The sequence below is a fragment of the Nicotiana attenuata genome, chromosome 4, assembly GCF_001879085.1.
Source record: "Nicotiana attenuata strain UT chromosome 4, NIATTr2, whole genome shotgun sequence".
Lineage (NCBI taxonomy): Eukaryota > Viridiplantae > Streptophyta > Magnoliopsida > Solanales > Solanaceae > Nicotiana > Nicotiana attenuata.
In genome coordinates, this window is record NC_031992.1 from 8,084,862 (window position 1) to 8,156,950 (window position 72,089).

General features: G+C 39.1%; 6 protein-coding genes across 11 annotated transcripts; 1 reads left to right on the forward strand and 5 right to left on the reverse strand.

Annotated features, from left to right (window-relative positions):
- Window positions 24,488-25,426, reverse strand: LOC109225075. The gene is made up of 2 exons (XM_019389667.1): window positions 25,421-25,426; window positions 24,488-24,931 (listed from the first exon to the last, which is right to left on the reverse strand). The coding sequence occupies exons 1-2, from the start codon at window positions 25,424-25,426 to the stop codon at window positions 24,488-24,490; spliced, it is 450 nt and encodes a 149-aa protein (XP_019245212.1).
- On the reverse strand, window positions 25,443-25,772 carry LOC109225076. The gene has a single exon (XM_019389668.1). It carries the CDS (start codon window positions 25,770-25,772, stop codon window positions 25,443-25,445), a length of 330 nt encoding a protein of 109 aa, XP_019245213.1.
- LOC109225077 lies at window positions 26,090-27,708 on the reverse strand. Its single transcript, XM_019389670.1, has 2 exons — window positions 27,113-27,708; window positions 26,090-26,672 (listed from the first exon to the last, which is right to left on the reverse strand). Exons 1-2 carry the CDS (start codon window positions 27,706-27,708, stop codon window positions 26,090-26,092), a joined length of 1,179 nt encoding a protein of 392 aa, XP_019245215.1.
- LOC109225078 (17.3 kDa class II heat shock protein-like) lies at window positions 31,868-33,685 on the reverse strand. Its single transcript, XM_019389671.1, has 2 exons — window positions 33,647-33,685; window positions 31,868-32,245 (listed from the first exon to the last, which is right to left on the reverse strand). Exons 1-2 carry the CDS (start codon window positions 33,683-33,685, stop codon window positions 31,868-31,870), a joined length of 417 nt encoding a protein of 138 aa, XP_019245216.1.
- On the forward strand, window positions 33,705-35,746 carry LOC109225079 (putative transcription elongation factor SPT5 homolog 1). Its single transcript, XM_019389672.1, has 2 exons — window positions 33,705-33,713; window positions 33,965-35,746. Exons 1-2 carry the CDS (start codon window positions 33,705-33,707, stop codon window positions 35,744-35,746), a joined length of 1,791 nt encoding a protein of 596 aa, XP_019245217.1.
- On the reverse strand, window positions 35,935-43,229 carry LOC109224930 (B3 domain-containing protein Os03g0620400-like). Of its 6 annotated transcripts, XR_002067781.1 has the most exons (9): window positions 42,930-43,221; window positions 41,416-41,947; window positions 40,655-40,800; window positions 39,758-40,027; window positions 39,544-39,661; window positions 39,290-39,453; window positions 37,727-38,081; window positions 37,078-37,175; window positions 35,935-36,031 (listed from the first exon to the last, which is right to left on the reverse strand). XR_002067781.1 is itself a non-coding variant. In XM_019389501.1 (8 exons), the coding sequence occupies exons 1-7, from the start codon at window positions 42,993-42,995 to the stop codon at window positions 37,767-37,769; spliced, it is 1,608 nt and encodes a 535-aa protein (XP_019245046.1). In that variant the 5' UTR covers window positions 42,996-43,229; the 3' UTR covers window positions 36,817-37,175; window positions 37,727-37,766. The 6 variants fall into 6 exon arrangements, 5 of the variants coding, with proteins under 5 accessions (XP_019245046.1, XP_019245048.1, XP_019245047.1 ...); XM_019389501.1 differs by lacking the exon at window positions 35,935-36,031 and having other exon boundaries at window positions 36,817-37,175; window positions 41,416-41,944; window positions 42,930-43,229; XM_019389503.1 differs by lacking the exon at window positions 35,935-36,031 and having other exon boundaries at window positions 36,817-37,175; window positions 40,655-40,788.

The following is a 72,089-nucleotide window of genomic DNA, read 5'->3' on the forward strand; positions in this document are numbered from 1 at the left end:
CTATAAATAGATTTACTAGGTTTTTTGTGGGTCATTGAGTCTGAAAAAGAGAACACATTGAAGGCATTGAATACACCATTATTTTGGAAGATTTTGAAGAGAGAATCATGTACTTTTGTAAGCTTTATGACTTTATTTATTGCTTTGTTTTTGGATCTAGTATGAGTAACTAGTTTAAATACTAGGTTGTGGACCCTAAATGGGTGTAATGTTAATGGGGTTAACATTGAATATATATATAATAGTTGGTTGATATTTATTCATTTCTTATGCTTTATTTATTGTTCATAGTTGCAACCATTGACTCATTCTATTTTACTCTATCTTTACTTGGAAAAGTGGGTTAGGGTTTGGTAGAAGTGAATATCAAGAACTCAAAGCTGTAAACCATTTTTAATAGAATCGCTTAGGAATAAGTGGATTCTACTTGGCATAAATTGGTTATTCTTAATTGCATCTCTTTTATATTTGGGAAAATCATAAAGAGAAAATACTACCCAACTATTGGTAAATATTGGGTAGTTATTTAGAAACCACTTGCATATCAAAGAACCTTTCATTAGAAATCTATCATATTAATGCCGATAGCATTACACTTCATTGTTGGGGACACAACATTGGTTTCCTTAATCAAATTAATTTTATTCTCACAACAAAATAGTTACCTTGTTAATTCACAATTATATCATTCTCTTTTTAAGCTAAAGGAGCAAAATTACGACTTAAGTCAAGTTTCACACTATTCAAATAACCTTTTCACACATATTCCCTGTGGGATTCGACCCTAACCTTGTTGGCTTATTATATTTGACACCGACCGCCTTACACTATTGATTTAAGTGTAATTTGTGCGTATCGGATAATATAATGGCACTCATGTAATTAAGAAGAACAATTTAATAAGCAAAATGTGGAACATAATACTTTCCACCTGACAATGATTGAACAATAAATCCTCAAACGATTGAGGATTCCTCAGATCTGGCGAGAATCTCAGTGAAAAGTGAAGTCTTGTATTGAGTGTAGAATGAATCTTTTTCAGAGTGTTGTTCTTACAATTGGGTCTCACGTGCCTCTATTATCACTCTTTATCCTATTTATATGAGACATGTTCTTAGTAACCCTAATAGTACATGTACAGAGAATATTCACGGAATGTTCCCTTTATTACTCTATTTTGAAAACTAGCCGTTACAGCTTTATCGACGGTGCTCGAGCTCGACCATGATGGACGCCTCGACCTCGTCCCATGTTGGCTCTTCGACTATGAGCTTTACTGCTTCCTGATCCACCCCGATCAACGGCGGCTCGAAAACCCTTTCCTTAGTATCATCTTATTTCAAATATTCTAGAGCGGATTGGCCCGTATAATAAGTACATGAATATGTCCACAGTCAAGTTTAATTTCACGAATATATGGCCACTGAATATTACTCACTATAATAATAAAATCATAAAATAATATTTTATCCCATGATCAAAGTAACTGAATTTCACCCACTATAGTAAGAAATCACTAAACTTTTTTATTACATTAAAGTAAGTAAAGTTTTCTACTATAGCTATAAAGAAATTTACTTGATTCTATAGCAATAAAATCACTAAACTTTATCTAATATATTATTTGAGTTACCTTGATGGATATGTTATCGTTTTAGTAGGTAAATTTGACTATGCGAACAATCATATGTAAATTCACGCACGATCACTCATAATAACTGTAAAGTCATAAAATATCTTTTGTCTCATCCAACTAGCTAAATATTACCTATTGTAACAGTAAGTCAATGTAATTCTTTTGTCACATTAAAGTAATTGAATTGACCTTGCGGTAAAAAAAACTTATCTAATATAACAGTGAAGTCATCAAATTTTATCTGATATAACATTAAAATTACCTTGATGGATAGATTTAATTTTGTCGTCATAGTTGGTAAATTTTAGTGATTTTACTATTATAAAGGATAAAATTCAGTTATTGTAATGAGATAAAAAAAAATACTTGTTCGTATTCTCTTGCAAAGGTTCGTTTTTGCTTTCCTTTTTATTTTACAGAACACTTCTTTTACCCCTTCAGGTAAATACTCAACTAAACGTGCTGTGAAGACCCGCCATATATGCGTATATACACGTAATTTTATTTAAGATGATACATTAACGGCTATAATTAACCCACCGACTTGAAGTTAGTGAGATAGATTCGGCTATAAACGATTAAGAAATTACATTTCACTTCTCTGTCAACTTTATTTCTTCTCTTTTAAAAAATGAGACTTGCGCGCCTTTATTCATCATTTCGAAGGATCTTTGATCAAGAAAATAAGAAATTTGAGTTGTGAACTCTATTTTGTTATCTGAATTCTCGTTCTCTCTTCATCAAGATTTGCCTGCATTATTCATCGTTTCGAAGAGGGACGGCTATATTTACGATTTCAGAATTATAGTTCACTTCTCTGTCAACTCCATTTCTTCTCTTCTGAAAATATCAAGACTTGACGTGCCTTTATTCATCATTTCGATCTTAATACAAGAAAGTTCAGAAATTTGACTTGTGACCTCTATTTCATCTCTGAATTCAAGTTCTCGTGATCAAGGCTCGCCTGCATTATTCATCATTTTGAAGAAGGATCGCTAGTCAAGAGTAAAGAAATCTCAAATGTCAAAAATAAATGAGAAGAATAAGAGGAAGATGAATGTAGAAGTTTAGGAAACAGAACTGGATGAAGCAAAACAACTACACGGTGGTTCAAGAAAATAAAGTATGATGACTACTCCAACTTCTGCCATTGAGGAAGTAGAGCTGCCTGCTAAAGTGGGATCTAAACTATAGTGAAAAGGAAGTAGTGGCATGTTTGTTGCAGAAAAGCCATGGTATGCAAATAAAATCGGCTATAGCCCCTGATCATATTAAGGGCAATATCTATGTCGAAGTTGATAAAGAATGCCACGTCAGAGAGGCATGTAAGGGGACTGCGCAATGTTATCCTCAAGAATATTGTCGTGGTACCACGTGAAGAGATGATCGACATCCTGATGGTAAAAAACGAAGATGTCAATGATAGATTGGACCTTGCTCGTAATGTGATAAAAACCATTAAAAATTGGAGACCGTGTTAAAATTGCATCGGGGGCCAAAGAGGGCCAAACGGCTACTATAATCACAATGAGGATAAAGTAAATACAATTCTGTTAGATCAATCTTTCGAAGTTTTTCCTGTGGATTATGACTTATGCCAAGAAAGTACTATTCCGCCAAATTTAAGTTAAAAAGTACTATTACCCAAATTTAATGGTCCTAATTTCACCGCTCTCAGCGAAATAATACTTTTTAACTTATTATTGTGTTTTTCTTTTCTATTTCTCTCTTTTTTTTATTTTCCACCAAATTTATCCAAACCTGTCTGAATTTTATTTTTATAATATTATTCAGTGTTTTATATAATTTTTTTGTTCTCTATTACTTTGCTTACTTGATTTCTACTCACCTCATCAATGATTTATATAGTGAGTCTCTATTTGTGTTACTAATATCAAAGTAATTATGTAAAAAATCAAATAAAGAACATAGATGATTGATTTATTGATATCTCGGTCACATTTTCACTACGTTCTTTTTGGAGACGGAGGTACTCAAAATACTTACAAAATATTAAGTTGTACAAATTAACAGCCTTTGGCACATTCTAGTGAGGATACCACAAGAATAGTTGCACATAGACATCAATGGGAGCTGAACCTGAGTATACGCAATACTAAAAAGAAAGATGGTTTTAATTAACTTACATAGTGAGCTTATATAATAGTACCGATGAAATTTACAGCTTACTTTTTTAATACTTATGTTTAACATGTCACATTAGATTGCTTTATAAGAAAAGATATTTTCTGGTATGATATAGTATACAAACTAATTGAACTTTTAAGTTGTTGATATAATCTTTCCAAAAAAAATAATTATATATCTTATATTTATTCAAAGGTAAGATTCCAAGTTTCAAACTGCAAAATGAGAAATTCGTTTGATCTTTCAGAATAAAAGAAAACGGTATACAATCTCATTTATTTTTAAAATACCCATATTGTAAATTTATCAAATAACTACGAGTAGAATGCAAATTAATCTTGATTGTTTGTCTGGCCTAAGAATTACTTGGTCAATAGAGAATTAGATGTAAATAAAGAGGACCAATTATATCCTTCAATTCTCAAAAGTGAGAATTGTTGGTAACTACATGAAATAATTACAAAATGAATTTTCAATACCTACTAGTAATAAATCAAATTTAATATTCACACTATAGTTTTTAAAATTGTACATCTAAAAAGGTTTAATTGATTTACTTTATTTTAAAATAATTTTTTGAACTATGTACTTACACTTATGCGACCAAATATTACGCATAAAATTACACTATAACTACATACGTGCCGAACAGAAAGGTTTATGTAATAACTATTGTTGGTATATTTATAATGCTAAGTCAAAAACACTCTTTTTGAAAATTCATTTACAACCAATATTCATGAGTCTTTTTATTTTTCAAGTGTTCTATCTATTTTCAAGTGGCTTCTTGCATGAAGACTTAAAGCCAAGATTCGAATGGCTTTGACAAATGGCTATGCAAATGTATCATGTGCCTTCATGCATGGAAGACTAGGTACACTTGATAATATTGAAGCCAAGTGGACTAATATATTTGGACAAATGTTAAAAGGCTCTCCACACTTGTCATAGATGCAACCTCCCTAATTGCCTATAAATAGGATGATCATTAGCCATCATATTCACTCAATTCTTAACCAATAATTTATCTTGCTAATCATTATTTTCTTCCTACAATATTTTAATTTCTGTAACAGCTACAAAAAATACCTTCATCTTCTCTTCTTTCCGGGCAACTATTTTGTGCAAATTCTAAACTTTCATCCACGAGTGCACATGTTTGGAGGTGCTGTGGAACTTTGGGGAGCGACCGGTCTTAACGATTTGTACTCAGTCGGGCCGAAATCACTTTCAAGGCAGTGGTTTGCCACGATACAGTATTTTTGATAGGTTGTAGTCTTCTTTCCTTCTTGTTCTTAGTCAATATTATCTACTCATTTTCCTTACAATTTGAAAGAGATTTTACATATAATATTGACTAATGGACACCACTTTGAACAAACCACTTCCTGATCTCTCAAAGCCTGAGCCTTTAGTTGGAACAATTATAAGCGTTGGTCCTGGAAACTTTTAATTTTCTTCGAACAATTCGAAGTTGAATATGTTTTGTTTAACGATCCTCCTATTGATATTGTTGCTGATAATTCTAATTCTGCCAATATTGTTGTTGTTGATGAAGCTGCTAAGAAGAAATCTGAAAAGGATAATAAAACTGTGAGAGGGCATCTGCTTAACCATATGACTAACCATCTTTTTGATTTGTTTATAAATTTTAAATCTGCTAAAATCGTATGGGACAGTTTGGAGAAGAAATATGGTGCTGATGACACGGGAAAAAAGAAGTATGTCGTTGGAAAGTGGATCAAGTTTAAGATGGTTGATGATAATCCAATCATGGAACTGGTTCACGAGTATGAGAATTTGACTGCTGATGTTTTGAACGAGGACATAGAGATGTGTGAGGTTCTTCAGCTAATGGTCTGCTTGAAAAGTTTCCACCTTCCTGGAGTGATTACAGGAATCAACTTAAACACAAGAAGAAAAACTTAACTCTTCAAGAACTGATCAGTCACATGAGGACTGAGGAAGCAAACCGTCTCAAAGATAAGGAGTCTGAACGACTTAAGGATAAGGTGAAATATCTCTCTCTTAATTCTTCCAAAGCTAACCTTGTGGAATCTTCTTGTACTTTAGTGAAAGATAGGTTTAAAGGAAAACAGAAGAAAGGCCAGAAGAAAGGACATGTGAAGAAGCAGAATTACTTCAATAAGCCGGACGGGCATATTCAAAAGTCAAAAGGACTTTGCTATGTCTGTGGCAAAATTGGTCACAAGTCTTTTCAGTGCAACCAGAGACAAGGACAAAGCTCACAGATTAGAGGAAAAGCTCCAGTCCAAGCTAACCTTACTGAGGGTGGTGATGTCATTGCTATTGTGGTTGTTGAGGCGAACATGGTGGCTAACAAGATTGACTGGATACTGAACACAGGTTCTTCAAGGCACATTTGCGCCAACAAAGAGCTGTTTCACGACTTTGAGGAATCTGCTGATGGCGAGTGTGTCTACATGGGTAACTCCACTACAGCTGGAGTTATGAGTAAAGGAAAAATTCTCCTTAAATTAACTTCTGGAAAAACCTTAGCCTTGAACAATGTTCTATATGTACCCTCCCTTCGTAGAAACTTAGTTTTTGGTGCGCTTCTCAACAAAGCAGGTCTTAAACTTGTTTTTGAATCTGATAAAGTTATTATTTCTCATGGAGGAGACTTTGTTGGGAAGGGTTACCTTAGTGGGGGTTTATTTGTACTGAACATCGCTCAAGAGATTACTAATAATGTTATGTCACGACCCAAACCCCGCACTGGTCGTGATGGCGCCTCTCGTGAAGACGAGGCCAACCAACTAACCCAACTCGTCTTTTCAAAAATAATTTAAACATGAATAACAGTCAAAATATGACTTAATAAAATTAATTAACGGAATTACAACCCCACACAGCCCAAACCGGGGTGTCACAAGTCACGAGCATCTATCAGAGTATAAATACAACTACAAGACCTAAAATATACAAAGCCGGAATAATGAACCAAAAGAGAGAAAAATGGTGCTGCGACCGCAGGCAGTCACCTCGCTACTCCTATAGCTCTGCCTCTTATCAGCCAAAACCCGCTACCGGGTGAACAAATACCTGCATCTGCACGCGAGGTGCAGGGAGTAAAGTGAGTACTCCAACTCAGTGAGTAATAAGGGTAAATAATAACTGAGCAGTAAGAAATCACGTAAAGCAAACCATCATGCTATATAGGAGTAGTGTAAAACCTTTTGAGAAAAACAGTGAAGCTGTGAAATCTTTAGAAAATATCTTAGCTCAGTTTAAAACTTCTTTGAAAATGACTTTCTCAACATTTTTGCAAACGAATGCAATTCGAATAGTGCAGATAAGCACAGAAGTTCGCCCCTCGGGCACCACACTCAATTAATAGATAATGTCAGGCAATCCAGTAGATATCACATAAAGTAACACAAACAACAGGTAAGGCAAGCAAATAAGATAAAGTAAACACACAAAACAGTACTAGTACCGCTGCGGCGTGCAGCTCGCTCCACATACCTTTACGGCGTGCAGCCCGATCCGTTTATCGTCGACGGCGCTCACTGGGGGTGTGCAAACTCCGGGAGGGGCCCCTTACGGCCCAAGCGCAATAATAAGCCATATCGTGGCATCAACTAGGCCATCAGCCTTATATCAATATCAATATCATACCGATGCGGCGCGCAGCCCGATCCCATACTCAGTCCAAAATCACATAAGCCTCTCGGGCACATTAATATAGAAATATTTAGCCCAAACTTTATTTAAAAATATTAATTAAGTTTCTAGTTTGAGAAAAGTGGCTGAGTTTGCAAAACAGTATTAAATTCAAGGACTGAGTTCAATAATATGTAGAAATGGTAAGAAACCAGTAATAACAATCCCTGAAGGATTTAATCGATTGGCACGAAGCCCAAATATAGCAAGCAGCTCAAATAAAAATAATAATAAGTGAATTTCAGTCAAATACGTAGTATATTCATCTAACGGGATGGACCAAATCATAATCCCCAACGGTGCTCTACCCCACGCTCGCTACCCGGCATGCAAGTCACCTAAATATAGCACTAAGATGTGCAAATACGGGGTTTTAAACCCTCAAAATATCATTTACAATCATTACTCACCTCAAGCTGGCCAAAATCCTATCTCGCTATGCCCTTGCCTCTCAAATCGACCTCCTCGCGCGTCGAATCTTACCAAAACCACAACTAATACGTCACAATATGCCAATGGAACAATACCCAATCGAAAACGATTGAATAATAGCGAAAATCTCGAAATTAGCAAAACCCGAGCCCCGGGCCCACTTCTCGAAAATCAGAAAATTTAACATCAACGGGTTCCTTATCTCGCCACGAGTCTAGGCATATAAAGAACACCAAAATCGGAGTCCAAATGACCCCTCAAATCCCAAATTAAAATCCCAAAATTCCAAGCCCTAGTTCTTCCATTTTAGGCTTAACTTCCATGAATTTCTAGGTGAATTTCATAATAAAATCGTGTTTTTAGTTCATAGGACTTACCTCCAATCACTCCCAGTCGAAACCCTCTTCAATTCCCGTCCAAAAGCTCTCAAGGTTGCTCCACAATGGTGAAAATAAGGCTTAGCTCGCGGATGAAATATTATTAAAACCTTCTGCCCAGACCTGGAAAACCTTCATCGTGTTCGCGGCTACTCCCCCGCGAACGCGAAGCACAACACTTAATTTTTCCAAAATTAGATCTATGCGAACGCGGCCTTACTCATGCAAACGCGAAGCTATAATTTCCCAGAGCTACGCAAATGCAACAGTGCACATGCGAACGCGAAGACAAAAGTCCCTGAACCTCAATACCTTATACGCGCTCGCGGCTACTGCCACGCGAACGCGATGCACAATCAGCCAGCCCTCCGCGATCGCGGACCCACACACGCGAACGCGAAGAGTAATTCACTTGTCTTCCAAATCCCTTCTTCGCGAACGCGTGGCTCTTTACGCGAACGCGAAGGGTAAATTCTCTGCAACAAATAGCTGGAAAAACCTGCAACTTTTAAAAGCCGAAATTGGTCTGATTGACCATCCGAAATCACCCCGAGGCCCCTGGGACCTCAACCAAAAGCACCAGCACATCCTAAAACCTCATTCAAACTTGTTCCAATCATCAAAACGCCTCAAACAACACCGAAATCATCAAATTACATTGAAATTAAGCCTAAGTTCTTCTAAAACTTCCGAAATACACTTTCAATCAAAAAAAACCCGACCAAACGATGTCCGAATAACCTGAAATTTTGCACACACATCCCGAATCACATAACGAAGCTACAGCAACTCTAGAAGATCCATTCCGGCCCTCGGATCAAAATCTCACCTATCAATCGGAATTCGCCAAAATACTAACTTCGCCAATTCAAGCCTAATTCTACACTGGACCTCCAAAACCAATTCCGATCACGCTCCTAAGTCACAAATCACCTAACGAAGCTAACCAAATCATAAAAACTCCGATCCGAGCTCATATACAAATAAGTCAACTCTTGGTCAAACCTTTCAAATCAAAGCTTTCAACTGAAACTGTTCTTTCAAATTCATTCCAAATTTTCCTGAAAACCAAAACCAACGATCTACATTAGTCACAATACATAACACGGGGCAAGTCATGCCCGAGAACTGGCGATCAAAGTGCAAAAGCTCGAAACGACCGGTCGGGTCGTTACATGTTAGTACTTTCAGTTCTGCTTATTGCCGAGCCTATTAATTTATGGCATGGTAGACTAGGTCATGTTAATATTGCTTCTATTAAAAGACTTAGAAAAATGGAATTAATTCCTGCAGTTAGTGTTGATAATTTTTCTAAGTTTCCAGTTTGTGTAGAAGCAAAACATACCAAAAAGCCTTTTAAAAATGTAACTAGTAGAAAAATAGAATTGCTTGAGCTAGTACATTCAGACTTAGCAAATTTCAAGAACACTGTTAGTAAGGGTGGAAAGAAATACTACATCACCTTTATAGATGACTTTTCTAGATACACTAAGGTATATCTTCTTAAGTCAAAAGATGAGGCTGAAAGCATATTTTATGAAATACAAGGCAGAAGTAGAGAATCAATCAGACAGAAAAATCAAGAGGCTTAGGTCTGACAGGGGTGGTGAATATAGTACTAATACCATAGAAGCCTTTTGTGAGAAAAATGGTATTATACATGAGGTTAGTGCTCCCTATACTCCCCAATAAAATGGTGTAGCCGAATGGGAAAATAGAACCCTTAAGGAAATGACGAATTCTATGCTTTTGAGTTGGGGTTTATCTGATAATATGTGGGGGAAGCTATTTTATCTGCATGTTATGTTCTTAATAAAGTCCCTCATAAGAAGTTAGATAAAACCCCGTATGAGTTATGGAAAGGGTTTGCCCCTAACTTAAAAATTTTGAAAGTGTGGGGGTGTTTGGCTAAGGTTAGTCTACCTGATTTTAAACAAGTAACTGTTGGACCAAGACTTTTGATGCTATTTTCATTGGTTATGCTCAAAATAGTGATGCATATAGTTTATGTCTTTGAATGATAGTTCTATTTGTGAATCTAGAGATGTAGAATTTTTTGAGCATGTTTTTCCATTGAAAAATAATGTGCCTAGTGATGTTCCTAATAATGATTCTACGCCTATGCCTGTTAATTCTCATATTGTGCCTTCTTCTAGTGTTACTGCTAATGAGCATGAAAATAAACTTAGAAGAAGTAAGAGGCATAGAATTGAAGTTAGCTTTGGTCCTGACTTTATTACTACTTTCTTGACTGAAAATATTGATCTTGATGCTTTTAGTGATGGATTATTGTCAATCTATTTAATAGAAGAAGACCCTAAGACATACAGTGAAGCAATGAGGTCAATAGATGCTAGTTTTTGGAAAGAGGCCATTAAAAGTGAATTAGACTTTATAGTTTCTAATCATACTTGGGACTTGTCTGATTTGCCTAAAGGTTGTAAACCCATAAGTAGCAAGTGGATATATAAGAAGAAATTTAGATCTGACGGTACAATTGAGAAGTATAAGGCTAGACTTGTTATTAGGGGTTTTAATCAAAAGAAAGACATTGATTACTTTGACACTTATTCTCATGTGACTAAGATAGCGACTATTAGAACTCTTGTTGATGTATCCACTATTCATAATTTAGTAATACATCAAATGGATGTTAAAACGGCTTTCCTAAATGGTGATTTAGAGGAAGAGATCTATATGTCTCAACCTGAGTGATTTATGATCCAAGGACAGGAGAATAAAGTATGCAAATTGAGAAAGTCTTTGTATGGTCTAAAGCAGGCACCTAAGCAATGGTACGAAAATTTTAATACCACATTAGTGGTTAATGGTTTGTTGTTAATGCATATGATACTTGTGTTTATTCCAAGACGATAGGATCAGATTGTATTATTATATGTTTGTATGTGGATGACATATTAATCTTTGTCCCTAATGTGAATGTCATTAATGAGACTAAGAATTTTTTGTCTTCTAAATTTGAAATGAAAGATCTTGGAGAAGCAGATGTGATTTTAGGGGTTAAAATCAAAAGAACTTCTGATGATTTTTCATTGTCTCGGTCTCATTATATTGAGAAAATGTTGAAAAGGTCCAATTGTTTTGATGTAGCACCTGTGAGAACTCCTTATGATCCTAACATACACTTGAAAAAGAATAAGGAATCTAGTATTTCTCAAATTGAGTATGCTAAGATAATTGGTAGTGTAATGTTTCTCATGAATTATACACGACCTGATATTGCTTACGCTATTAGTAGATTGAGTAGATATACTCACAACCCTAGTAGTGAACACTGGAATGCTCTTCATCGTATGCTAAGGTATTTGAGAGGTACTATGGATTGGTGTTTGCATCTTAATAAATTTTCTGCTGTTTTAGAAGGATTTTGTGATGCAAACTGGGTTAGTGACACTGATGAAGTTAGCTCCACTAGTGGCTATGTGTTTACTTTGGGTGCAGGTGCTATTTCATGGAAGTCTTCAAAACAGACTTGTATAGCACGATCTACTATGGAGTCTGAATCCATTGCTCTTGAGTTGGCAGGGCAAGAAGCCGAGTGGTTGAGAAACTTATTAGCAGACGTGCCTTTGTGGGGAAGACAAGTTTCACCAGTTTCTCTACATTGTGACTCACAGGCGGCAATTGCGAAAATAGTGTGTACAATGGAAAAAGAAGACATATCCGCATTAGGCATGGCGCGGTAAAACAGTTGTTGAAACATGATGTTATTTCCTTGGGTAAGGTCCGAAAGAAATTTGGTGGATCCTTTAACCAAGGGTTTGGCAAGGATAGTTGTCCTTGAAACGTCGAGGGGAATGGGGCTAAAGCCCATGGATTGAGGAAGTATGGTGGATACCCGTTTGTGGTCAAACGAAGCCATATGAGACCTCAATATGCACTACATTCCTATCCCTATGGCGTGTGGTAGTGCTTTATAAGGTTGAGCTTACTTTGCAATTAATGATTTCATAGTCTTAAGGTAGTCTATGTGTAGATAGACTTGATGGAATCACCTATGTGAGTGTAAAGGTGTGGTCGCCTTTTATGAAAGACTTGGGATGTCTTTCTAGAGCACTCATGAGACCCAAGGTATGTGCATGACCATAAAAGCACTTTGTTAGAATCGCGGAGTTTGTATAAAATTAAGGATATAGTATGTGTTGTGGGGGCCTCAACTAATTTCCATTCAGTTCAACAATACTTCACTTTGTGGATGTTAGTTGTTGCCTCATTTCACTACGTGTCAATTCAAATCGAAAGATATTGACACTTAAGTACATGTTCCTTCTTTTTCCCAGAATTATTCTATTTTTATCTTTTCATTAGTGGGGGATTGTTGGTATATTTAGAATGCAAAGTCAAAAATTTCTTTTTGAAAATCCATTTACAACCAATAGTCATGAGTCTTTTTATTTTTCAAGTGTTCTATCTATTTCCAAGTGGCTTCTTGCATGAAGTTTTAAAGCCAAGTGTTGAATGGCTTTGACAAATGGCAATGCAAATGTATCATGTGTCTTCATGCATGGAAGACTAGGTACTCTTGTTAATATTGAATCCAAGTGGACTAATATATTCGGACAAGTGTTAAAAGGCTCTCCAGACTTGTCATACATGCAACCTCCCTAATTGCCTATAAATAGGATGATCATTAGCCATCATATTCACTCAATTCTTAACCAATAATTCATCTTGCTGATCATTATTTTCTTCCTACAACATTTTAATTTCTGTAACAGCTACAGAAAATACCTTCATCTTCTCTTCTTTCTGGGAAACTGTTTTGTGAAAATTCTAAACTTCCAGCCACGAGTGCACGCGTTTGGAGGTGCTGCGGAACCTTGGGGAGTGACCGGTCTTAACGATTTGCACCCAGTCGGGCCGAAATCGCTTTCAAGGCAGTGGCTTGCCACGACACAGTATTTTTGATAAGTTGTAGTCTTCTTTCCTTCTTGTTCTTAGTCAATATTATCTACTCATTTTCCTTACATTGTATCATATAATTACCAAATTGTGTAACTAATCCATAACAATTATACCAAATTCAATCAGAAGGTATCATTCCAAAGAAGCTCTTAGGGCTTGTTTGGTATGACTTATGAGGGATAAAGGATAATTAATCCCGGGATTAAATTTGAGATTAGTATATCTCATGTTTGGTTGGTATAAAATCGTGGTATAACTAATTCCGAAATTAATTATCCCGGGATTATTGTACTTTTTCCTCACTATGGGAGGATGGGATAATTAATCTCGGGATAGTTAATCATGGGATAACTTGTTTCTCAACCAAATGACCCCTTAGTGTTCATATAAAAAATTATATATCGTTTTTCAAGTTACATACTCCATCCAGTCCATTTAAAATGTCTCTTTTAAGTGTGGCACACACATTTAAAAAATTTGAGTTAATCACATCAATTAAAGGGGTCATTTGACTACATTTCCCCCTATCTCTCTCCTTTTATTTAGAAAGTTTCTCACACAATCATTATAACATAGGTAAGTTGGGGGAAAAAATAATGTTATATTTTAAAATGATACTTATTTTGGACTATTATTAAAGATGCAATGGACACTTAAAATTAGGGTTATTCAAAATCGAACCGAACCGATGGCTTATTTGCTTATTGGTCTTGGATTATCGGGGATCGAGATTTTATAATTAACGGCTTAACGATTTGGGGGTGGATTACTTAGTTTTCTTATCGAGTAAACCGTTAACCCGTTAAGAATTCACTTTTACCCCTATATATATATAAAGTACTATTAAAACACCGTGGTAGTTGAATAGTCTCTAGCGATAAAGTCTATTGTGGTAGTTTTGCCGGCATTATCAAGGCTGAACCTCTTTTTGCCACATACCAAGCAATGCGAGAACTCCGTAGAACCAATCGAACATAAACATTCTTTTCAAATTGATTTTAATTGACTACAAACCCTAAGATACAGATTTAATAAAAGAGACAAAGGTGTTTGATGGATCGAATGATATAAGAACAAAAAACGTATTGCAATCTCTCGATGGATTCAAGGGAGAATCTTTCCTCGAAATGATAGACTTTATCGCTAGAAAGTAGAGTCAAGGTAGACTTTATATTTTTATTCTTCACCCGGTTGGGTATTGATTGTTCAAAAAAATTATTTGATTTAGCCGATAAATCGCCCGATAACCGTCCTATAATCATTAATCTGATATCAATCCGCTCATTGTCTTATTGGATAGCTAGCGGATTACTACATTTATAATCCGATAACCGATAAGCCGAATCGTTAAACGTAATTATTCGTCCCGATCCGCCTGATAAGTACCCCTACTTAAAATGGATCGAAGAAAATATATATCCACATTTGATTTCACATAAAAATTACTATTAGGAGTTATTTGGTTGATGGATTATTAGCTATATAAGGATAATGTATGGGTTGTACCTGGATTAGTAATATAGAGATCTTTATGTAGAGAACAAATAATATGTAGATTGCTATATGGATAATAAATTATATAATAAATTGTTATAATACAGTGAATAAATAATACGAGAATGATTGTTTTGTTTTTGGTAATTAATATTATTATTAATCACCAAGGATGACAGTACAAAGTATAGCATAGCATCTCCCAGCTAGCTGTTCTCTACAAGAAGTACCCAAGAACCTATACTATCTGTTCCTCATATCCCTATACAAGTAGTATCTAAATAAGCACAAAACACTATGACTACCTTTTTTTGTTAAAACATAGATTCTGTATCAGACCCTTTACTTTCCTATCTACCCTGAAGTAGCACATGCTTACAATCTCCCTCGCCAAGGCTTCATGTTCTCTACTTGCACCCTCAAATATTCGACTATTTCTTTCTCTCCATAGCACATGTATATATTCAGCATATATCATTTTAAGTAGCATTGCTGAAGTTGTCTTACCCTTTGAGTGTTGAATGATAAACTGAAAATACCGTATTCAAGTATTGGGAAGAGTGGAGCGGAATTGAGCCCACTGAGATATCCTGGTCCACAATCTGTTGGCATATCCACACTCTACAAACAAGTGTTCCCTTGTTTTTCCTTTTCGGACTGGCACAATACACATGTCTCATCCATATGGAGACCCCATCTCTTCAGCCTATCTTTTGTAAGCAGCCTTCCATGGTTCTGTAGCCACATAGTAAATATGGCTTTAGGTCTAGCATAGTTCTAAATGATTGTTTTAAGGTTTACCTATTGTAAGGATATTTTATCTTTAGATACTCTTATCTATCTATTGTAAATACATGTATTACTTATTTCACCTTCTATCATGTATAAAATTATATATTGATTCTCGTATAACTTATACCCGTATTAATTATATAATATTTAGTTATCGGTAGTAAAATATAGCATAAACCATGCGAATTTTAATACTGGTAACTAAATATTGTAAATTTATGCGGAGATTATCTATTAATGCAAGAATTTATGCAGAGAAAATATTTTTAGAAAATATATAATTTAGTATGAGAGATGAAATCCAAAATTATTTACTTATTGCGATTTTGATTGGCCTAATTATCTTTTGACAAGACGATCTTTGACTGTTATTTTGTCTTGGGAGAATTACCTATCTCTTGGAAGACTAAGAAGCAACAAACAGTCTCTCGCTCATCAGCTGAAGCTAAACATAAATCTATGGTCACTACAGCTTGTGAACTTAAATGGTTGAATGAATTACTGGATTCTCTTGGTGTGACACATTCTGAACCTATGCAACTGTATTGTGACTGTCAAGCAACTTTGCATATAGCTGTTAACCATATTTAACATGAGCATATCAAGCATATTAAAGTAAACTATCACTTTATCTATGATGAAATACTTAATTGTAATATATAGACAGACTATGTACGTAGTTCAATGCAACCTGCTGATTTCTTCACCTAGGCATTGGGAAAAGATCAATTTAACTTTTTTCTTCGCAAGTTGGGCATTTGAGATCCTCATGCTCCAACTTGAGGGGTATTGTGTTAGGTGTTATCCTGATTTTCTTACCATATTTGGATTCCTATCTATTGAAGGAAAGGGAAACATATTTACCATAATTGAGCTTTCCTTCTTTTAAGGAAATTATAAATTTCCCGTATTTGGCTAGCCTTTTTCTTGTAGGAAAATGTTTGGACTTCTATAAGTTGAGGATCTCTCCTTCTCATTCAGTAGCATTCACAATGTAGTCATATGGGGTTTGAGAGTCGTGTTTAGGGGGAGAACTTTACGGGACAAGTGTTAGTGTATCACTTGTGTTTGTCTCTTCCTGAGGTTGTTCTCTCGATATTTTGTATTCTCTTTTATTATCGTGGGTTGCTCACTCCGCCGTGGATGTAGGTCAATTGACCGAATCACGTTAAATGTATGTGTCTCTTATGGTATATTTCTCTTTTGTTGTTTGATTTATCGTCGTTCAACGTTTGATTTACTAGATTTCACATGACACCTGCTTTTTTTGGTCATAAGATATTGAAGTCTTTTGTGTACATCTATTGCAGTAGTTTTAGTTCACGTAGGAGTTTGTTTAATAGCTGTAACTTCTTTGTGTGTGTCTTACTTTGGTAGTTTAGTTTACTTAGGAGTATGTTGATAGATGTAACCTCATGTATATATTTTAGGGAAATTATCAGCTATGTCCATTTATGAGTAGCTCATTATAAAAATTGGCCAATTGATGAAATATTACTAATATTAGCCAAATTAGCCAATTAGCTATTTGTAGTAAAAAAAAAATATCAAATTTTTGCTTTGTTTTGAGTGGGTGCTATTAGAATAGATTGGGCACTACTTAAGGAGCTTGAATCTCAATTTTGGGATGATTTGGTGAAGTTTTGAGGTGGTTTGAATTGAAAATTCAAAGTAAAAGTTGTTCATGAAAAATATGATATGTGTATCACACTGTGTACACATATGTATCATATTTGTACCAATTATGTATCACATATATATCCATGTATACCTGTGTGTGAGATACATGCGTGATACATGTTTGATACATGTGTCGCGGAAGACTTTTTTGAACTCGATTTAATTACGAATTTTGATACAAACCAATCCAAATCACCTCCAATCTTCCTCAAATTTTGTTTAATAACTTATCTACATATTTTCAATGAATTTCAACTATACCCATTGAAAAAGTTCCTTTTTTGTTTAGATTTTGGGAATATTGTATATATTTTTATATTTCATCACCTTATTTGCTACCTCATCCATGAATTTTCTTTCCGTCTTGTACTAGTGTTGCTAATCACCCTTAAAAATATGGAAGGTGATTTTTGCATGTGATTCTTTGAGAGAAAGAACCCTATTATTTGGTTTTTCAATTTTTATTGGCTAGTTTTAGTAAGTCTATGACTAATGGCTAGAGGTTGGTAAGTTGAGATTTATTTGGGACATTTGTGTATGTTTCCCTATATTTTACGCTTCTGTGGCAATGAAGATAAGAATTCTCATTCCAATATTGTTTATTTTTTGTTGGAATTTTTACACCCTATAGAAAATCTTAGTACCCTATTTATTTTAAATAAATACCATTTTAAAATATTACATCCTATGGATACCTTTTATATTTTATAGCCAAATATCTAATTATAGTTACATCCTACATTTAAGGCACCATATATGCTAAATAATATTTTTCTCTCTCCTTTTTAGTCTTTTCTCTCACATAATCACCGTAAAATTGACTAACTACGTTCTCTCTCTCTCTCTTTTTTCATACACTTTACTCTTTCTCCCTCAACCCACGATTCATACCTCTTCTCCCATCCAAATTCTCTAGTTCTCCTCCATTATCACTCCATTACAATCGCTTAGGGTAAGTTTAATTCGTAGATTCTGATATTATTATTTTGCTCTTCTGATTTTGGTACAGAATTTTAGTTTTTTGTTTGTTTCATTATTTGCTTTTCTAATTAACATTGCAACGGGGAGGTGTGCGATTTTTAGTTTTTTGTTTGTTTCATTATTTGCTTTTCTGATTAACATTGCTTTTCTGATTAACATCAAAGAGAATCTTTCTCCTTGAGCCAATCACGACGAATACAGTTTGCTTCTACTTAGTCCTTGTCCTTTTAGAGGGAAGGTTTATATTTGTTAATCAATAGACGAATTTGTTTGTTTCATTATTTCCTTTTCTGATTTTAATTCTCATATTTTTGTTTGTTTCTGAAACAATAACCATTGTTATTGTTTACTCACCAGGAAGCTTTTATTTTTCTCTCCAATGGAGGTTTCAACGCCATACAAGATGATAACAAGAGGTATACCCACCAAAATTCTCAATTTTGATGGGCCCTCTTTCTCGTTGCAAATAACACAAGCGGAGTCGGATTTTGTAGGTTTATCAGCAACTACAGCTTCAGAGAGAAGAACTAAATTACACAATGACAAATCGAAAGAAGTCCAAGTTGCGAAATCTTCAAAAGAAATAAAAAATTCAGTTGCTTCAAAGCGGAAAAAGCCTTTGAATGATTCTTAGTGTCAATGTTAAGGAAGTTTATGCAAAAAAAACACCATATACACGACACGAAAAGGTAATGTCATTTTATCAATATGCATTCAAAGAAATTTGTATGTATTCATAATTATTCAAGTTATTTAATATGTATGATGTTGTATTCGTATGTATCTAGTTGTATTTATAAGTATTAACAATTTGCACATTCACCTTGTCAATATCTGAGTTCTGCTTACTTGAATATTATATGTTGTATTTAAATGTATTTAGATGTATTCAATTTTACATTCTCTGTATTTCAGTACTTATTTCAATTTTCCTTGTATGTTGTATGTATATATTCACATTTTTGTACTATTTGGTATTAATGTATATTTCATTTTTGTATATGTATGATATTGTATTCATATGTATCTAGTTGTATTCATAAGTATTAAAACTCATTTGCACATTCATATAGTCAATATCTGAGTTGTGCTAAGTTGAATATTATATGTTGTATTTAAAAGTATTTAGATATATTCAATTTTACATTCTCTCTATTTCAGTACTTATTTACAGTTTTTCTTGCATGTTGTATGTATATATTCACATTTTTGTACTATTTGGAATTGATTTATATTTCATTTTTTAATTGTACCTTATTGTATTTATATGTATTCATAATACAGAATGAGTTACTGTATTTGTTTGTATGCAGGGAAATGAACTATTTGTGAAACACCCACCAAAATATTCACCGCATATTTGTTCATATACAAACACAAACATAGTATCCGATCTCAAAGAAAAGCTTACTCCAGAACAGTATAAACTATTAAGTTCTACTTGTTTTGGAAGTCTCCTTGATATGGATCAGTGCGAGGTACAACATCAGCTCTTCAGGTGTTTCATGGTTAAGCAGTTAGAAGGAAGTACTGATGACGTATTTTCAATACACCTAAATGGTACAACAATTTCCTTCTCAATCAGAGAGTTTGCCCTCGTCACTAGTCTCAAATGTGTTGGTGATCCTAAGTCTTTTAAGTTCAACACAGAGGTGCCAAACCGTATTGTTCAGACATACTTTGGTGGTTCAAAGCTGGTTAAAAAGGAAGTTTTATTGTCATGCTTTGATGAAAAGAAGTGGGGTGATGGCAACGACGGGGATGCCATCAAGATATCATTGTTGTATCTCATACACACATGGATATTCTCACCAGAGAAGAAAACCACAACAATCCCACAACTATATTTTGACTTAGTCGAGAGTGGGCAATACTCTGATTATCCATGGGGTACTCTTGCATTCAGCAGCCTTATTACATCTATTAGTAAGAAAATGAATTTTCACAAGAAGTACTATAGGATTGATGGTATGCCACTCGCAATGCAAGTTTGGTTTTATGAGTGCTGCTCGAAGGTTGACCCTAAAACTGCAAAGCGCCTTGGTAATCGGGTACCCAGATTGCTCAACTGGAGAACCACTATAAATCAACCGACATTTACTTATCTGATGAATGGCATGTTCATAGACGAGGGAAACAAGGTAAATTAATATTTCATAAGTTTCTGAAATTCAATTTTGCATACAATACTTGCTAAGTATAGCCTATTCTGCATATAACATACATATGAATATGTAGTGTATATTCAGGTTCCATACACCCAAATCTTCCATACATATACATACATTATTATATACATACAACATACATATGCATACAATGTACATGTAAATACAACCTAGATTATCCATATGCAATACACCTTCATCTGCATACAGATTATACTTTCCTTTTGCTATAGCCTACAGTTGCACACAATATACATTTCGAGACAGTGATCAACTTTAAATATAGGTTGGATATAACATTCATTTTTGCAATTTCCAGATTGTTTTCAAAGACATCCAACCAAGAGATGTAGAGCTTGCTGTTATTCAACTTCCTCTGGAAGGCGTTGAGGTAGATACCAGCCCTACCAATACTCATCCAGACAAGCATGCAGATGATCAGGATGATTTGGATGACTTTAGTCCTACACCGCATCTTCAGCCTAAGAAGAAATATGATGCAAGTATTGGACCTTCTTCATCTCCGCCCCACAAGAAGCGCAAAGAGCAGATTATAGATCACTCAGAGGCAGGGACTAAACCCAATACTCCTTATGCTGGTGTATCTGAAGTCAATCAAAATGTGGTGCATGATAAGAAGCCGGCAGATTCTAAAGCGGATGAACTATCTTCTTTGAGGAATGATCTAAATTCATTCAAAGACTACGTGATTTTTGTATTCCATTAGTAAAATAATACAGTTTTGTTATGTAATATTCATATATTTTTCCAACACCTATCTAATTCTTTATGTTTTGCTTAGGTGACGGGCGAGTTTACGACTTTAAGAACATTGATCAATGAAAACTTCAACAAAATTTATGAACAGATTAAAGCAAATCAGCCCACAGTGACACGTGATGATGGTATTCAAATGTCGCATGATGTCGACTTGCAAGATAATCTCAAAGGCCAGCCAAAGAGTGATATAACTGGAGGAGAGAATTTTGAGGTTACCAATTTTTTAAACCTCTGTTAGTTTATGATTCTTATTTATTCACATTAATCATCTATAAGACAACATACAAATTTTAAAATACAAGTAAACATATGTTTATTAAGTTATACATAACTATTTAATTATATATATATATATATGAACTGAGACATGTATGTAGTTGTATATACACTTAATTTCAAGCTGTATTTTGTTAATATATATTGTATGTTCAAGATGCATACAAACTAAAGTTCATCACATACATCTGAATACATACAGCTATATACACCATCTGTATACAACTGTTAATCCTCACATACACCTGTATACATTACCAGAAAAACATAATACAGTTTGTTAATTTTTAACCTTCATAGAACACTCATATACATCTGCATACATTATAGAATACAGATGGTAATCCTGTTTGTGATGAAGCAATGGTTGATGGGAATAATACATCTGAGACGCTGTGTATCATACCACCTAAATGTGTATCCAAAGAAGTACATGCATCACAGTTTGAGTTGTCGGACCATTTTCTTCCAAGTTAAGTTCCAGAAGCTAGAATTGTGATACATCATGCAGCAAAAAAATCCAACAGATGCAACCCCATTAGCCTCACATAGGAATCGGCATCCTAGTAGATGGTATTCTTCGCCTTATGAGTCAAACTTTGACTCCGCAGGTTAGTAAGTTATTTAAAAAAACAATGAATTATAAAGATATGATCTTCTTCCCCCTTGTTTACAAAATTAAATGTTTGTATTCATGACTTTCCTGTACAATAGGCATCTCAGTTAAGTTGACTCCCATATTTGACAAGAAACACCCATTTGAAGATGATTTGATTTCGGGACCACATCCTACATTAGTCATTCAGGAGTATGAGAAATGGGTTCGTGAAGGTCTTCTTGCTAAACATTACCAAAAGTAAGTTTTTTAGTATAAGTGTCTATTCAATATATTGATAATTTAAATAATAGACATATTGTATTTTGAAATTCATTGTAGAAGTGATTTGGAAGACCATTACAAAAAGAGCAAGTCAACATGGCATATACCGTTGGATTTTGGCGTTGATCAAGTCACTTCAAAAAATTGGTTTTACCTTCTCTCATCTGACGGCAAAGTATGGAATGACAATGTAAGACTCCTTCCACATTCAGTATGTTAGATCTACTTCGATCATATACAACATACTTGTATTATGCATCATGTATGAAACATAATTTTACAAATCTGTTTTTCAGCACTTGATAGAATACATACAACTGCATGTGTTCACTTATGTTGACAGCATTTGATATTTTATGAATATCATTCAGTGTACTGACATTGTGTATTCCATTTTAAATGTAGCATATTGATGTCATCTTTTACTACTTAAGAAAGAAGAGAAAGTACAACCCAATACCCAACTTCAAGTATACAGCTGTTGATTGTATATTCAAGACAAGAATCGCTGAAATATTCGACAGGTATGCTGATACATATAGTAATGCTAATGTAGCCAAAGAAGAGGATGTGGTATGTGAGTACATAAGGGGCTACAGATTGCTTGCTAATGTACCATGGCATACTGTTGATAATGTCTTGATACCAGTCAACTTGAAGGACAAACTACACTGGGTATTGGCTGTTGTCTCATTCAAGGAGAGATGTATCAAAGTGTATGACTCGTATAGATCTGCAGGTCATGATGCCTATGTAGCTTCTGAGATTGATAAGCTAGCTAAGCTACTACCTCTGTATCTATCAATCAGTGGCTTTTACAGAGATAGTCAAGGCATAGATTGGTCTACTTACTCAGCATACACTAACAAGTCACATAATGATCCCTTTGAAGTTTTTTTCATAACAGATCTGCCTCAACAGAAAGCTGGGAGCATGTAAGTATTCAATCATCATTCTTGTATGTTATATACAAATCTAATTGTATGAATTATTTTTAATTGTTTCAATCAATTATTTTTTAGGGATTGTGGGGTGCATGTTGCAGCATACGCAGAGTTTCTAAGCACTCTTGGTGAGATTACACAAACAACATTTAATTTCAATCTACTCCGTCAAAGATATGGTGCTCTCCTATGGAAATATGCTATGCAGAAGATAGACGCTGGTGCCATAAGCGAGAATGAAGCACCTTCAAAGATTGCTAGGCAAATACCGGAGGCAGATTCAAAGATGCAGATAGTGTTAGAGTAGCTTTAGGTTAATGTAGTTTTGGAATGTAGTTTGAAGAAGAATACTGTTTTGAGTAGTTTTTTGGTGAACATGGTATTTAGTTTGAAAAACTTATCACTTTATCAATAGTGTTAGTGCATGACAATTGCAACTTCTCAATCTCTGTTTCACTGGTTTGTTCTTAAGTTTTCATGCTTATTCTTCAGTTGGTATTCATATGTATCTTACAGGATTCAAGTATGTATTTATATTCAGTAACTTTGCATGACTAGGTTTTAGGTGTTGAACTTGTTAATATCAAAGTCAGAAACTTTATTTATTCTGATGGTAGGTTATATTAAAGAATTCGGATGTTTTTTTCTGAATTCAGGTGTATTCAGTTGTATTCGAATGTATATTTCAGCTGTATTCACATGTATTCAGCAGCATTCATTTATATATTTTAGATGTATTAAAAAATTTATGTGTATTCTCTTGTATTCAGTTTTAATTAGTTGTATTTAACTGCTTATTCAGCAGTAGTTAGTTGTATTCAAGTGTTTTATACAACTGTATTCAGTTGTAGTTGGTTATATTCAACTATTTTATTCAGCAGAAGTTAGTTGTATTTTGTTGTATTCAAGAGTTTTATTCAGCTGTATTCAGTTGTATTTTGTTGTATTCAAGTTTTTTATTCAGATGTATTAAGTTGTATTTTGTTGTATTCAACTGTATTCAGTTCTACTCAACTGTATTATTCATATGTATTTCTCTTTATTCAGCTATAATCTTTATTATGTATCTTTCAAATTCAGTTAATATTTGAAAAAGAATATCAATTCAGATGTATTAAACAGGTTATTGTCTAGTTAGAAAATATAAATTCAGACTTATTGAAATTGTTATACTACAGCTGAGTATATAGATACAACTATATGTATTCAGAAAATGAGATTTTATTACTGCACAATGTCATCATAAGTATTGACAAATCGTTGAAGCACCAATACATGTCAGAGTGTTAACTATTTATTACGTGGAGAATTTCTACACGTTCGCTTGTTATGTCCTCCCTGACCATATATGCTACATGAATGTTGATTTTCGGCTGCAGCAATTCACTTAAAGGTTTATCGCGCTTCTTCTTTGGCCTTCCAGGAGGTCTTTTCCATTTGGGTGGTAGTACAACCTCTTCTGCAACATGTGCTGGTATATTCCAGTCATTTCTGTCCGGTAGCGGATACACAGGCACATCGTATGCCATTACAATAGTATTTGGTTTGTAATAGTTAGAACAATATTCTTCTGGCATTAGAAACTTGCTCTTCAATACAGCCCAAGCATGTGGGCATGGCAATTCATCAACTTGGAACCTCCCACAAATACATTTTCTCTCTAACAGGCAGACTGTGTAATTTCTCCCACCATCGTTAACCGTATATAAGTATTCAGTTGATAATACCACCTACATTTAAAAATAGAAATATAAGTTTTGAACACATTTACCTGAATTACCAAATGTATAATGCTGAATTAATAAGTTACATACAACTGAAACATTTGCATATATAAGAATACATCATATATTTAGACCAGCAAAATATCAACTGCGAGAAGTGCAGAACTTTTCAAAAGTCTGCTGTACTTTAGGCAACAGTATGCTAACGAAAGCATTAGAATCATACGTATTCATAATACATATAAAATTACATATCATAGAGCTAGTTGTATTCTGATGTATTCCAATTGTTTTTCCAGCATGTTTTTAGTTATATTCAGTTGTATTCATATCAGATCTATGGAAAAATATGTCTTTTATGTGCTTGAATATAGTTGTATTCATATATATTAATGGTAGTTCTACTTAAAAATGATTGTATTCAGTTGTATTCATGCCACTAATTCAGAAAATAACTAAAACTATATACAGCAATAACAGTAAAATTTAACTTACAGTCATACGTGTAAACATTGTCTCATTCAACTCCAGCATCTCCTGGTATTTTTTTCCCAAGTGTCTTGTATGTCTGTGTAGCTTCTTTGCGGTTACTACAATTCCAACGTCCAAACATCTTCCTAACTTCTTCGAGGAAGTCGTATATTGGCAATTCCCTTGCTGAAACTAGTGCGACATTGATTGACTCAGCAATATTTGACATCATTGTCCATCCCCTGTTAACAGGTGCATACAACCTAGCCCACTTTTCGTAACCAGCTAACTCTAAGTATTCTTTAACCCTAATATCTACCTTCTCCACCTTCTCCATCAGACTGTCAAATTCAGCTTGTGTGTATGCTTTTGCCATTGAGAAGTATAGCTCGCTGAACTTGGCATGACTCTTTTTGAATTTCTTATATACGTTGTTCCATAGATGCCATATACAAGCAAAATGCGGTACAGCTGGATACACTCTCGATACAGATTTAATGATACTCTCATTTTTATCTGAAACGATGCACATGTTTTCCCTTACACCGTATGCTATCTTGAATTGCTCAAAGAACCACGTCCAAGCAGCATCGTTCTCTGAATTAATAACACCATATGCTAGTGGCAATATATGACCTGTAACTACAATTGAATATAATTATTTTTAAACCATGTATTTCAATATTTAAAATATTAACAGATTGTATTATTATTCAGATACTCACCTGCACCATCCAACGTGCTTGCCGAAACGAATGTCCCGGTGTAGTAAGATTTTAGGTGACTTCCATCCACAACAACAATTGGTCTACAATGATCAAACCCCTTTATAAAGGCATACAATGATATATACACGTACATGAATTCATTTTTTGGCGATTTTACCATTCTGATGTGGGAACCTGGATATGTCATATCCATTGTATATAAGTATCCTGGTAATTTTTTGTACGAATCAGCCGATTCGCCTCTCAGAAAATTCATTGCCTTTTCTTTAGCCCTCGAAGCCAACATGTAGCTAACATCTACACCTAAATCTGATTTCACATCATCAATAATATCCCTCAAAGTGTATTTCCTCTTATGGTTTGTAAGCTTTGGCCTTATAATTCCACCTATAAGGCTGCTACTAACCTGCCGCTGCTCGTACACCTTGTCCTTCAGCGGACATATATGGTTATCATTGAATTCTCTCACCTTGAATAGTTCTGATTTGTTAATGCTTGAAGCCTTAAACCTCCATTCACAATCTTCTGAAATACATAATAATGCATAGCTGCAAATAATTAAGGAAATTTTACATTTGATTAGCATAATTGTTTACAAAAAATACAGCTCATACACAGACAAATACAATCTGACATATATACATCCTAGCATATATATATATATATATATATTTGTATACTACTGAATTCATTTTAGTTGTATGCGTTTAAACACAATGAATACAACTGAACACACTTGTATGTATATGCAAACACTTAATACCACAATGTACAAAATAAGAACATAATTAGAGCCACTGTTGTGTTTTTACACCAGTAAAATACATTTGAATACATGTATTTAAGGACCCTAAACAAACATATGTTTACTTCAAGTGTGATCACCAATAGGAAATACACAAATACGCATAAATACGACAACGTTAAACTTACAGCACCATCCAATAATAGAAAATACAAAGGAAAAAAAATTTGAATACATGCAAACCTGACAGCATTAGACCTATCAACCCGGAATTGAAACCTTTGAGCTATAGCATAATTCTCCATCACCTCTTTCAATGTAGCCTTATCCTTATAAACTTGTCCAGCCATAACCTCCTTTTGATTAGTTTTTGAAATTATCAAATCCTTGTGGAGTTCGAACACTCCAATCGCTTCTCCTGAATTGACAAAATCTAGAGCCATTGTATCATCTATATCGGAATCGTACCTTTGAACTGCTTCGTCTATTTGCACAATGTCTCCTTGATTCAAACTACCTCCGGATATAAGATCTTTTTCGATAGTTGTTATGCACAACGGATACATCCCAAATTCTCTGTTCTCTTTTTTCAATTCTACATACACTCTATAACCCATATCATTGTGTATTTCCATTGGCGTGCAATTTCCTTCTACTTTGTATTGTATTTTAATGGTCTTTGAGCTCAAATCTACGCCCAGTTGATTAGAAATTGAAGCAACCAGATCATTAAAGGAGGCATACTCCTTTATTAGTATTCCCTCAATTGAAAAATCGATGTAATTGCCCTCATCGTTCCACTTGCCAGAATGACGCAACAAAACTGTTAAACTTGCCATATGTATAGAGGAGTTATACCTTATTTTGTATATAATTTGTATCAATCGAAAAAAAGGAGAAGAGAATGGCAGAATATCGATCAGATGTTGCTCTGCTTTTTCGCTTTTTTCACGTTTCTGAGTTGCTTTCTTTGAGCAGAATACAGATTAATGAGGGATCGTTTTAGTTCGTTGAGTTAAATTAGGAGAATATCATGTCATTTTCCTTCCGTCTTTAACCAGTTTAATCTTCCAGATTTTGCGCAGATACGTTACTGTATTTAACGTTAATTCCGCTTGAATACAGCTAAATACATGTCAAACTTAGCTGGAATTCCCGTTTTTACGCCTATTTTTTTTGTTGTATTAATGAATACAACAGCTTAAATACATGAAATACATTGTATAAAAACATAAAAGGTATCTATAACACGTAATATAGCAAAGGGTATCTATAAATGGCTAATTAGACCTAAAAGATGGTGATTTATGAAAAATTCTCTTTTTTGTACAGATAACAATGGGCCCAATGAAACCTTCAGATTGTAAGATTTCCACACCCAAAACCAACTTGTTTTCAAGAAAACTTTCATACCAAACACAACTTAAATGAATAACAAATTTCTTCAACAAATAACTATAAGTAGCATGTGAACTATTCATTTTTTTGAATATAAATTATTTTACTTTATTGTTTTATTAGTTATCAAATCCTTGTTTTCTACTAAGTAACACTAATATTGAATGTTTATTTAGCAAAATTTTGTACATCATTTTCTCAAGTTACATATTTTATTTGATTTCACATTAAAAAGATAATAATCAAAAGTACAAACTATATTACTTAGCACGATGCATATTGGAAAAGCATATGAAGTCTATTTTCATTTTTTTTTAAATCTTTGAAGAATATGAAAATTAGATAAACATTATTAAAAGAGTTAGACGATATGATCCACTTTACTTTTGGCGGCAAATGATTTTAATTAAAACTGGATAATAAATTCATACAATTCTTTATCTCCTTAAGTGAAATACCATATATAGATATGATATTTTAAGGAGTAATTATGTTCCAATATATATTTTTCTTATTTATATTGATTTTGTGAAAATTCTTTAAACTTTTGAGCAATAAAGAAGGAAAGCGATAAGGAATTTTTACATTCCTATACCATATAGAAAATCTTATTACCCTCAATGTTTAAGGTTCGATATAATTACATTTAGTATATCAAATTACCAATTCTATACCATAGTGTATTTTAAAGGTACAATTAATGCAGCGTATATCCCTCCTTAATTCAAGGTACCGTATATCTGTAACGACCCGGCCGGTCGTTTTTGGAATTTACGTCCCGATTCCCCATTTATTGCTTCCCCTACGTTCATTTCTGCTATTTTGGTATGCCGGGACGTTCGGTGTTAACTTTTGGAGAATTTTGGGACACTTAGTCCCTAAATGAGAGCTTAAGTGTTGAAAAATGGTCCGTAATTAGAACAGTGTGAAGACGACCTCGGAATGGAAATCCGATGATTCCGTTAGCTCCGTTAGGTGATTTCGGGGTTGGGAGCGTGTTCGGAATGTATTTTGGAGGTTCGTAGCTCATTTAGGCTTGAAATGCCGAAGTTTGAATTTTTGAAGTTCCGGTCCGATAGTGAGTTTTTGATCCGAGGGTCGGATTGGAATTCCGAAAGTTGCAGTAGCTCCGTCATGTCATTTGGGATGTGTGTGCAAAATTTCAGGTCATTCGGACGTGTTTTGGTTAGGTTTTTGATCGAAAGCGTATTTGGAGGAAACTTGTAGTTCTTAGGCTTGAATCTTTGATTTAATCGGGTTTCCGATGTTGTTTTAGGTGTTTTAAGGATTGGTAAAAGTTTGAATAAGGTATTAGGTGGTATTGGTGCTTTTGGTTGAGGTCCCGGGGGCCTCGGGATGATTTCGGATGGTCAACGGGAAGAAATTCTAAAGTGTGCAGCAGCAGATTTTGAGTCTTCTGGTATTTCCGCTTCTGCGGCTTGGGAACCGCAGAAGCGGCTTCTTCATCGCAGAAGCGATTCCAGGCATCTCCGCAGGAACCGCAGAAGCGGTCCCTTCCTCCGCAGAAGCGGGACCGCAGAAGCGGGATTTGAACCGCAGAAGCGGAGTCTGGCCTTAAGTGAAAAACCGCAGAAGCGGCTCGTGGTCCGCAGAAGCGGGACCGCAGAAGCGGTCCCTTGTCCGCAGAAGCTAAAATGACTGTTCAGAAATATCAATTTCGAGGGTTAAATTTCATAAGTTTGAAAATCGATTGAGAGCTCGGGAGAAGGCGATTTTGAGTGGGTTTTGAAGAGAAAATCATTGGGTAACGTTTCCTTGATCCCTTTTCATTATATTTCATCATTATATAGCTAAATACATCATTGGAATTCGAATTTAGGATCAAAAGTTGGTTAATTTGGGGTAAAACTTCACTACCTAAACTATTGAGTTTTGAGTGTGCATTTGACCTCCGATTTGGGAGATTTTTATATGGTTAGGCTCGTCAGGGTACGAGGGTTCTAAAAAAGTGAAAATTATTCGATTCTGAGGCATTGGCCTGAAGGGCATTTTGGTCATTTCACCTAATTTCACGCCGTAGCTTTAAATTTAATAGCAAAACCAGGTGTTTGTGATGTTATTTACAATGTGTAATTGAATTGAATAGATTTGGGCCATTTGGAGTCAGATACTCGTGGCAAGAGCATGGTTTCTAGTTGATATTGAGCCGGTTCGAGGTAAGTGGCTTGTCTAACTTTGTGTGGGGGACATTTTTCCCTTAGGATATGATCTTGAATATTTGAATGCCCCGTACGTGAGGTGACGAGCGCGTACTTGAGCTAATTGTTGTAAATCCGTTTCTACTTGAAGTATTTAAATTGAGATTTCTTGTTTACTTGTTCATTTTAACTGTGAATTTGTACCTGTGCTAGCTTAGAGACTCATGTTTAGCTGGCTTACTTGCTTATTTGCTTTAACTGTGCTATTTGTACTCTGTGAAGCATGTTAGGCTATAATATACTACTTCGTGTCCTGATTTTTTTAGCATTGTTCCGAGATTTATGAATCGTTGTTGTTGTGTGTTTAATTTGGGACTACGGGACGGCTTCCCGGGAGATCCCTCTGTACTCGAGATATTCTGGACTGAGGGTGCGGGATACCAAGAGATCCCTGGCACATGTGTTTCTATAGATATATTGGGATACCAAGAGATCCCCGGTTTACTTATTGAGTATACCAAGAGATCCCCGACTTACTTATTGAGGATACTAAGAGATCCTCGGGATACCGAGAGATCCCCAGTGTTGATGATGAGGATACCAAGAGATCCTCGGGATACCAAGAGATCCCCCGGCTACTATTCCTTGCTGAAGGCAGTTTTCCGTGTATTGTTACCTTTGCCTTCTATTACTGTTCTTCCTTATTTACCTGGTTTAGATTCTCGCTGTAGACTTTATTTAAACTGTTTCTGTTATCTCATTATTTACTATGTTATCTCAGTAGGGCCCTGACCTTCCTCGTCACTACCCAACCGAGGTTAGGCTTGGCACTTACTGAGTACCGCTGTGGTGTACTCATGCCCTTCCTGCGCATGTTTTTCATGTGCAGATCCAGGTACTTCCTCCCAGACGTATCATCCTCGTGGTGGAGAGACCTAGCTGAGACTTGAGGTATATCTGCTACGTTCGCAGACCAGGAGTCTCTACTCTATTCCGGCTTTAGCAGATAGTTCCTTTTCTTTCCTTTCATGTTGTTTAGACATTCTGGTGTAGAGCAATTTACTTCATTCTATTAGCCTGTGTTTCCCGTGAGTTTCCGGGTTTTGGGATTTAGTTGTAGACTTCCGCATATTTTGAGTTGTATAGGCCGAGTGGCCTTATATACAGTTGTTATTTCCGTATGTTCAGTTTAATTCAATTATTCCGCAAATGTTAATTTGTTATTCCGCACTGTTAGGCTTATCTAGTTGTAGGAACTAGGTGCCATCACGACATGTTCATGAAGGGTGAACTGGGGTCGTGACAATATCCCACCCCTCCCACGTTTCTCTCTCCCAAACTCTCATCCTCACCCACTTTTTACTCTATCATCTTTATTACGTCATACCACCAAGCATCAAAACAGAGCACTTTTGTAACCACAAAACAGAGTAACAAAATCTTATGCAATTTTAACCTCGATAGTTTTGGGTTTCTTAGGCTCAGGTGGAGGCAGCTTCTCGACAGTCACCTTCAAAACTCCATCTTGACAAACTGCAGAAATGGCATCGATATTCGCATTCTCCGGTAGAGAAAATTTCCTCATGAATTTTCCAATCCTTCTCTCCATTCTAATATACTTAGCCCCTTCTTTCTCTTCTTCCCTCTTCCTTTCTCCACTTATCAGCAGCACATTGTCGTCTTCCACTTGCACCTTAATATCTCCAGATTTCAACCCTGGCATGTCCACAACGAAAACGTAGGAATTTGGGTATTCGTTCACGTCGGCTGGTGTTGCAGCCATTGCCTTAGCGTATAATACAAATAATATACAATTTATCTACAAAATATCTACAAACTGGGTACATTGAACTTTAATATCCCAATTCCCATTCAATTGTAGCTTAATTGGTATTTTCGACATAATTTCGTTTTTTGCAGAAGATTTTGTAGAAGTTTTAGTCGTTTTGGATTTGTGAAAACAGAAAACAATGCATCTACAATCAGAATACAAATAATCTACAATTCATCCACAAAATATCTACAAACTGGGTATATTGAATTTTAATATCCCAAATTCCCATTCGATTGTAGTTTAATTGGGATTTTTGACATAATTGCGTTTTTTGCAGAAGATTTGTAGAAGATTTAGTCGTTTTTGATTTGTGAAAACAACAAAGCATCTACAATCAGAATACAAATAATCTACAATTTATCTACAAAATATCTACAAACTAGGTACATTGAATTTTTATATCCCAATTCCCATTCAATTGTAGCATAATTGGAATTTTTGACATAATTGCGTTTTTTCAGAATATTTGTAGAAGTTTTAGCCGTTTTTTATTTGTGAAAACAGAAAATAAAGCATCTACAATCAGAATACAAATAGTCTACAATTTATCTACAATTTCTACAATATGTCTTCTTCTTCTTCTTCTTCTTCTTCGAGTTCAATCTGAAATTCAGTCAAAACCAAGTCTAATCTTCACCAAAACCCCTCAAAATTGAGATATAAACTCCAAATCATATTCCCGATTATTTTCAACAACACTCAATCCAAACAAATAATGATTTTTGAAAACCCAAATTTGAATTCAAAGCTTTCAAGCTTTTTAATGGCTGTCAATGGTGGAATTGCTGCTATCTTTTCATTTGCTTTGTATTACTGAAATTTGCGATTGAGAAATAGAGATGTAGAGAGAATGTCGACGATCTGAGCTTTTGCAGAACTGATTTCTACAAATTGATTCGAATTTGTTGACGATTTTGTCTTTTTTTGATTTGTGGCTTAAGGAAAAATATCGAAGAACAGAGTTTTTGCAGAAAAGAGTCTATGTAATTTGATTTTAAATTGAAGATATAGGATTTGCGTTTCAAATTTGATCTGAAGGTCGCTAAATCAATTAGAATATTCTGTTCCTGATTTGTAGCGCGCCTAACTAGGAAGGAATCAGCTCCTAATAATTAATATTTAATGAATGGTATAATAATTGTAGAAAAACTGTGAACATGGCGGGTAAATATGAAACTATGCACATTTTTGGTAATAAGGTTTCATATATGGTATAGGAAGGAAAAAGCCTCAAGCAATATTTATAGGATCAAAGTGGGCCCCCAATTAAAACATAGGATTTCAAAACGGCATAATACATAAATAGACCTCAAACTTGGCCTCAGCTGGCAAGTATCCCTTCTAACTTTTGAATGTGCACAGGCAGGTACCTTAACTTATCTCTACTTTGTTGGTTGAATGCTCCAACTTATTACAAAATATCATTTAAACAACTCTAAAATTTATGTGCCACGTTAGTATCTGTGTTAAGTGTTTAACTTTATATAAATTGAGGTGCTTATTTGTGTACATTTAAAATTGAAGGGTATACTTGCCAGCTGAGACCAAATTTGAGGGCCTATTCATATATTATGCCTTTCAAAACCCAAAACCGACTTGTTTTAGGAATAAAACGTAAAACCCCACCTTATAAATAGCAGCAGCATTTCACTAATTCCTTTACATAACCTCTGTTGTGAAAAGTTTTGAGTTACAAAAAAACAGAGAAAATCATGGCAAAGCGGAGGAGAAGAGAGGTTTCAGAGGAAGAAGAAGAAGAAGAAGAATTCGGCTATAGAAGGAGGGCGGCTTCACAATTTTTCAGAGTTAGAAGCAGTAGACACTGATGAAGAAGAGGACGACGAAGAACAAGGTGAAGATGATTTTATTGATGATACTGAAGTTCTGGACTCCGATTCCAACGAAAGAGAAGATTTTGTTTTTCGAAAACGTGAGATTGTTCGTCCACAAATTGGAGAAGAAAACGAAGACGAAGATATTGACGAATTTGAAAGGAGAATAGAAGAAAGGTATGGCAGAAAAGCGAGATACGAGGAAGAGGAAGATGAAACAGAGGTATTTCAGCAAGCGCTTTTGCCTACAATTAAGGATTCTAAGTTATGGATGGTTAAATGCGCAGTTGGTTATGAAAAGGAAGTAGCAATATGCTTAATGCAGAAGCAAATTGACAAAGCTTTTAACTTGAAAATTAAATCGGTTATAGCACTCGATCATCTTCAGAATTATATATACGTAGAAGCAGATAAAGAATCTCATGTTAGGGAAGCATGCAAAGGGATGAGACATATTTTGCTGAAAAATAAGATTGTGTTAGTTCCAAATTCAGTGATGTCCAATGTGCTTTGTGTAAAAAGTCGAGATAGAGAATTTACTAAGGATTGTTTGGTGAGATTAAAAACTGGGAATTACAAAGGAGACATTGCTCAGATTGTGGACGTAGATGATATTCAGAGAAGGGTCACTGTAAAATTGATTCCAAGAATTGATTATCAGGATTTGGTTAACAAATATGAAGGTAATTATAAACCAAAGGAAGTTTCAAGTAAAATTTGTCCTCAACCAAGATTTTGGAGTGCTAGTAAAGCTAAAGCATTGGGCATTTCAGTGAAGCGTTCGAGGGATAGAATTACTGGGGATTATTTTGATATTGTGGATGGCAAGAAAGTCAAAGATGGTTTCTTGTATAAATTAGTGTCGTTTAAGTCAATCAGTAATAAGATTCAGCCAACTGTAGATGATCTTGAAAATTTTCATACAGCTAAGGAGAGAGTAGATGATGACGACATTAATGCAGAAATTTTATCTTTTTCTGCAATGCTAGCAAAGAATATGAAGAAAAATTCCTTTACAGCAGGAGATAAAGTAGTAGTTGTCAATGGAGATTTAATACATATAAAGGGATTGGTTCTGAAAGTTGAGGATGATATTGTTTATTTCAGACCAACGAATGGAGATCTGCCTCAAAATTGTCTTGAAATCAAGAGCAAAGATTTGACCAAGCTACTTGAAGATAATGTTTCTCAGGTTGCATATTGTGAAGAATCAGTATCACTAGTTAGTAAAACTTATAACAACAAAAGTAGAAATAGGGATGAAAGATCAGGATCAATAGCCAACTTTAGACCTCTAGATCCACCTCCTAAAAAAGGATATGGATTTGGAAGAGTAAGGCGTGATCCATTGGTGAATGCGCGAATTAAAATCCGTCAAGGACCTTATCATGGGATGGTTGGAACCATTGTAGAGGTTAGAGGGAGTAAAGTTCGGGTAGAATTAGAGGCTCAAATGAACTCTGTTTATGTTAATCGCAATCAAATTTGTGAGAATGTGAACAATTCTGGCTCTGGTTTAGGGGGTGAAACTCCTATGTATTGTGCAACAACTCCAATGCATCCATTGCTGACTTCAACAAGAGATTCTGCTGCAACACCTATTCATGAGGGAATGAGAACACCTATGCCAAGTAGAGCATGGAATGGTTACTAGCTAATTGAAGTAGTCTTTAACATTCTTCTAGTTCGTACTTTGTTCCTAGTTTTCTTCTGAATGTTAATATGTTTACCATTAAGTTATATGGTTTTGCTCTTCGATATGCAGAGTTGGATTTATATTAATGGAGTATCAAATTTTTTCATTTCACTTGTCTTGGTAGCATCCTAAATGTATGATAATGAGTAATGACTATTACGTTAATGGTCAGAACAATCTGCTTTTCATATTATTCCAGCTCCCAAGTGATGTACCTCGAACATAAGCTGAGATGTGTTATATCTGCAAAAGGAGAATTTTATGTGTGTCATGATTAGAAGAGGAATGGGATGGGATGAATGAATTTTTAATCCTCAAACTTTATGTTACAATTTCTTGCAACATTCATAAAATTATGATACTTATGCCTTTATCATAAAACTCTTCCCTAATTTTAACCATGTATGCTTTATAATAAAAATCCTCCTCAAAATTTTATGTTACAGTTTCTACAACATTGAAATCGTTATGATACGTAATGCTTATAATCCAAATCCTCCCTAATTTTAACCTGCATTTCGATCATTTTTATTCCAGATCAAAGATAGAAGAAACAAAACTAAAAAGCACCGGGAGATTCCCGCCAAACAGAATATATTAGCTATATGAACTTTCTTCATATATTGGTATATTTCAAAAAGAAGAAAAGTTGGTTTATTAAAAACACATATATTTGTGTTACATACAGTATAAAAGTAAGTCTAGTAAAGGATTCAAAGCCAAAGGGTGAAAGATGATCAAGTTCGCGGTATTGATTACTAATATGAAGAGGAAACAGAGGAAAGGTATACCGCTATTACAAACAATAACAAGGAGAAAGGGACACTTGAGCTGTATGGGGGGAATAGGCTGCAGGCCATGAGAATACCAGTGGAAGGCAGAATTCATAAGCTGCAACTTCCAGATCAATCCAGAAGCTCGTGAGCCCAAGACAGCACATATATGAGAGTGATAATGTAACAGGTTTAAATGAATCTAAAGTGACAAAGTTGGTGCTACTGTAAAAACAACTTCATGGAGGAAATATCTCCGAACTCATTTCAGCTGAGTGAAACTTCGATTTCTCATTCTAAATTGTCCCAATTTCTGTTTTTACATATACAGACAACAGCAGATGTTTCCTGGCAATTAAACTAACTACAGACACATGAATTATTTACAAAGGGAAATCTACCATACTAAGAAAATGAGAAGATTTTCACACAGTATTTAAACTAACACAAAGTCTGAACATGAGAGCTTAGGAAACACTGAGAACAGAACATCTAAGTACTGAAGCTATGTCCAACCTGGTCAAATGTTTGATGATTTACTTTAAGCTTCTCCATAACATTTACGTGTATTCCTTTTCTGATCCAGTGTATCCACTTCCTGCAAAAAGCCAGGCCTGAAACTAAGAGCAATTAGGCACCTGAAGATGGAATTGAACAGAAATGTCCGTAGGATGATAAAAAGAGAGCCCACATACTGAAATACTAAACGTGTTCAGAAAAAAAGAAAAAGAATGAGAGAGAGAAGCTGAAATAGGCAAGGGAAGGGAATCATCATTTTGTCATCCACATTTGCAAAAAATAACAAAGGTAACTTTGACCATACCCCCTTTAAAAATTTGTGGCACTATGTCATTTCTCAAAACACCAGCGAGCTGTAATAGCAATACATAAATAGAAAACAGAGTTTGGCAACATAGGCTTTCAAAAATACAGCAACAGGGTTTTGGGACTCTTCCAATCTGAAAAGAACGAAACTGTAAAAAGGCATGTGACACTCATATGACTACTCTCTCAATGTTTTGGCAAAAATGCGGTGGAACAGCAAGGTGTACTGATTTTGAAAGCTTCTAGTAGCAAAGTGCAACCTTAAGAATAACTATTGATACTTCTCTACCAAATGCAATGGAACCATACTTATTAGAATTAAAGACAGTTTAACCCTCACCTTGTATTATGCATTCTTTTGCGTGTTACATCAAATGTCTCTAGCTTGTCAAGGACGCAAGGATAGCCGACTCATTAGAAGTTATCCCGTTTCGGTAATCTAACCCCTTCTTCCCAATTGCACATATATGTACACGCATTTCATATTTCCCAACTAGCTCAAATATGCAGATATCTCCCATCTGGATGTCATTATCTCTGACAAATGCTGACCATCCTCCACAAAATGTGTGCAGCGTTTGTACCTTCATAGTCGGAATTGAATTTACAGTCCAGCATTCTCCTCTCAAGTTACGAAGCACGATCTCCGTTCTGCAGTTTGGGAGGTGTTCCATTGAGAACTGATATGGAACTTTCTGTTAGAAGAAATAGAAGGCTCTCAGAATATGAATTTAAGGCAAACAACAGTACGAGAAATGCCACAGTGCCAAACACCTTAAATTGGCTTAAGGAACAATTATCAACAGAAATAAGTCAAGATTTACAAACATTCTATGGTAGAATTTCTACCCCCATATAGTGAAAATGTTATTATGCCCTCAAAAAATAATAAAGAGAGAGGAAAAGAAACAAATCTGACCAATATTACTTCTTCCATCTTATTTTATGTGAACGGTACTAGGCACGAAGTTTAAGATCTTATTTCGACATAAATTTTAAAGTTATTTGATAGAAAAAAAAACATCATATTGAAGTTTAAAATGTGAACACTTGAATGAAATTGAAATATCTAAAATTGTGGAAGCTGCACTAAAATGGAATTGTGTTAAACGTTATGGAACATCCCAAAATGGAAGGAGTGCATATGAATTGAATTGGAGGGAGTACTCCAATATAAATGTCATCCGATGCTTGCTATGCAAAGTAACATTATAGGACAGCTAAACATTATCTTCTCTTAAATGCATTTACTTTTACATATGACCAATAAAACATAGACACCACTAAATTTATAATTACCTTTTTTTAGGTTCAAAAGGTTTACAACTACCCTTATAGGTCTCACTTACAAAACAAAAAAAAGGTATCACTACCAAGATTCACATCGTTCACAAAGATGCCTGGAGGCTGGAGCACCTACAATTGCCTTGCTTATAAGCAAAAATTAAGGTAGAAGATTCACTCGGATGACAATTTTATGATTTTTGTCGTTGATCGTATGTTCTGTTAGAAGGCCCTCATCAAAAAAGAACGTTCTGTTAGAAGGCAAAGAGGGTTCAACTACCAAACACATCAGTTCTATAAAGAGGCAAAAGAACAAATCTAGAAGAACACGGTATTGTCAAAGCTCAAAAGTGAGTGCACATAAATATTTTAGAACATCAACAGCTACAAAATAGCACCTGAACTCTGACAGTAATTAACTTTTGTACTCTTCAAATGCATTAGACACTAAATAGGCGTTAAGTCCAGTAGGCATCTAGATTCTACACGGGAAATCATTCGTCATGTTGGCAAATGTTTTGACATATAATCGAGAAATAATGAATGAATCAACTGGGATGGAAAAGGTCCAGACAATAACAATATATAAAAAGATATAACATGCAAAAAAACTACTCACCAGAGTGTACGAGCCACTAATATTGAACTTTTTCATGATTCGTACAAAATGAGGAAAATTAGAATTGAAAGATTCAGCAGCTAATTTCTCTTCAGGTACTGATTTCATTGACATGCAGCTCTTGGTGAAAGAACCCTGTTTATCCTGAGCAGGTATCCTGATTACTGTTTGAGAATGAAAGTTGAAAAGTTTCAATATGTGTTGTGTGAGGAAGGACAGCTAAAATAAGTTAGTTAATCACCATGTGAATTCACCTGAATCTCCACTGCTAATCTTTGACAAAAGGAGCTGATGACTCTTCAACATATTACCATGTTTCTCTTTTCCATGAGCGGATCCTTTTTTATCATATGTCTTGGCCTTTGCTACCTGCTGTAAACAGTGATTAGAATTTTCTCCCACTTTCGTCAACTTACATCCAGAAATTTTAACCGAGGTTGCCGCATAATCAGCAGCTAGTTTAACTACCTTACTACTGTAATCATTTCCTTCCTTTTCCACCCTCAGAACATGCACGCGTAATTCACACTTGCGGACAAGCTCAAAGATGCAGATATCTCCCAAATCAATGTTATTGTCGCGAACAAAGGATAACCACCCTCCGCAAAAGGTATGTGATGTTTGTACTCTTGTAGTCGGGATTGAATTCACGGTCCAAGTTTTTCCTTTTAAATTGTGAAGTAAAATCTTCACTTTGCATTTGGGTAGGTGTTCTGTGGCAAATTGATAAGGGATGTTCTGTCAAGAAAATATGAAGGAGATCAACAAACCAAGTGATGCATGTGCAGGTGGTGAAAAGAGAATAAACTTGTCTAATGCAATATTACTCCAAACTAAACATCAAATAAAGCCAATGTTTTCGGAGTGAATCATCTCCTAAGATGAAGCAAATCCAACATGGAAAAGCTAAGGCATACAACAAATCAATATAATGATACAGAAAGCTACAAAGGGTGGAACTGAACGTTACAACTACCTTGCTAGATTAGATTGTTGTAATATAGTCAACAACAACAACAAAAAAGATGGCAACATCAACAAAATAGCCTTGTGGTTCAACATAAAACAGGCAGGTTAAGGACAAACATGCAGCTACTAAAATAAATAGAAACATCAGTGGGCAGTTCAGATATTGTTGGCACACAAAAATATAACAAGCTAAACAACTTTACCACGCTGCACATAATTCTCAACCACAACATTCCTTATTGTCAAAGAAGATATGACAGCTCATTCGATGCAGTCATTGATAGCAAGAAATGTTGAGGCAAGACATTACAGAAGCTAAGATTACTCATAATATTTTGTAGTTGCACCAAGAATCACAAGAAATGTTGTTTTAGAGAAAACAGAAGACCTACTCACCAGGGTGTATGAACCACTAACATTGAACCTCTTCATAACTTTCGTAAAGTTGGGGAAACTCGAGGTAAACGAACGGGCAACCTTTTCTGCTTCTTGAGCAGTCAACCACATAGGTTCTTCAGAGGTACCATTGCCTGTTTTCACCTCTGCTTTAGATTCAAACTAGCAATAAATTTTCCAAATTTGTAACTGACAATTTTGTAATATAGCTGTTGCTAACAACTGAATTTCCTTTCCATTTAGAAAAAAAAAAGTTAATTCGTAATAGAAATGCAGGGCAACAATGTATACAAATGCTTTGCACTATAAGAACTTACATTACTAAGTTATAAAGACCTAAAATATATCAAAATATAAGTGTCTCCTCCAACAGTTTAAATTTTTAGATAAGGTGGTCACACAATTCAACATGATATCAGACAAAAACCTTGAGTTCAAGTCTCACTAGTCACTGAATGCTAAAAGGAAAAATGTTCCAACGTGCACCCAGGAAAAAGGATCAGGCAAACATCTATGGAAGCTTGTTGCAAACCTAAATATACAAATAGAAGTGTTCGCCCCCTAATAGCTAAAGCTTCTAGATGAGGCGGTTGCAATTCAATGGGAAATATTGTTGTTTACTAAATGACTGTTCATAATTAGTAGGAACTGTAACATCAAATTGGGCTTGATTAAACATCTGGCAAACTCAAACAACACTTCTCAAACTAGAAAATCGAACTGCCAACAATAATGTAATAAACTATAATCTAACCATTTACCTGAGTTACTGCAGACAATCTCTGTTTGAGATGGCACAGCAATGGTAACTGTATTGGTTGATGCATTTCCAGCATTCTCCATTTCATTCAGAAAGCTAGAAGCATAAATTCTTCCATTTGAGCATGCTGTGCATTCGGAAGGGATCTGAGTGCTTCGCATTTTCTTAGGAACACCTTCAACAACGCATTCTAGTAAAGCTGAGTTTCCTCGGTCTCTTTTTGTCAAAGCAAGATTGTACAAGTTTGTTGCTCCTTGACTGCAGTCAGCGTTATAAGCAGCTTCCTTCTCACATGAACTTTCATCAAATGCTAGCACACTGAAATGCAAATCACCGTCATATCTGAAAACCAAAGCATCCCCATTTTCAAGGCAGTGATCTTTAACAAATGAACCCCATCCGTTGTGGAAGAATAAACCATCATCTTGCTGTATTAAGTCCATAGGCCAAGAATTTCCACTGGGACCCACCAAAAATGCTGTTCCAGAAGCTCTTCCTTCCATATGTTTAACGAATTTTGATGGAATTTTCTGCTACAGAGAATTCAGAACAGTTAATGAACTTTGCAAGAGTTGAACAATCTGGTCTTTTTCAACAAAATGCTAAATATGTTGCCAAACAGATCAAGTAAGTTAGTTTGTTAAGAAAGACTGTGAACTACAACAACATAACTCGGCACTGGATGTTTCATCAATTAATCTCAATGGAAAAGAACAATAATATCTCCAGAGTAATACTCGTCAACTGCTTGGTTTCGAATTTCGATTATACATATCAAATTACAGATCATAGCATCCAAATATATACATCGGCTCTAGAAGGCTGATGCTTTCAGGTTTGTGAGTTAAGAAGGCCAAGCACATAGATAAACATAGTCTACACGGGAAGGCATTCCATGATACGTCTCACTGAATATCTATGGGCGACAGTTAACACAAGAAGTTCAAGCACACAGACAAATGCAGTCAACACAGAAAGGCATCTGCTCTATTTCCCATTGAATATATCCAGTTGCAGCTTACCGAATATAAGACTAAGTTCCTCAGCTGTTCTTATAATAAATCATTTCATTATTTAAAACGCAGGAGGCAAGCCGTTTCAAGAGCAATGTAATTTGAGACATCCACACAGAACAGATACTGAAGGGTACTTTATCTAGATCCAATCTTTTCTTTAGGAATAAGACGAATAGGGCCGCCCACGTACTTCTCAGGAAGTATCACAAGTTAGCCCTGTGTCGCTCATTGCTATGGAAACCACTGCATTCTAAGTGCTAACACCTCAGTTTAGGATAGATTATAAAGTTTGTTAAACTTAAACATCAAATGAACCAATGTCTGATACATAGCACATCCAATACTCATATAGGTATGACATAATTGTTTACCAAGTGAACTACCTTCAGCTTAAAGTACTCAACAAAAAATACTAACTAAAACAGCAGCTAAATAAAAAAACAATCACAATGCAGCAAACAGGAATGTACCAACAAATTGTGAAGCAACTAGTGCTTACCAATGTTTCAGAATGGATTGAAGGGTTAAAACCCACAAGAAAATGAGGCCTTTTTACATCCCACATCTCGGTATTAGTCTCCTCTTAAACCTAAATTTTGAAGTTAAAACCCTAAACAGCCCCAAAAAAATTCTTCAACTCCATTTTTCTTAGAATGTCATTTCTGAATCTGGGGATGTAAAATTAAGTAAACAAACAAACACAAAGTAATCAAATTCATAAAGCAAATACTGAAAATCGTGAAAAATGAAAACTCAATTCACGCCTAAAATGAAGAAATTTTAGACGAAAATTGGAGTACCAATTTCTGCATAGAGAAATGACACGAGGGAGCTGGCGGGGGTCGGGGGTGAGTGAAATTCCTGTAGTACCCATTGTGAGATGAAGCGTGAATTACACGCAGAACAAAATGTTCCGTTTTTGCAATGGTTTGAGGGCTGTGACTCTTACGTGGAAATCAAGGCGCGTTGTGAAGAAAGAAAGTACAATACTTGTGATGTTATGAATTAGATCCAAGGTGTCGAAAAAGTTCCAAATTTCCAATTGCCATTTTCCCATATTGTTAAAACTTTTTTTGGAATTAAAAAAGGGCCAATTTTACTTGGAAAAGAGATATTAGTTCAGATGATATGACAAAACCGAATACAAAGCATTCAATTAGTCATTGGATGATTGAATTTTTTTTTTTTTTATGACTGGTGGTCGGACTAGTTTATGTGTACTTCACTTAATTCTACAAGGTGTCAATATCTCCCATCCACGTAACTTTATGTACCTAAGTTTGAAAAAATAAGAAGAACTTCGGCTAATTCTATGAGATAACGTCATCTCTCATCCAAGCAATTCTATTCACCTAAATTAGGACAAATAAGAAAAAATCATCTAATATTTTGACCTCTGCCGGAATTTGAACTGAGCATAAAATTGTGCATCGGAGAGGAATTAGAAAACTCGCACTCTACTTGAATAGTGTGTAAAGTTAACTGACAAACTGAATAAATTAAAATTTAAGCTACTTACAAGTTACAATAGCTTTTCAAGAAATCTTTTCCTTTTTTGGCAATTTTCCGAAAAAGATTACTTATTCGGATCAAAATATACTGGAATTTTAAAGTAATAATTTTAGTTCAAAACATGAATATTTATTAAAAAATTTACTAAATAAGCATAAATCATAGAACTTGAATTCAGTAAATTAAATTTAGTAGAATCACGAAGCTAAACTTATAAAATTTTAATTATGGATTCTATCTCTGAAGACAGGGGAGAGGTGTGGTCGTATAGGGTAAAATATGTTCATATTTAATGATCGCATGAAAAAGCGACACGTGGAGTCAAATACAGCAGATAGTCGGGTCCGAAGGCAACGATCTCATTTGTTACTGGAGAGAATGACATTCATAAAGGTAAAATAAATGTCTGTCCCTCGGTAGCACTCAATGAAAAATAATCTATAGCATTAAGTCCATGCTCCGTTACAAAGAATATGGCATTCACTGCCTACTGTTACACATTCTTCAATGGCCCTCATAATTGTTATTTAAGAGGGGCTTGATCCTAGGACCTTGTTCCCTAGGTGCATCTATAAATAGTAAGCTCTACCATCATTGTAAGGACACGAATTTTCACAAGGGCATACACTCGACTTTGTTCAAAACTCAATAACATTTTACTTTCTTGCTTATTTATATTGTTCTTACTGCCTCCGAAAGCTCTATTCCAGGTGGGCGCCTGATTGCCAAAACTTGAACTGTATTCCCTTGTTTTCCAGGTGGGCGCCTGATTGCAAAAACTCGAATTGTATTCCCTTGTTATCCAGGTGGGCGCCTGATTGCCAAAACTTGAACTGTATTCCCTTGTTATCCAGGTGGACGCCTGATTGCCAAAACTCGAACTGTATTCCCTTGTTATCCAGGTGGGCGCCTGATTGCCAAAATTCGAATTGTATTCCCTTATTTTCCAGGTGGGCGCCTGATTGCCAAAATTCGAATTGTATTCCCTTATTTTCCTGGTGGGCGCCTGATTGCCAAAACTCGAACTGTATTCCCTTGTTTCCCAGGTGGGCGCCTGATTGCCAAAACTCGAACTGTATTCCCTTGTTCTCCAGGTGGGCGCCTCATTGCCAAACTTGAAATGTATTCCCTTGTTATCTAGGTGGGCGCCTGATTGCCAAAACTCGAACCGTATTCCCTTGTTTTCCAGGTGGGCGCCTGATTGCCAAAACTCGAACCGTATTCCCTTGTTTTTCAGGTGGGCGCCTGATTGCCAAAACTCGAATTGTATTCCCTTATTTTCCAGGTGGGCGCCTGATTGCCAAAACTCGAACCGTATTCCTTTGTTTTCCAGGTGGTCGCCTGATTGCCAAAACTCGAACTGTATTCCCTTGTTCTCCAGGTGGGCGCCTGATTGCCAAACTTGAAATGCATTACCTTGTTTTTCAAGTGGGCGCCTGATTGCCAAAACTTGAACTGTATTCCCTTGTTTTCCAGGTGGGCGCCTGATTGCCAAAACTGGAACTGTATTCCCTTGTTATCCAGGTGGGCGCCTGATTGCCAAAACTTGAACTGTATTCCCTTGTTTTCCAGGTGGGCGCCTGATTGCCAAAACTGGAACTGTATTCCCTTATTTTCCAGGTGGGCCTCTGATTGCCAAAACTCAAACTGTATTCCCTTGTTTTCCAGGTGGGCGCCTGATTGCCAAAACTCGAACTGTATTCCCTTGTTATCCGGGTGGACGCCTGATTGCCAAAACTCGAACTGTATTCCCTTGTTCTCCAGGTGGGCGCCTGATTGCCAAAACTTGAACTGTATTCCCTTGTTCTCCCGGTGGGCGCCTGTTTGCCAAAACTTGAACTATATTCCCTTATTTTCCAGGTGGGCGCCTGCCATTACAACAAAACAGACAGAACAAAAGAAACTTTTCTGCCCCAGTTTGGTATCTGGGCACATCTGTGAGTGTTAATCGAATCATGTTACCCAAAAGCTCTAAGAATTTAAAATCTAAATCCCATTATCCAGGAGGGTCCTGAAAATTTAAAATTAAATCTCATCTTAGGAGTGAAAACTTCAAAGCTAAATTCTATATCCTAAAGGTAAAACTTACGCTAAATCTTATTATCTATGAAGGTCTTAAAAACTTAAAACTAAATCCCATTATCCAGGAGGGTCCTGAGAACTTTAAATTAAATTCCATTATCCAGAAGGGTCCTGAGAACTTGAAATTAAATCCCATTATCCAGGGGGGTCCTGAGAATTTACGGCTGAACCTGTCTGGCACATGCTTTCCTTATGGAGGGTCCCTCCGGAACAAATGAAATTTTATGCCCCTATTTTAATCAAAGAAAATCTTATCAGTTTGAAAATGTGGTGGTTAGTTTACGGCATTCTTGCTGAAGGTGGCCTTTCCACTACCATGCTTTGTTCTGATTAGCTGCCTTGGACTGGCAAAGAATTGTTTGACCTTTTGATTGACCTCGACCACAAGACCCTGAATGACCCGAATGCCTTACACTCAACCTACTGTTTTACATTTCTGTCTTTCCAATTTGAACCTCTGTATTTTCCCCAAAATTCACGAAACCACTCGACCACTTGAATTTCCACTAACACCTTATTTTGCATTTTGCATCATGCTATTTCTGGTATGCTTTGGCCGCACTTTGCTTTGTGCAATTTGGAAGTTGGTAATAAGCTTTGAAATCCTTTCTTACTTGCTTAACAAGGCTAACATTGGAAAAGCCTTAGAGGAGTAGACCCACAAGAAAATGAAATGCAATGACTCCGAGAGTTAGGAATAAAGAAGAAAAATTGAAATAGGATGACTGTTTGAGGAAGAAAAGAAAAGAGACTTACCCGAGTGAGGCAGCTGGCATCAATGATCATGACATGCATTTCAGATTAATCAGCCTAGTCCATTCAGTCAATCACCTTTCAGTCCTCATACTTTATGCCCGGGGTTCCCGTCCAATTTTTTTGCAAAGTCAACAACCTTGTTCGGCTTGCGGCGCCCTGAAGGGTTTTCGCCAACAAACCTCTCTCATTTGTTCATCTCTCAACTCACCGTCGCCTTATGGTGCCCGTGAGAGTTTTCACCAATAAGACTCTCTTTTTAATTTCTCTCAGCTTTCCATCGTCCTACGGTGCCCGTGAAGATTTTCACCAATAGGACTCTCTCATTTATTTACTTTCCTTGTGTAGAACGGAGTGTTGCCCCTGATGTGAACCATACCTCTATCTTGCTTGACTTGGCATTCTCAAAGACTGATCGAAAGGTCTTTCTTTGGACCGCAATGTAGGCTTTGGATAGGGTTAGAAAGAAAGGATATCATAAAGGCTCAAAACAAACTTGAATGGGTTCAGAATTACAACTTTTGGAACCAGATCTTTTACGAAACCACAACTTCTGCCCCCGTTTCTTGGCCTGGGGAACTTTGAATTTTTATTTCGATGGGACCGAACCGTGAGGCTGCCTACGTATCCTTAAAAGGAATCAGGTCGAACGTAGTTCATGACATAGGAATTGCTTCTTTTTTTTGTTTACTTGTCTTTTCTTTTTCCTTCTCTTTTCTTTTTTCCTTTCTCTTTCTTTCTTCTTTTTCTTCTCTCTCTTTTCTTTTTTCTTTACTTCTTATTTTTTCAATTTCTTCTTTTTTTTTTTTTTCTCTTCTCTTTTTCCTCTTTTCTCTTCTTTATTTATCTTCCATGTCTGTGTTTCTGAACTTTCGCCACTGATTCCAAAAGAGGGGTATGAAAGAAAATAGATACGACTCAAAGGGGTAACAAAGGATAAAGTGTTTAGATAGTAAAATATATTGCCTTCGTCATTCCAATCTTCAAAACATGCCAAGTACAAACAAACAATTTAGACAAACCAAAGAAATCATACATAATATCTTTTGACCGCATCAGAGTTGATAGCCTTATCTACACATTTGCCTTCTATATCTGTTAAGTACAAAGCACCATTGGACAACACTCTCGTTACAATGAACGGCCCTTGCCAATTTGGGGCAAACTTGCCTTTCGCTTCAGCCTGATGTGGAAGGATGTGTTTCAATACTTGCTGACCCGCTTCAACTTTCCGGGGACGCACCTTCTTGTTGTATGCTCTTGCCATTCTCTTTTGAAACAATTGGCCATGACACACTGCTGCCAGTCTTTTCTCGCCGATCAGACTTAATTGCTCCAAACGGGTTTTGACCCACTCATCATCATCAATTTTGCCTTCAGCAACAATCCAAAGTGATGGAATTTCAACTTCCGCGGGCATCACTGCTTCAATTCCATACACCAACAAAATAAGGAGTTGCACCTACTGAAGTGCGAACAGTAGTGCGGTAACCCAGCAAAGCAAAGGGCAACTTTTCATGCCATTGCCTAGAACCTTGCACCATTTTCCGAAGTATCTTCTTTATGTTCTTGTTGGCCGCCTCAACCGCTCCATTTGCCTTGGGGCGATTCGGAGTGGAATTTCGATGCGTAATCTTGAACTGTTGACATACTTCTTTCATCAAATGACTGTTAAGATTAGCACCATTGTCCGTGATGATTACCTTTGAAATTCCGAACCGACAAATGATGTTCGAGTGAACAAAGTCAACCACTGCCTTCTTGGTCACGGATTTGAAAGTCATAGCTTCAACCCACTTAGTGAAATAATCGATGGCCACCAGGATGAACCTGTGCCCATTTGATGCCGCTGGTTCGATTGGTCCAATGACGTCCATGTCCCAAGCAACAAAAGGCCAAGGTGTGAACATGGTATGCAACTCAGATGGCGGAGAATGAATCAAATCACCATGTACTTGGCATTGATGACACTTCCGCACAAAGCTGATGCAATCTCGTTCCATGGTGAGCCAATAATACCCTGCTCGAAGAATTTTCTTTGCCAGAACATACCCGCTCATATGCGTCCCGCAAACTCCGAAATGCACTTCGGTCATGATAGTCGTGGCTTGTTTAGCATCTATGCACCTCAACAACTCAAGATCTGGAGTTCTCTTGTACAAAATTCCCCCGCTCAAGAAAAATCCACTAGCCAAACGTCAAATTGTTCTCTTTTGATCACCTATGACCTGTACCGGATACACCCCCATCTTGATGTATTCTCGGATATCATGAAACCATGGTTCACCATCAAGTTCCTCCTCAACCACATTACAGTAAGCATGCTGATCACGGACCTGAATATGCAAAGGGTCAACATAAGCCTTATCCGGACGGTGTAACATTGATGCTAAGGTAGCCAAGGCATCAGCAACCTCATTATGGATCCTAGGAATATGCCTGAACTCTACTGAGCTGAATCGTTGACAAAGATCATGCAAACATTGTCGATACGGTATGAGCTTTAAATCCCGAGTCTCCCATTCTCCCAGAATTTAGTGCACCAACAGATCCGAATCTCCCAAGACCAAGACTTCCTGGACTCTCATATCTATAGCTAACCTTAAACCCAAAATCCATGCCTCGTACTCAGCCATGTTGTTAGTACAATAGAAACGAAGCTGGGCTATAACAGGGTAATGATGCCCTGTTTCGGAAATGAGCACAACCCCTATTCCGACACCTTTCATGTTAGCGGCTCCATCAAAGAAAACTTTCCAACCTGGCTTTTCGTCCTGCTCCACCTCTTCAATATGCATCACCTCTTTATCAGGAAAATAAGTCCTCAATGGCTCATACTCTTCATCTACCGGGTTCTCTACCAAATGATCGGCCAATGTTGGGCTTTCATCGCGGTTCGAGTTACATAGATAATGTCAAACTCCGTGAGCGAAATCTGCCACTTTGCAAGTCTTCATGTGGACATAGGCTTCTGAAAGATATACTTTAGAGTATCCAGGTGAGAAATAAGGTAAGTAGTGTAGGATGACAGATAATGTTTCAACTTTTGTGCCACCCAAGTTAGGGTGCAACATGTCCTTTCAAGGGGAGTATACTTAACCTCATAGGATGTAAACTTCTTGCTGAGATAATAGATGTCTTGCTCCTTCCTGCCAGTGATGTCATGTTGACCCAACACACCACCGAATAAATTATCCAGGACTGTCAAATAGAGAATCAAAGGCCTCCCGGGTTCCGGCGGGACCAATACAGGTGGGTTTGACAAGTATCCTTTGATCTTATCAAATGCCTCCTGGCACTCATCAGTCCATTTGACCACAACATCCTTCTTCAGCAACTTAAAGATGGGCCCGCAAGTTGTCGTGAGTTGAGCAATAAACCTGCTGATGTAGTTTAAGCGCCCGAGCAGATTCATCACCTCAGTCTTATTCCTTGGGGGTGGCAATTCTTGGATAGCTTTGATCTTTGACGGATCCAACTCAATGTCTCGCCGGCTAACTATGAACCCCAACAGTTTCCCAGACGGAACACCAAATGCACACTTTGCAGGGTTGAGCTTAAGATTGTACCTGCGGAGCCTCTGGAAAAACTTTCTCAAGTCTCCGACGTGGTCGGACTGCTTCCTGGACTTTACGATCACATCATCTACGTAGACCTCAATCTCCGTGTGTATCATGTCATGGAATATGGTAGTCATTGCCCTCATGTAAGTTGCCCCAGTGTTTTTCAAACCAAATGGCATGACCCGGTAGCAATATGTTCCCCACGGCGTGATGAATGCTGTCTTTTCTGCATCTTCCTCATCCATTAAGATCTGGTGGTATCCCGCATAGCAATTCACAAAAGACCCAATCTCGTGCTTGGCACAGGTATCAATCAAAATGTGGATATTAGGCAATGGAAAGTTATCCTTCCGACTTGCTTTGTTGAGATCACGGTAATCAACATACACTCTGGTCTTACCATCTTTCTTTGGCACCGGCACAACATTAGCTAACCAAGTGGGATACCACGTGACTCGAATGACCTTTGATCAAGCTGCTTTGTGACTTACTCTTTGATCTTCACACTCATGTCGGTTTTGAACTTTCTTAACTTCTGTTTGACGGGAGGGAAAGCTGGATCAATTGGCAATTTGTGAACTACCAAGTCGGTACTCAAACCCGGCATGTCGTCATATGACCATGCAAAAATGTCTTTATATTCAAACGGTGCTTTGATTATTTCTTCCCTGATTTGTGGTTCCAAGTGTACACTTATCTTGGTTTCCTTGATATTATCTGGATCCCCTAAATTGATTGCTTCAGTTTCATTCAAATTAGGCTTGGGTTTCTCTTCAAAGTGACTTAGCTCTTTACTAATTTCCTCAAATGCCTCCTCTCCATCATATTCTGTTTCATCATCACACTCTATTTCTTGGATTATTATTTCAGAGTTAGATTGACTTTTAAGACTTGGCTGAAGATTCCTCATGTATGTCATGTCATTGAAACCAGCATAAAAAGAACTGTATAAAGAAAGATAAAAATGACACTATCAGGAGTAATGGAAAGGGAAATTGCATTTCATTGAAAATAAAGGATAGAAGGGTTTGTACATCAAAATAGATGGAAAATAAAAATCTGGATTACAACCCTGGAATAAACCAGACAACTGAAAGGAAAACAAAGCAAACTACCAAAACTCCTTCCGAGTAGGGAGAGGAGTAGCCTTCCAATTGTTAATCTTCATTTTCGGCCCGACGAACTGCACATCCGCTTTGTTGGAACCTTCTCCAATTTCTACCACGTTCACCCATCAAATAACCTCTGGAACCTTTCAATTAATTCTTTATCAACGTCAACCATAGGATTTGGGATTGCTGACACTGGGCGCCTCACGGTCCCCGGTTTGACAAAAGACCTAGAGAGGCGTGGGATAGGTTTCGGAATTGCCCATGCCTTCTTTTTCGATCTTTTAGACCTTTTCACATCTTCCCCTGTGGGTTTGAATCCTAGACCAAACTGTTTACCGTGAAAATGGTAACAATAATTAAATTTGTAAATGGAATTCTAAAAATACGTGATCTATTCCCGAGCTAGTTTGTAAGGGTGATTAGTGATAAAACGTGAAGTAAGACAATAAAGATCGAGTTAGCCAAAGCGATAATCGAACCGGTAAGGGGACGTTCCCGGGCATAGAGCAAGCCAGTAGATACCTTGGGGCCAGGCCTCGAGCCTATCTCGGGCTTATCGAGGGTAGTCGGGAAGGGGGTAACAGATAAAGTTATGAATAAGTAAGGCTCTTATACTATCTATTTCGAGCTAAATGATGGAGAACAAATGAAGAAACTATAAAATGCTAAGGTGACCTCGGGGTCGATGAACACTGATAACTTGGAAGGAAGAAAGAGAGAGAGAGAGAGAGAGAGAGAGAGAGAGAGAGAGAGAGATTATTGCATTATGGAGAAGTAGAGCAACATCAGCCCCTTACAAGGTGGGGCGAGTCCCCCTTATATAGGCGAGGGGACTCAGTAAAGTACGTATATATTATTTACAAGAGTAGGAAGATGGGACGGCCTGACGCAAGTCCTCTCAATAGGCTATAGATAGACCGGCCCTGTCAGGTGTAGCCATGTGCAAGAGACCTTTTCTCTTATCCTGACCTTGTTCCCTGCTTCCTTCAATTCGGACCTCGATGAGCCTTGAGGCCAAGAATTCGATCGTGGCCTTCCACCCTCGGGGTCTTGGGGAAGGCTTCCAAAATTGTCTTGATAGCAAAAATCAAGTCTTCTGATTTTACCGCGTACAGATAGTCTCTGCGTTTCTCATGACGAAGTGATGGGAAATGATTCTGACACTTGACTCCTCGAGCTCCTTTTGGCGACGCTATAATGGCGATTCAGATCGCGGCGCAATCTTACGTGACAGATGGCGTGCCTCATAGATCTCTGGTCGATGTCCTATCGTTTCCACTCCTCGAAGCAAAAGTACTATCGTCGGTTCGTTTTTTCAAGGAGGTAGTAATTCCACCCGCCGGTCAAACTTTCAGAGCATCGATGACCGTGCCGTTTTCCCCCTATAAAGGAGGGAGCTTTATGGCATTGCATCTTTTATCTCAATATTTTTGCTGGTGTGCTTTGCTTCTTTCTTCCCATCCTCTTTTACCTTTGATTACCACGATGGAAGCTTTCTATCCCAAGGCTGTTTGGAGGAATTCTTTCGGGCCGCGTCGAGGCCTTCTGCCGGGGCCTCCTTTTGTTGATCATAAGCATGTTGTCCCGATACTGTCGCGGTCGTCGGTATGTAAGTCGCTGCTGCTACTGTCGTCCCGAGATGGCGATGGGCGGAGAGTTGGTTTCACCTTTGCGCAAATAATTGTTCGGATTATGCACCGTTGCTCACTCTTCTACCTGGGCCTGGTGTGGCACTTCATCCCTAGGGCTCTTTCTTTCCTAAGGGGTAAAATGGCACCGCCGGCTGTTGAGACGGGGGCCCGCCGAATCTTCAAGCTTTGGCTTTGGCGGGCCATGTCTCTTTTCTCTGCCTCCTCCGCGTCCCCTTCTTTTTCTTTCCTGCATCTTCCCCGACGGAGATCCCTCAGGGGATTGAGCTGGAAGCCTATGGGAGGTGGAGATCGAAGGAATCACCCTCGAGGATACTTGCTAGAGGGTGTGGCGACCGGGTATGCTGATACCGGAGATGAACTCTCGAGGGCGGATCGGGCGCCCGGGTTTCATCACATGTACATCCTCCCGTTCCTCAGCTTTAGGCGTATATTTTTGTAAGCCTTTGTACTTTGTTTGTAATGACCCTCCGGGGCTTTGTAATCAAACGCTGTGACCCCTCGGGGGCTTTTGTACTTGAAGACTTCGTAAATGAGAAATGAACTTTGTTGACCTCTGCTTCCGAACTTACTTTGTTTTGTATGCTTTCATGCCTTTCGAGGCCCTTCGAATGTATCTTTTTGTGTTGCTGATCGCTGATTTTTAATTTGGGCGTGAGTGTTTGCTTTGATTTCTTGCCGATCGACATGGGTTTTTTCGGTCCCATTGTCGTCCTTCGGGACAACTTTGGGTCGATCTAATGGATTGGTGCTTGTAAGAGTCTCCCGAGTTATTCGGAGATCGCGCATTTAGTTTCGGGGCCTCCGGGGGCACTGCTTCGGATATAGGTCGTCTTCGGGTACCCCGGAGGCCCTTATTGATCTGGACGTAGATGGTCCTTTTGGGCCGCATGAGATAGATTTCTGCTTCTCCTTTGGCGCTTGTTTGCTTTCACGCCCTTCGGGATTTTTAAATGCCTTCTATTGCTTATGGGCCGTCGTAGCTTGCTGTGATAGCTCGTTCTGGTCTCCAGCTGATTGGCAAGGCTCTCCCCCGCTTTCTTTTTTGTTGTATTTTGGCTTGATGAGGGACTGACCGGATAAGCTTGAGCTGGCGGGGCCTGCTGGTTCGTTTGGAGATCTTGCATAAAATTTCTGGACCTTCGGGAATAATACCCCGGACGAAGGTCATCCTCGGATGCCTCGGCGGGTCCTGCTGATCTTGATATGGAATGATTCTTTCAGAGAGTGTAAGGTTGGCTTCCGTTTGAGGAGCTTGCCTACGTTCAGGGTGCTTCTTTGGGCCCTCGTGTAATTTCTTGGAGATCGGAGCTTCTGGGGTTCGTTCCTCCGGAGTGGAGAACGCGAGCCCGGAAGCGTGCCTCGCGTCTGGCATCGGCGCTATGGAGCTCATCGTGACCCTGCTTTCTCGCGGCCGGAGGATCCAAATGTGAAACGCTGTCTGGAGCATAGAGATAATTCGCATGGATCCTCGAGCTTAATCGTCTGTTGGAGGATGTTTCCTGGGTTGGGTATTGACCCATCGATCCGTATCGAGGCCATTGGCTTCCTGGAGCTTACATCTGGTAGGTGACTTCGCCGTTGCCTTTTGTATATAAGAGGGGTGGCTTCGGCCCTTTTGTGAGACTTCACTATTTTTGGGCAGTTGGATTTCTGTTTTGGCATAAGGCTCCCTATCTTTTAAAGTGCAAAAAGCGTCTGTGCTTCTTTGCTTTATTTTGTTAGTTCTACTTCAGTCATGGCGACCACTTCGGAACCGGGGCGAAAGGTGGAGAATGCTGTTCCCGGCGTTGGAGAGTCGAAGGATTTCGCTCTGGAGCCAGTGTCCTGGGTAAGAGAGGAACACCTGGAGATGGCGAGGTGATAGTGCGGGTGGAGCGAGGGAATGACACTGCGGGTGCTTTCCCCCAGTGAAGGCATCGAGAACTCTGCTGATAGGTTCTTGAGCGTGTACCTATACCCCTTTGCATTTGGCCCTCTTGATAAGGTCGTGCTCGATTTTTGCTTGAAGTATCGGGTTACCCTGGCGCAGATTCATCCGTCGTTTTGGCGAACGGTGCTGATGATGAGATTTTTTACGGAAAAAGCCGGACTTGAATTCACGCTCGACCATCTCATCAGGCTGTATCGGCCTTTCCACCATCGAGGACTGCTAACCTTGAGGGGTCACTCGCCCACGCCCTTCGTTGTTGACGATGACGAAGGTGGAGATCGAGAGTGGGCCAGTTGGTTTGTTCGAGTTAGGACGACCGATATCATTCCTGTGGAGTTTCTGCCATTCCCCGAAGGGTGGAATTACGCAAGTAAGTGAGACGCTTTACCGCTCCTTCAGATTTTGTTCGTGGCGAAAATTATCCAAGTAATAAGTGTCACTTCCTTTGTTGCAGCAACTTCGTGGATGCCGTGCCAAGTTCATGATTTTCCCGGCTGGGTTAGGAGGCTGGTGACCCATTCGTCTTGCGACGAACACAGGTGGTGAGCTATGTCTCGCGTCAGGTGGGGAGTGGACCATCAAGGTACGTGCGTATGTTACTTTTCTCCCGCTGATATGTACTCGAGGTGCCATTTTCCCATCTCGTTTATGCTGGATTTGTTGTTTTTGTAGATATCGGGCGGTTTCTCGGGGCGATGCAGCATTTTCCTGGGGCGGAGATGGAGTCGTCGGCCTCCGGGCTGAGAGACGGCAGCAGCAAGAGGGTTCGGGGCCCATCATGCGAAGGAGCTTCTAGTGGCGCTGGCCGGGCTCGTGTTTCTGAAGACGGGGCATCACCCGAGTCGGCTGTCCCCGGGGCGCCTGTTTCTCGGCAAGCGGCTCCCTCGAGTGAGCATGTTATGCCCGGGGCCGGTTCTTTCGGGGTTGCAGGAGCAGTACCATTAGGGGCGTGTTCTGATCTAGAGGAAATCTGCCATCTTCACTTCGCGGTGAGTTAGTGCATATTTCTTTCATATCCCGCATCTTCCTCTTCTTATTGAATCTTCCCTATGCAGGCCTGTGATAGGCTTAAGTCCGAGTTGTCTCGTCAAAAGGCCAAGTTCCAGAGGATTCGGGATGAGGGAGAATCCCTTATGCTCCTTTGCAAGGAGAAGCTGAGCTGCAGCATTGGCGATATGAGGCGTATCGGAGCTCGAACTATGAGAGCTATTTGATGGAGCAGGTAACTTTCTGTAGTGTGTTCTTTGCTTCTTTTTAATTTTAAGGCTAACTTCTTCTTGCCGTGTTAGATACAGAAAAAGACAGAGGCCTTGGAGTACCTTAAAGATGATGTGAACTATGTCAGTGTAGCTTGCGAGGAACTAAGGGGCCAAGTGCGGGCTCAAGCCTTGGAGGAGATGAGTGCCTCAGCGAAGATCCCTGCCTTCGAGGCCTAGCTCAACTTATCCCGTAGTAACGCCAAGGTCCAGGCGGATATGATCGAGAGACTGGAGTCTGACCTCTCAAAGGTCAGGGCCGAGATAATTGATGCCCGGGCGGAAGCGGCACTGAGCCGAACCAGGGCGGATCGTGAGATGGCGATTTGCATAAAGGAGGCTGCTGATGCTCAATCTGAGTTGAGGCAAGCCCTTGATCGTGAGAAGAGGATCGAGTAATATGTTCGCTGCCGATCCCGGAGAGAAGTGTTCGAGGAAGTTGGAGCGAGGGGCTTTATTCTCTTGGAGGAATTGGCTCAAGAAAGGGCGGACGAGCGCGACGCTCGGTCACTCCTCGTGGGCGTTGCAGAGGGCGATCTTGACGGGTTGTAGCCCTTTGGCGCAAAATATAGATCCTACCATTTCGTACCTTGGTTTCCAGCGCGCGCAGGGCGTGCTTGTAGGTGGAGAATGTTTTTATCGTATGTAATGTAAGAAGAATTTTAAAGCATTATTCCTTTTGTACCTTTTTTTTTTATCGTTGCTCTTGATCGCGTAGACCGGTTTGTGGAATTGGTCCCTGAGTCGTGCTACGACTCGAACTCTGATTGGCTTCCGGCTTTTTCCCGCCTGTATGGGCGGAGGGTGATGACCCTCTGTGCTCCTGGACGAAGCGATTTTGTGGGCGCGCGGCCTAGAGATTTGTCGCGATCGTTGATAGCATCGTTTGGGTCGTGCTTTTAGGCGTATCGTGATTGAATTGCCCTCGGGTTCAGTCTCCGAGTCGGGATCCTGACTCGAGCTTATTTTACCCTCGAGCTCGTTTGGGCTGGTGATAATGACTTTCATTCTCTGCCCTTGCGATTCGAGCTGTAATTGACCCTTTGATCTTTCCGGAGGTTCCGGTTGGAGAAAGCGGCATTAATGCCATGCTTTTTGGGAGTATTATGATTTTTGGGCTCAGTTTCCAAGTCGCATTGCGACTCAAGCTGTCGTCGACCCTTGAATCTCATTTGAGCTCTCGGCCAGCGACGGTGGCCTTTCGCGTTGCTTGATCATTGGGACCTTTTAGTATGAGGCCCGGAGGCATGCTTAGCCGACGACAATGGCACTTACGCTGTTTGGTCGTAGAGACCTTTTTGATATGAGGCCGGAGGCTTTGCTTAGTTTAACTATTTTGGATCCGGTCTCCGAATCGGGTTACGATTCGAGCTCACTTTAATCCTCAAGTTGTCAATTTTCAAGCTGATGGTCGTAGAGACCTTTCGGTGTGAGGCCCGGAGGCTTTGCTTAGCCGGCGACAATGGCACTTACGCTGTTTGATTGAGGCCCGGAGGCTTTTTGTAGGCTTTATTTCCTCTTATTGATTATTTTGCCTGACTGTCGTCGGTTCTAAAAGAACCTCGATTTCAAGTCGTAGTCGGCGATGTTTTAAGCACCTCGGAAGGTTCATAGCCCATAGGTCGAGTAGATCGACGCTTTTGCGATTTGGAGCTGACGTGGTCGGGACTCGTTTTTTGCCTGTTGAGGGAAGCCTGTGTTTAATCGGTTCTTTTCGAAGTAGATTCGGAGGATCTTTTTAGCAACAGTCGGGCGTCCCCGAGTTGCATTTTTTGGGCTGTAGCAGCCGTTTCGACCGGAGTCATGTGCGTTTGGCCGGGGCCATTTTTTATCCCGAGAAGCAGTTTTAGGCTTCTACACCGAGGGTATGCCCTTTAGGGATTCTTACAAATGCGACGTATTGCCTAAACTACGGGATTTTTCATGCCTGTTGAGGTCTTACAGTTTGCCATGCCTGTTGAGGTCTTACAGTTTATGGAGAATAGATCTGGTTTTGCCGAGGCTGCCCGTTAGGGTCTTACAATTTCGGACTTTCCAGTGCGTGGCGATTGGCGACAGTCTTCGAGTCATCGAGTTTGCTTGAAGACAGCTTCTCGTGAGCTCGGAGTTATTTTCCAGGGGCTTGGTGAGCCCGAAGTTCCGACCCTGGGGTCGCGCAAGTTGTTGAATTGCTCATGTTGAGTCTCCGAATATATCGGATCAGTTTAGGCTTGAATACCGCCTTTTACAGACTTGGAGCCATATCGTGAGGGCTTTGTGAGCCCAGAGCCCCGACCCTGGGGTTGTGGGGGTGCTGAATTGTTTGAGTCTCCGAGTGTTTCGGGACGCATTTGATGGAGAGGGTTTTTGTTGAGGATAAGCCAAAATATTTTTCTTCGAGGCATCGAATGCTTAGAAAATATTCTTTATTGCTTGGCGAAAATATAAGTTGTAAATACATGTTGTCCTGTTGCTGTGAGTCTGGTCCACATGGGTGTGACTCCCCTAATTCTCCGATGTGCTTTTATGAATCCATATTGGAAAATTTCGAGAGAGATAATGGACTTGCCGGGTCCCTTCCCCGGGGACATGCAGTTCTGCTAATAATCTTGTTGGCGGAACCTTCTTCCTGATAGAAACCCGATCGAGGAAAGAATGCCCGACGGGCCCCGCGCTGGACGCGGATCCAGAGCTACTGAATGTCTCGGCTGGCTGGCTGCATACAGATTAGCAACAAGAAAGGAAAAGGAAATGATAAAAGGATGCTGCGTTCCTGGGAGTAGGCCCCGCGGCAGTCGTATTCCTCGTCCGACCAGGCCTGGCCAAGGACGTGATTGTCCTTACCCTTTGATCTCATTTGAGGGCAACGCCGGTCATGGGCATAAGGCGAGGGATCTCCTCCTGTCACTTGTATCTAGATGTTTTGACTCTGCATCCGTCACGGGGTTTTACACCTTTGGAGGAGCGGGGCCGGAATTGCGTCTCGGGCGATGTATTCGCCGTTGTCTGTACAAAGCGTTTGCGCCCTGCGTCGCTCGACGTATTAGCCCGAGCTCGGGCGGGCCGCGCAGGGGGAGCGATTTGGTCGTTGTGGCAATCGCCATTGGGGACATATCAGCGGTCCGGCCCGAGAGCGACGTTGGTCCGGGTTGTCCTATTGGCTTTGGCCCTACATCGTCGGTATAACTTTGGCTGATACACCTGTAATCATAAACGTATGTTTTATTTGAAATGAGTTTGAACGAAAGAAGGGATTACCAATGCGTTAATGTGATGCCGATGTAGAGTCTCGACGTCCTTTTCCTCGAGCGAGAGGGTGTCTTTGGGGAGTATTCCCTGGAACCATCCCTTTCTGGTGACGGGCACTTGCATTCCACGTTCTACGGATCATAGCGGGGTGCCGCCATCCTTTAACAGGTGTGACGATATGTCGCAGCTTGCCGGCTCTGTTTTGTTCGATTTCTCCTTGTCCGTGGAGCTGGATCCGGGTTTGCTTGCTTGGCGATGCTTTGTGGTTACCTTTGTTGGATGGCGTAGTTTCTGCTCTTTTGGGTCTGTAACTCCGAGCATTTCGTAATTCTCGTGGTGGGCCACGGTTTCCTTGGAGGGGTTTTGGTTGAATAGATCCGAGCCACCTGGAGTTCCCGGTTTCACTTATGGTAACCACTATGCTTGGAACTGCAACGTTGAAGTCGAGCTCTATCGGGCGAGGTTTCCTTGCCGGTTGCGTCTTGTTCAATCTAGTACCATTGGATGTTCCTCGAAGGTGTCGTCTTCGGGCTACTGCCTTGTTGTTGCGAGATGCGCTGTACCTCGGATCGTCTCTTCCGTTCGTGTCGTATGGATGGTGGCTCCATTCGTTCAGTGACGGCTTCTCTATTGGGAATCTGCCTGGATACGCCGATCCCGAGGAGGTTTTTCAAGGGTTGTCCACGGCTCTGACTTGAGTCTGGTGTTGGTTGCTGGTATATAACCAAGCCTCGACTGGATATTCGACTAAGCTTCGCTTCAATTGCTCCGGAACCGTCGGGTATGCTATGTTTGGGTTTTGGGCGAAGGCCCGTGCCACCCCGCTATTCGGGACCGGGAGCGGTCTCGTCCGTCTTGTCGGAAAGCGGGGTGCGGCTTCCCGTGATATTTTATTTCTTCTTCTTCTCCCGGCCTTCGGTGCACTGAGCCCTTTTGGCATTATTTTGATGGCGTTGGCGTGTGCTTCCACGCATCGCGCTAGTATGGCGAGCGGGTCCCTGAGATTAGATGTCGAACAATGATGTCGCGTCGTGGTTTCGTCTGGGGGAATTTCTTCAAATCTCCTCGTCAGGACGGGCCCGAGTTCTCCATTTTGGAGGTCGGCGTTCCTGGAAGGGCGTGCGTGAGTGGTGATGCACCTGTGAGGACTTGGGGTCCTGTCACTCCCAAGGAATTTTGTTGTTTCTGACTTTCGCGAAATGAGTCCCGGGATCGTATCTCCGGGAGACGGGTGTTGTAGGAGTCTCCGCGAGCGTGAGTCGATCTTTACGATAATGTCTTCAAGCATCCTCATTGTTACAGGATAGGTTGTTGGTTCGTCGTTGCCCGATACCTCGGGTACTGGCTCGGAGTGAGGAGATATTTTGTGTGCTGCCACGCCGAGAGTCTCCGGCGGCTCTGTAGCTGAGAGATAGCCAAATGTTGTTCCTGCAACATTTCAAATATAATACGAAGATTAACTTCCCGTTCTACCGGGGCTGGGATTTTTCGGGCTTTCTGTTGGTTAGCGTGTTGCGTGCCGCCATTGGAGTGCAAGACTTCGCTACCCCGCTGTGGAGCGTACGAATCCGCGTCCGCTCGAACCGATCTAGATGCATTGTCGGGGTCCTGCGATGTCGCGCCAGCCGTTAGGACGGCCATATTGTTTTCTTTGCGATTTTTGGGGTTATCCTCCTCGATTTCCCTCATCAAGCTGATCATTAACCTGAAATCGAAAGATCTTGGGCAAGAAAAAGTGTGAAAGATATCGTGCGTTTAAGTGACGAAACTAGCAAGAAAATAATCACTATTATTTTTAGCCCCACGGTGGGCGCCAAATTGTTTACCGTGAAACTAGTAACAACAATTAAATTTGTTAATGAGATTCTAAAAATACGTGATCTATTCCCGAGCTAGTTTGTAAGGGTGATTAGTGATAAAACGTGAAGTAAGACAATAAAGATCGAGTTAGCCAAAGCGATAATCGAACCAGTAAGGGGACGTTCCCGGGCGTAGAGCAAGCCAGTAGATACCTCGGGGCCAGGCCTCGAGCCTATCTCGGGCTTATCGAGGGTAGTCGGGAAGGGGGGTAATAGATAAAGTTATGAATAAGTAAGGCTCTTATACTATCAATTTCGACCTAAATGATGGAGAACAAACGAAGAAACTATAAAATGCTAAGGTGACCTCTGGGTTGATGAACACTGATAACTTAGAAGGAAGAAAGAGAGAGAGAGAGAGAGATATTACTGCATTATGGAGAAGTGGAGCAACATCAGCCCCTTATAAGGTGGGGTGAGTCCCCCTTATATAGGCGAGGGGACTCGGTAAAGTACGTATATATTATTTACAAGAGTAGGAAGATGGGACGGCCTGACGCAAGTCCTCTCAGTAGGCTATAGATAGACCGGCCCTGTCAGGTGTAGCCATGTGCTTAAGAGACCTTTTCTCTTATCCTGACCTCGGGCCCTGCTTCCTTCGATTCGGACCTCGATGAGCCTTGAGGCCGAGAACTCGATCGTGGCTTTCCACCCTCGGGGTCTCGGGGAAGGCTTCCAAAATTGTCTTGATAGCAAAAATCAAGTCTTCTGATTTTACCGCGTACACAAACGTACCCAAATTTTCAGGTAGAGACACTGGCTGCACGATACCTTATAAAGATGCGCCCAGACCTTTGCCTGGCACAAAACCATTCTTCAGCATTTCAGACGCCACCATGACAGATGCGGAGGCTAACTTCGGACCTGGAATACATTCCCCTTCTGGAACCTTATCAACTGGCACTGTTTCAGAAACTTGGTACACCCAAGGCCCCTTATCATCTTCGGCCTCAATAAACGGGACGGAGGTATCATTGTAAGCACCTAGGCTCTCATCACCATGCACGATAATCTCCTGTCTGTCCCACTCAAACTTGACCATCTGGTGCAAAGAGGACGGGACTACTTTAGCTGCATGTATCTAGGGCCGACCCAACAGTTAACTGTAAGAGACGGCCACATCCAGTACCTGGAACTCCATGGTAAATTCAACTGGTCCTATTGTCAGTTCAAGCACAATATCACCAACAGAATCTTTTCCCCCTCCGTCAAAACCTCGGACACATATATTGTTCTTGTGGACTCGTTCGGTATCAATTTTCAACTAATGCAGAGTAGAGAGAGGGAAAATGTTCGCACTGGAACCATTATCCACCAACACCCTAGTAACCACAGAATCTTCACATTTCACTATAAGATAGAGAGCTTTGTTGTGTTCGGTACCTTCCACAGGCAACTCGTCATCCGAGAAGGTGATCCTGTTCACCTTAAATATCTTGTTGGCAATTTTCTCCAAATGGTTCACTATGATTTTGTCGGGGACGTGAGCTTCGTTCAGAATCTTCATCAGGGCCCGGCGGTGCTCATCTTAATGGATCAACAATGATAGCAAGGAATCTGAGCAGGAGTCTTTCTCAACTATTCCACGATGGAGTAATCTTGTACCTTCATTTTTCTCAAAAACTCTTCTTTAGTGACAGGTTTCTTCACTAGAACTGGATTGTCACTGAGTGTTTTAGCTTTCCTCAACTCTTCCGGGGCAAAGCATCTTCCCGAACGAGTTAATCCTTGGGCTTCGTTAACTTCCTCTTTTACTTCCTTCCCCTTATAGGCCACTATTACCAGCTCATAGTTCCATGGGACGGCCTTGGTGTTGACTACCGGCAGCTGGGTCACAGGTTTGATAATGATAGGGTCTGTGCAGGCACCCTCCACAATTATGACAGGCTTATTCGCCACCCCCGGCACGATCGCCTTTGGCTTTTCTTGCTTTGCTACAGCATCACTTGGGGATCTCTTCTCAACTACTACAGATGGCTTATTGTTTGGCATGCTCAACTTGTCTGCTGATCCTTCAGCTATCGAAGAGGTTGCTTTTGTGACAATTGTGCCCTTGACTGGCTTAACCTCACTGGACCGGATCATCATGACGGATTGTGAAGGCTTCTTGGGCTCCCCATCCTTGTGTACTATCTCGATCATGTTCGTTTCATCATGGGCTGGCAATGGGTTCTGATTGATGTTGGGTGCTTCCGGAGTTCGGACCACAATCTGATTTGTGTCGATGAGCTCTTGGATGGCATTTTTCAAGTGCCAACATTTTTCTGTATCATGCCCCGGAGCACCAGAACAATATGCACAACTGAGGGAGTAATCCAGATTCTTTGGAGGAGGGTTTGGCAATTTTGACTCGATTGGCCTCAACACGTCCAACTGCCTCAATCTCTGGAATAAACTGGTATAAGACTCCCCCAACGGGGTGAAAGTTTTCTTCCGCTGCAACCTTTCGTTTTTGAATACTGGCTTGGACCGAAAGCCTGGACCGGCAGAGTTTCGGTATGTTTGTGGAGGTGGGTAGGCATTCTGTGGAGCTGGGTAGGTATTCTGTGGGGCTGGGGCACGCCATTGTGGGTAAGAAGGAGGTTGAGTGTATGACTGGGCGTGGTGGACATGGTATTGAGGTGGCTTAACAGAATATTGAGGGTCTGGTGATGGAAAGTAATGTTGAGGTGGATTATATGGGGCTTGGGTGTAGGTTCGGGGATGGGGTGGAGGCTGGGTATAATGGTGTNCAACCATTGCAACATCTTCTTTCTTCTTCTTTCCTATTACTCCTCCAGTACCATTCTGAATTGCTTGGGTAGTTGCTTTGATAGCTGAGTAGCTCATGATCTTGCTCGATTTAAGCCCTTCTTCTACCATACCTCCCATCTTCACTACCTCGTTGAAAGACTTACCTATGGCCGATATCAGATGACCAAAGTAAGTAGGCTCCAGAGCCTAAAGAAAGTACTCTACCATTTCACTTTCCTCAATCGGAGGGTTGACTCTTGCTGCCTGCTCCCTCCAGCGAAAACCATATTCCCTGAAACTTTCACCAGGCTTCTTCTCTATCTTAGTCAAAGACAAACGATCTGGAATAATTTCTATGTTGTATTGGAAATGCCACGCGAATGCTTTGGCCAAATCATCCCAGGTATACCATCTGCTGTGATCCTAATGAGTGTACCACTCCAATGCCGCGCCACTCAGACTCTGGTTAAAGTATGCCATAAACATCTTATCTTTCCCACCGGCTCCTCTCATTTTGCTGCATGATCTTCTTAGGTGGGCCACGGGATCTCTGTGCCTGTCATATAAGTCAAATTTGGGCATTTTGAATCCAACGGGTAACTGAACATCAGGAAACAGACACATATCTTTTTAGGATACACTCACTTGGCCTCCCAACCCCTGTATGTTTCTGAGCAATTGCTCCAGGCTTCTCACCTTCCTGAACATCTCCCCCTGTTATGATTTTTTGGGTGGTTTCTCAGCCTCGACAGGAAGGTCAAAGCGGGAGGTGTATGAGTAGTGATCTGGGACTTTGAAAGTGGGCTCCGGGGCGTAGTACTGGTTGTCTTGGGCTTGGAGTGCCGGCTCACTGGAAGATCGGTCGAGGGTGGCTGGTGGAGGTGCTACGAAGACAGGGGTAGCTGGTGAGGGGGGCATGCGGTTGATTTGGCTAATGGAGCTTGTACAGTTTGGGAAGAGGAGCCCGGTATAGTGGTGATAAGGGTTGAAGCTTGGGCATGTTGTGGGGATAGATCGATGACGGGGGGTTCTTGAGATAATGGTGGGATGAAAGCGGGGTTGGCGGGGTATGATGGTGGAGGATGCCCTTTCATCCATGCCTGGTACATCTCAGCCATCTGGTGTTTCAGCTTATGCAACTCTTCTTTCAAACCGGGCTCAGACTCCTCTACCTCCCTTGGCGGGTCAATAACACTCGCGTCCAATTCTTTGCCAGCCATGTTCGCCTTGTGCTTAGATCTGGTATTGTACGGGTGACTTGCCAGAATGCCGAACAAACTAACCACCTTCCTGTACTTGATGACAACAAGCAAACTTGTTAACGATTAAGAGCTTAACAGATAGGCAACCGCACGTTGGGAATGCAATGCACCTAAACAGTTAACTGCTTCTATTATGCATTTGAATGGCTGCATGCTTCATCCCGGCCTCAACTAATTCTCTTCATTTTGCATTTTTCTTCTCTCTTTCCTTTCTATTCCTGCCGTTCTTTGCCTGGTTCTTGTTGCTCTTCTTTTATTCTCGCATTTTCTTTCCTCTCTTGTTTTGCCACTCTCATTTCTTACTCAGATTCTTTCCTCTTTTATTTTCTCTCTCTCTTTTCTTTTTCTTTCTTCTCTCCTTTTTCCTTTCTTCTTATTTTAGGGTTATGATCGAATCCTATGGGGATTGCCTACGTATCATGACGCCGCATGAATCAGATCATTACGTAGTTCAGAGGATAAATGCGAAATAAAAGAAAGATACATTTTTTTGGGTTTTCAAATTTTTGTAAAGTAAAATAAAAAACAAAAACATCCTGATTACAATGACTTCCCCTACAGATTTAAACATGAAGACTAACAGACTCAAAAGGTGGACTAACAAATTCAAAAAAATGAAAATACAGACTCGAAGGCGGACTAACAAACTCCAAAAGAAACTGAAAATGCAGACTCGAACAATAAAAATCAGAAATACATAAGTGCCTCAATTACTGTTCCAGGGGCCCGCGGGACATCAGTCGTTCTCGCTGCGGGCCTATGCGCCATATCTTCTTGGAGGCGAAATAGGTCATCCATGATCTGCCGGACAAAAATCATAACTGAAGCGAAGAACATGGACCTGGTCATGTACTCGCATTCGTTGCACTTCATCACAATGTAGTCCGCAATCCTCCTAACCCTCTCCCTGATAATACTCTTCTCTTGTAGCAACCGTCCGATTTACTGAGATCTGGCCTCCAAAACTTGTTCGGCCGTACGATTTTGCTCTTGAAGCTGCTGCAGGTCTTTTTCTAGCTTCGACATCAGGGCATAGCGGTGTTCTCTTTCTGCTTTGAAGTCTTTTGCCTGCTTGGTCATTTCGTTCTCAAGGACATTGATCTTTTTCTTCAAACTCACGATTCCTTTGTCGTACTTCTCCTTCAGCTGCCGAACGAAACTTGCCCGTCCCTCCGCATTCTTAGCTAACTTTGCTCGGGCCTTTGCTAGTTCAGCTTCAGTCTTTTCCAAGTCAAGTCCGTAGTCACCCACTTTCTGCCTAAGGTTGTCTATAAGCTTCTCATCCTTCTCACTTCTGGCAGGGTTCTCAGTTGCTATCTTCATCTCTTGGATTTGGGCTCGGAGGGCGTCATTTTCTTTGGCTAGCCTTTTCTTTTCACCCTCATCCGCGGTGGCTTGCAAACCACTCTCAAACTGAAGATCCTTGACTTGCTTTTCCAACTTGCTTATGGTGGCCTTATACTTATTTTCTTTGGCTAGCCAGTCCCATTGGTCTTGTGATGCTTCAACAAATTCTTGAAGGTGGGGTCTTTTGGCTGGTCTTCCAAACTCGACACTTCTTTTATACCAAGCAAGGTAACCGGGCGAGACTTCACCCTTGGATAGATCTCGCACTCGGGTGTTTGCTGTCAAGTATTGGCACTCACTCCAGATTTGGCGAACCACCGCTTCATGAAATTGGCCATCAGGACGGATCTCAACTGCATGAATGCTAAGGTCTTCGTCCTTGGGAATTATTTGGCATCTTCCCAGCTGTCTCAAGACCCGGTAAGGGGCATAAGGCTGGATAATTCTGAGACCCATCAGGAGGAAGTGAGGACCGGTGGCAAGCATGTATATAATCTCATCAACAGGAAGCCAACCCAACGTCCACTCTATCTTATCAGCAGTTACGGAGCGGAGGCAAGACATCCAGTCTGTGACCCCTTTCGGCATCTTGAACCCGTCGACCCTTGTATCAAACTCCTCTATGCAGCTTTTCCCTGTCGACCCATAGTTCATGTACCGAGGACGATGACATAGATGCTCAATCATCCACATTTGTAGCAACAAATTGCACCCTTCGAAAAAATCTACTTCGGCTTTGCAGGCTATGAGAGCTCGGAATATTTCAGACGCTATCATAGGTGCAAGGGTGCTTTTGGCATTGGTAATCAAAGTATTGACGACTCTGGCTACCCGTAGAGCAATATTCCCATCCTTCCTGGGAAACACTAGAAGACCCAAGAATGCTACCATGAAAGCAAAACATCTATGCTCTTCCCATTTTGGTCGGTTCCCTTTACTACAGATTCTGCTTTCCGGATTTTCAAACCCTCCTACATGTTTGTACCGCTGGTATATGAAGCATAGAATGGAAAACCCAGCCGCCAAATTTGCATACTGGACCCCCCTGCTTATTTTTAGCAAATCCAGAAACATGTGAGGGGTGACGGCCCTTGGAGCGACCAAGTATTTGTGTATTAGACCCTCGGTACTCCCGGCATATCCCGCTATCTCTTCCAAAGTGGGTGTGAGCTCAAAGTCCGAAAAATGCAGAACATTGTGAGCTGGATCCCAAAATATTACCAGTGCTTTGATTATGTCTCCTCTAGGCCTGATCTTAAGTAATCTGGTGAGCCCCCCCTCCAAGTAAAGGTTGACCACATCTCGTCCTTGCTTACCCAAATCTTCCCAGCACATATGTAGTTCCAACGGGATCTTGGACATGACCTTCATTGGTAAATTTTGACTCGTGCTCATTCTGCACATTTAGATTAAGGTGATTGGTTTAAAGACAAAGTGAATCTTATTTGAAAACTGATAAAAGGCTTATTTTGCAAAAAATCAAATGAATCAGGGCTACTTTTGCGAATACGGCCATTCAGCACTTCGAGATGGAAGATTTTAGGGTTGTGCTCGCTAGATGGCCAAAAATTGAAAAAGACACCGTCAGTGGCTATTCTTGCAAAAACGGCCTTCCAGCGTCCCGTTGGGACACTTGGCTATTTAGACAAAAACGGCATCACCCATTTTATTTAAGACAAGACGACGACACTTCATTCATTTTTCCAAAACTCTCAAAAACGGGGCTGGATCCAATGAGGGTTGCCTACGTACCTCACGTCCGGTGAGAATCAAACCCGCGTAGTTCGACCAGTTTTGACATGACGAGGAAAAACATAAACCATATTGGACTAACCATTTCCTTTCTCAAAAATCTCTTTTCCCTTTTTTTCAAGAAATCTTTTTTTTTCTTTTTTTTTTTCAAAATTCAGCAGAGTTTCGGGATATTTTGAACACCATTTTTGGACATGGGTGAAATCCTCTCTCATACCTCAAACTTGGTTTTTTTTTTAATTTTCCTACCTAATCCAGAAGCCGGTCAACATGCAAGCCGAAACAAATGAATGCACAGGTAGCACGTAAGAAATGTATCAGGTTGGTCTTTTATTTTTTGGGGTAAACCTGTCCTAGACGGACCCAACCCCTATGTTGAGTCCCCATAGTCAAATGCACATGATGCAAATAAGCGTTCCTTCTAGGGATCCGGAATGAGGTTGAGTTATTCTAGGTTTTAAAACTTGGGTGTATTGTTCTAGACTTGGTGTACCCGAGCGGACAACTCGAGCCGAGAGGGGGCTATGTACCGGGAACCAAAAGGCCATCCGGCTTTGTAACTTGTCCGAGCCTCTTTCTAAATTAGGGTATGACACTAACAGAAAAGAAGTTACGCCAGCGTGCACTTCCCCGAAGATGAGAAGAGAAGGGTTTCGCAGCAGTTTATGTACAATTCAAATAATATCAAAACGGTAAAAAGCGGCATTTAGCACATTAGGCCCAAGCATATAATAAAAATCAGATAATAAATAAAAGCCAAATATAACAATTATTCTGAGCTCGAATTCTTGAACCCTGAACCAGAGATTCTGGGTTCTTGTCCCCAGCAGAGTCGCCAGAGCTGTCACACCTCCTTTTTCTACCCCGAATGGGGGTATAAGGGTTGAAGGAGATGATGGCAGTGGTCCTAGGTTATCTCCGAGGATGTTTGGACATTTTTAAGCAAATGGGGTGAAGCTTTCGTGGCCGTTGGATAAGAGAAAATTGAAGGGCCAGGATTAATTTCAGCTGTTTGAACTCAATACGACGTAGTCTTGCGCTCATACTACGTCGTTTCAGGTGTCTCAGAGGCTGAAGGATTTGAACCGTGTACATGGGCTGGACCGGGTATATTAAACATTTGGGCTTGGGTCTGGGGAAAAATCCGAGTGCAACTGGCCCAAATTCAACACTTTAATTTAAGCCCTCTTTTTATTTCTTATTTTTTAATCCTTTTCTTTTGATTTTTTTTCTTTTTCTTTAATTAATAAAAATCCCAAATTAAACCCTAAATTAATCTAAGTTGTAAAATTAAACTAATTATCAAATTATCCTAAATTAAAGAGAAAATTAATACTCCAAAATTAAAAGCTAAGAATGCAAAAATGTGCTATTTTTGTGATTTTTATTTTTAATAAAGCAATTAATTAATTAATTAATCCTAAAACATGGAAATAGAATCTAAATGCAATGCATGGTATTTTTGGTATTTTTCATGATTTTAATAAAAGTAAACATGCACAGAAATGCAAACAATTAACACAAAATCCTACAAAATCCTATAAAATTGCAAACAATTGGAAAAAATCTATTTCTTTAATTTGTAGGAGTATTTCACATAGGGCAAAAATTACGTGCTCACATTGCCAGGTCAGAAATAATTTGTTAAAGAAGAGGTAACTTGCTTACTTGATATAGGTTCAATCCGAGAGGTAAAGTATCCTGGCTGGTTAGCTAACATAGTAGTAGTTCCAAAGAAGAATAATAAATTTCGTATTTGTGTAGACTATAAGGATTTAAATAAGGCGTGCCTAAAAGACTCGTTCCCATTCCAAATATTGATGAAATAATTGATGCAACGATCGAGCACGAGTTAATGAGTTTCCTCGATGCTTACTCCGGGTACAACCAAATCAAGATGAACCTGGAGGATCAGTAAAAAACTTCGTTCATAACGAACTTCAGCACATATTGCTATAATGTGATGCCTTTTGCGCTAAAGAACGCCGAAACCACTTATCAACGGCTCGTAAACAAAATGTTTGAGAAACAAATAGGGAAAACTATGAAAGTTTACATAGATGATATGTTGGTTAAGTCTTTGAACGTAGGTGACCATCTAAACACCTGCAAGAGACCTTTGATATCTTAAGGAAACACAACATAAAGCTTAACCCCAAGAAATGTGCGTTCGGGGTCAGCTCCTGTAAGTTTCTGGGATTACTGGTGTCACAAAAGGGGATCGAGGTTAATCCTGATAAAATTAAATCCATCGAAGACATCCCGGATCAGCTGTCAAACGTGAAAGAGGTTCAAAGGTTGATAAGGAGACTGACAGCTTTGAGCATATTCATTTTCCGGTCTTCAGAGAATTGCCATCATTTCTTTTCACTACTCAAAAAGAAGAACAACTTTTAATGGACCCTGGAATGTCAGCAGGATTTGAGGGATTTGAAACGGTATTTGTCAAGTCCTCCGTTACTATCAAAACCAGATGTTACACCCTGTACTTTCATGTTAGAATTCATCTTAAGTGAATCAATTTGAGCCGGAGAGTTGAAGGACCTTTACAAAGATAATTATGGGTTAAAACAAGTCTTAAGGAAGTATCATGAGGTTTGGAAGGTTAAGAAGCTAATCGAATCGAAGAAAATAAGTTTCGTCGAAAATCGCCAAGTTGGGAATGATATAACCCGTACTTTTGGGGTGGGACTAGGGTGTTTAAGATGATAAGAAGGTAATATTATGAGTATTTTAGTCGTATGATATTCTTGTATTAAGTTTTTAAGTCAAGCGAGTTGTGAAGCAAAAGTCGACTAAAGTCGTCACAAGTTACGTTCATAAATTTTAATGAAATTTAGGTCAAACGTCACTGAGGTTTTCTCTCAATGTACTTGGATTTACGGGATGATCCACCAACCAAATTGAATACCTATGAGTCTAGTTTCCAATGTATTAAAACATTCATCAATATGACATCGGAGTAGAGAGATATTTGTATTTTCGCGAGACTGTGCAAGCAGCTCCCTATGGGACCACTTAGGCGGTTGAGATATCATGATATATATGTGATGAATATAGCCCGTTTTCACTCATTAATTTCATTCTATTCAGACCCCATACACCAAAAAACCTTCTCTCAAGGTTTTCTCATGACACAAGACCCAAACAAAGGACAAACAACACAAATCAAGTGTCGGGAATCCCGTGGCGCTAGTGAGTTTCTTGTTCTTCTTGTGGTTGCTGATTTTGGTGTGGTTCCAGCTCATGTGGGGGGGGGGTTGTTTTAAGTGGTTTAAGTTCTGTAAAATAATCTCCCAAGATTTTCATATCAACCCTAGGTTATTTCAAGTCTTGAAAATGAATTACACCGTATTTCAACATCAAAAGTTAGCTCTAGTAAAGAACAACACCTCTTTGAGGTTGTGTTGTCATTGAGGGTTGATGTGAGCAGGGTTTGGCTGAAATTCCAAGTAGCTGATGCTGGTTTAGGTATGTATAATACTCTACTATATGTACTTTAAGTTGTTTGTATGTTGGTTGCATTATTTGAGCAAGATACTACAAGAGGAGACTTGAAATAGTTTGAGATGTTATTGTTCTTAATGGATTATTCTGGAAAAGTTGTTTCCATGAACT

Bases quoted from the DNA above. Each gene is read 5' to 3' on its own strand.
- LOC109225076 (XM_019389668.1), bottom strand. From the start codon at position 25,772: ATGGCAAAAGCATACACACAAGCTGAATTTGACAGTCTGATGGAGAAG.
- LOC109225077 (XM_019389670.1), bottom strand. From the start codon at position 27,708: ATGGCAAGTTTAACAGTTTTGTTGCGTCATTCTGGCAAGTGGAACGAT. The intron at 26,673-27,112 runs GTTTGCATGTAT...AATTATTTGCAG, and splicing joins GATAGGTCTAATGCTGTCAG to CTATGCATTATTATGTATTT.
- LOC109225078 (XM_019389671.1), bottom strand. From the start codon at position 33,685: ATGATATTTTGTAATAAGTTGGAGCATTCAACCAACAAA. The intron at 32,246-33,646 runs GTAGAGATAAGT...GATATTTTGTAG, and splicing joins TGGAGCATTCAACCAACAAA to ATAAATTGTATATTATTTGT.
- LOC109224930 (XM_019389500.1), bottom strand. From the start codon at position 42,995: ATGTGGGATGTAAAAAGGCCTCATTTTCTTGTGGGTTTTAACCCTTCA. The intron at 40,801-41,415 runs GTAAATGGTTAG...AATCTAAAGCAG, and splicing joins GATTGTCTGCAGTAACTCAG to AGGTGAAAACAGGCAATGGT. The intron at 39,662-39,757 runs GTAGTTAAACTA...CACTGTTTACAG, and splicing joins GAAATGATTACAGTAGTAAG to CAGGTAGCAAAGGCCAAGAC.